We start from the raw sequence: 72,089 nt of genomic DNA, 5'->3' as shown, positions 1-72,089 counted from the left end.
CTCATCACTATTCACTGCTGAAGAAAGTCAGGATAGGAACTCAAGCAGGGCAGGAACCTGGAGGCAGGAGCTGATGCAGATGCCCCAGAGGGGTGCTGCTCACTGGCTTCCTCCACTGTTAGGAGCACAGAGGTGCTTGTCCTTACAGAGAAGCCCTCAGGGAACCAGAGGTGTCTCCCCCAATGAAGGAGATATCAATCAAGTACCTGCATTCCATCCAGAAAGTGGAGAGTGGATTTTAATGACTTGGTGACCCTTTTGCTCCCTGTGGAGTAGACCTCAGCCACCTTGTGCTATAGAGGCAGACCTCATCCCAACTCCCCAGAATGGTTATCCCAGACTCTTTCCTCCCTAGACCATTACCCACCCTTAGGGGAGAAGTCACATGCACTTTATGTCCTGCTGACCTCTATGCTGTGGTCAGAGACCACACTGGATTCTAGGACTTTTGGCTATAGAACCCACCCTCATGTTACTTTGTAAAGAGTTTGTATGTAGTCACACCTTAAGCTTTATTGTACACCTGGAATTGGACTGATTGGACTGATTGTTGTCTGGAAACCTTTCCCCAAATTGCACTGTGTTTTAAATATGCTGTCAATGAACTACCTGGCATTAGACTCCCCAAGGTCTGAAAGGCCTTATTTAGAGTTGATGGCTGTGAATGACTGAACCACGGATATTACACTGATTGCATTTTTTAAAAAAAGCACTGCAAGTACAGCATAAAACTTCCCTGCATCCACTCTTATATGACACACTATACCAAATGCTTAGATTTCTAATCGAAAAGAAAATCTGTCTTCCTAAACTGAGGCTTTCCATAGCCGTTTTTCCATGAAAAGAGATTTTTGTCTGTTATAAACCCTTGAAAATGAGGGGTCCTTATAGAAGCACTCAAAGATCCTTCGAGTTTCGAATGCTTAGTGTTTCAAATGACCCCCACAGGTCACGGATTAGGAGGGATTATACTAGTAAATATTTGTGGGTGCTGGGGTGGGTTGTAGAGCTCTGCGAGGTCATGGGTTGGGTAGTAAAGTGATAAGACTAGGAAATGTATAATGGTAGTTGAACTTAGCAAAGAAATAGAGATGGATATGGTTATATCTTTATTTTTACAAGAGTGTATATTACTAGAATATGTGTCTACAGGAATAACAATGGTTAGCAAAGAGATTTTGTTTTGTTTTGTGTTGTTCTGGTTGTCCTGAAACTTGCTTTGTAGATCAGCCAGGCCTTGAGCTCAGAAATTCTTCTGCCTCTGCCTTCTGAGTTCTGGGATTAAAGGTATGAGCCACTATACCGGTCAAAGAGGAATTTTTAAAGGAACAGAACAAACTTGAATTAACTCTTCAATATAAGCTGTGTAGTAATTGTTGGTCATGAATTACAGTGGCACCAGCTGGCACCTCTCCCTTATAAACTCTCCAACTTTGTTTCAGGCTTTAAAGCCTTCTAGAGGATTGTAACCACTGCATTTAGCTTTCTGTCATGTTTTTAACCTCCAACTCTCCTTCATTACAAATCCTGCTGTAGTTGTGTTCAATTGACAGAGACAGGTTCTCTTGTCTGTTTTTTCTTTCTTTCATTTTTTTAAAAAAATCCCCTTCCAATGGTAATGATTTTAACCCTTTAGAAGACTTACATGTCAGTCTAATCATTCAGATCTAAATCATTCAGCTCTGTCAGAACCTCTCGTACTTCATAAAGATCATGACTTACAATAGGGCCCAGCAAAGCCCCTAAAGTCCTTGTACCAGTCCTGAGGATGCTGCTGAATTAACTTCTTTTAAAAATATTTCATTTTTAAAGATTTATTTTTTATTTTATTTTATGTGTATGGATCTTTTGCCTGCATGTATGTCTGTACACCACATGCATGGAGTGCCAGCAGACATCAGAAGAGGGCATCAGATCCCTGGAAACTGGAGTTATAGACAGTTGTGAGCTGCTGTGTCGGTTTGCTGGGAATTAAATCTGAGTTCTTTGCAAGAACAGCTGGGTTCTTAACCACTAAGTCTCTTCAGCTCCAACTTCTTTCTTAATTCTTCTCTGAGCACAGTGTCATCCATCCTGGAGAACTACACACCACCCCTCACAGGCCAGTTCCATACAAAAGCCAGCCCTTCCTCTATTGTATTCTAGTTAATGATAATGATAGGAACCCAGATCTCCAAGTGTGTGTGTGTGTGTGTGTGTGTGTGTGTGTGTGTGTGTGTTGTCTACAAACACTATGGCCAGCAGAGTATCGATCTGTGAGAGGCAAGGAGGAAAAATTCAATTCAACAGGACTCAGTAGCTGTGTTGGTTATAACTTTTAGAGTCTGATACCAGGGAGTTTATTTTAGGCATATTTAAGCACGGCGCAATTTGGAAATAGGTTTCCTGGTAATGAGTAACTTGATCCTGTGTGCATAACAAAGCTTAAGACATGACTACACCAGAACTCTTGTAAAGTACAAGTGACATCTTCCATAAAGATAGGTTCTATAGATTAAATAAGGAAACAGGCTCAAGGAAAACAATTCAAGATAAAGGGCTGGTGGAGCCAGTGTGGCCTGGCCATACACACAGGGCAAAGGTCACTAGGTTATTAACGATGTCCCAGCCTTCTGGGAAGGAAACAGGTTATACATCTCTTTCTCTGAAGAGACAGCTCTGTGTGTTTAACATTCCTGGTTTCCCCAGTGGTTATCTGTGAGCACATGGACCTACATGCCTCCTACATCCAATAACCATGTGTTCCTAAGGGCCATATACACCAGTCTGTTATGGATTTATTTTCTGCACATTGTGTCAGATTATATATTGTGTTGGTTAGGGTTTCTATTGCTGTGAAGAGGCACCATGCCCATGGCAACTCTTATAAAGGAAAACATTTAACTGGGTCTGGCTTACAGTTCAGAGGTTTAGTCTGTAATCATCATGGCGGGAAGCATGGTGGCAGCAGGCAGACATGGTGCTGGAGAGATAGCTGAGAGTTCCACATTCAGACGTCAGTCAGCAGGAAGAGAGAGCCATATGGGAACTGGCTTGGGCATTTGAAACTCCAAAGCCCACCCCCATGACAAACTTTCTCCAACAAGGCTACACCTACTCAAACAAGGTCACACCTTCCTAATTCAAATATATGAGTCTGAGGAAGTCATTCTTATTCAAACTACCACATATATACTACTCAAGGATTCGTGACTAGTTACATTGCTGAGTTTCTCCTATTTCATGGCACTCTGCAATAAGAGCCATACTGTCAGAGGCTCCCTCATTTCTTGTTTAAAGTTCTCCCAATTCAAACATTTTAGGTGCTTAACCATCACAGGCTCTGGAATGGGTCATTGTTAAGGCCCCCGTGTCTATGCTGAATCATGTTTCCTCCCCTCTTTGGATTAAAGGTTAGATCTCAGAGGTATTGTCTGACATTTCAATCTCTCCTCCTACTCAATGTTCTATTCTCCGTTGCAGGATGTTTGATCACATTGTGACACTCCAAAACTGTTAATAAAGTTAACGTTGAATGACTCCGCGTAGAGTCAGTGACTAGCAGACCAGAATTAGCTATAGAGATTTTGGAGGACTCAGGATACAATAGAGAGGACAAGAAGGATTAGGGAGGGGCTTAATAAGATTCTTAACTTTTATGATCTGGGAAACGAGGAGAGGGAGGGTCAGGTGGTCATTCCTCTGCTGCTTTCTTGATCTATCAGGTTTTTTACCCCAGTATTTGACTCCCAAGTTTATAACAGAACAATTTACATAAACACTTCATCTGGCATCCAGTGCGTGGCATGAGATCACACTAGCCACAGCAGCTTCTGCTGCCACTAATGGGACATGCTTCTGCAACCTCCAAAGCCACAGCACACCCTGGCCCCAAGCACCTGCTGCCACCCACCTTGGACCCAATCACTGCATTCAGGAGGCCTCATGCCCTTGCATACGGCGCCCTAGCCTTGCTTCTCCTTCTTACTTCTCCTGGGCTTCACCTGACTGTCTCCCTACGTCCGATTCTCAGGCAGCTCGCTCTTCCCCTTCGTGGGTCTCAGGCTTTCCCTGGGTCCGCTCCCTGAGTCACTGTTAGCACCTCAGCTGCCTCCACACCCGCTTGTGCTGCTTGGGTTTCTGCTGCTTCCGCAGCCACACACCCACCTTCTGTGCCCTCAGTCCTGCCCACGCAGGACAGCGGCAGCCGCCCCACCGTGCTAGCCCTGCTGCCTGAGCACCTACCTCATTGTGTCCCCACCCAAGCCGAGTGTTGCTGCTGCTGTGCTGGCCACACCCAACCCCCTCCGCACAGCTCTGCTGTCACTGCTGTCGACAGAGAAGTCTTCAGATCTGGTGAGGCACTTGGGAATTTTTTTTCCAACTTTTTTTATTTGAATTAGAAACAGGATTGTTTTACATGACAACCCCATTTCCCTTCTCCCACCCGTCCTCCTCTACCCGCGCCCCCCCAACTAAAACCTTATCTGCCACATATCTTTTCTGCTCCCCCTGGATGGTGAGGCCTTCCATAGGGTGTCATCAGAGTCTTTCGTTTCCTTTGGGGTGGGGCCTAGGCCCACCCCCGTGTGTCTTGGCTCAGGGAGTATCCCTCTATATGGACTGGGCTCCCACATTCACACCTATGCTAGGGATAAATACTGGGCTTCTACAGGAGGTCCCATAGATGTCTGAGGTTTCCTCACAGAAACCCATATTCCTTGGGTCTGGATCAGTCCCATGCTGGTATTCCAGCTATCAGACTGGGGAGCAAGAGTTCTCGGATGTTCAGTTCAGCTGTTTCTGTGTGTTTCACCAGCCTGGTCTGGACCTCTGTGCTCTTCACTGGTTCTTCTCTACATCTGGGTTCCACTTCAGATCGGTGATTAGTTATGGGTGTCTGCTTCTACTTCCACCAGCTGCTGGATGGAGGCTATAGGATGGCATGTAAGTCATTCATCAATCTCATAATCGGGGAGGGCATTTAAGGTAGCCTCTCCTCCGTTGCTGAGATGGTTAGCTGGTGTCATCTTTGTAGATCTCCAGACATTTCCCTAGTGCCTGGTTTCTCTGTAAACCAAAAATGTCTCCCTCTATTATGATGTCTCCATATTATGATGTCTCCATTATGATGTCTTCTTGCTATCGTGTATTCTTCCCCTGACTCATATTTTCTGCTCCCTCATGTCCTCAGCATCCCTCTTCCTCTCCCCTTCTCATTCTCCTAGCTCCCTCCCCCCTCTTCCCGTGCTCAGCAGATCTTGAACCTCTCCCCTTCTCCAGGGGACCATGTATGTCTCTCTAAGGGACCTCCTTGTTTATTAGCTTCTTTGGCAGTGTGGATTGTAGGCTGGTAATCTTTACTCTATGTCTAAAATCCACATATGAGTGAGTACATACCATGTTTGTCTTTTTGCAATTGGGTTACCTCACTCAGAATGGTTTCTTCGAGTTCCATCCATTTTCCTGCAAATTTCAAGATTCCATTGTTTTTTCCTGCTGAGTAGTACTCCATTGTGTAAATGTACCACATTTTCTCTATCCATTCTTTGGGTGAGGGGCATCTAGGCTGCTTCCAGTTTCTGGCTATTACAAATAGTGCTGCTATGAACATCGTTGAACAGATGTCCTTGTTATATGAATGTGCTTCTTTTGGGTATATGCCTAGGAGTGGAATTGCTGGATCTTGTGGTAGACTGATTCACATTTTCTTGAGGAGTCGCCATACTGATTTCCAAAGTGGCTGTACAAGTTGGCACTCCCACCAGCAGTGGAGAAGTGTTCTCCTTTCTCCACATCCTCTCCAGCATAAACTGTCATTGGTGTTTTTGATTTTGGCCATTCTGACAGGAGTATGATGGTATCTCAGAGTTATTTTGATTTGCATTTCCCTGATGGCTAAGAAGTCGAACACTTTCTTATGTGTCTTTCAGCCATTTTAGATTCCTGTATTGAGAATTGTCTATTTAGTGTTGTACCCCACTTTTTAATTGGATTGTTTGGTGTTTTGGAGACTTGCTTCTTGAGTTCTTTGTATATTTTGGAAATCAGCCCTCTGTCAGATGTGGAGTTGATGAATATCTTTTCCCAGTCTGTGGGCTGTCGTTTTTGTCTTACTGACTGTCTCCTTTGCCTTACAGAAGCTTCTCAGTTTCAGGAGGTCCCATTTATCAATTGTTGTCCTCCGTGTCTGTGCTACTGGTGTAATGTTCAGGAAGTGGTCTCCTGTACTGATTAATTCAGGGTTATTTCCCACTTTGCCTTCTAATAGGTTCAGTGTAGCTGGATTTATGTTGAGATCTTTGATCCATTTTGACTTAAGTTTTGTGCAAAGTGATAGGCTTGAGTCTAGCTGCAGTCTTCTACATGTCTGCAAACAGTTATGCCAGCACCATTTGTTGAAGATGTTCTCTTTGTTCCATCTTATAAATTTGGATTGTTTGTCAAATACCAGGTGTTCATAGGTGTGTGGGGTAATATTAGAGTTTTCAATTCTATTCCATTGGTCTACTAGTCTATTTTTGTGTCAATACCAAGCTGTTTTCAGAACTATAGCTCTGTAATAGAGCTTGAAGTCAGTGATGGTGATGCCTCCAGAAGTTCCTTTATTGTATAGGGATGTTTTGGCTATCCTGGATCTTTTGTTTCTCCATATAAAGTTGAGAATTGTTCTTTCAAGGTCTGTGAAGAATTGTGTTGGGATTTTGATGGGGATTGCATTGAATCTGTAGATTGCTTTTGGCAAGATTGCCATTTTTACTATGTTGATCCTACCTATCCAAGAGCATGGGAGATCTTTCCATTTTCTGGTATCTTCTTTAATTTCTTTCTTTAGAGACTCAAAATTCTTATGGTACAGGTCTTTCACATTTTTGGTTAGTGTTACCCCAAGGTATTTTATGTTGTTTGTGGCAATTGTAAAGGGTGATGTTTCTCTGATTTCTTTCTCCACCAATGTGTCATCGGGTATAGTAGGGCTATGGATTTTTTTGAGTTAATCTTGTATCCTGCCACTTTGCTGAAGGTGTTTATCAGCTGTAGGAGTTCCCTGGTAGAGTTTTTCGGTCACTAATGTAGACTATCATATCGTCTGCAAATAGTGAGAGTTTGACTTCTTCCTTTCTGATTTGTATTCCCTTGATCTCCTTTTGTTGTCTTATTGCTCTAGCTAGGACTTCAAGGACAATATTGAAGAGGTATGGAGAGAGTGGACAGCCTTGTCTTGTCCCCGATTTTAGAGGAATTGGATCGAGTTTCTCTCCATTTAATTTGATGTTGGCTGTTGGCTTGCTGTATATTGCTTTTATTATGTTGAGGTATGTTCCTGTTATCCCTGATTTCTCCAAGACCTTTATCATGAAGGGGTGTTGGATTTTGTCAAAGGCTTTTTCAGCATCTAGTGAGATGATAATGTGTTTTTTTTTTTCTCAGTCTGTTTTGTATGTTGAACCATCCTTGCATCCTTGGGATGAAGCCTACTTGATCATGGTGGATGATTTCTCTGATATAATCTTGTATTCGCTTTGCTAGGATTTTATTGAAAATTTTTGCATCAATGTTCATGAGGGATATTGGTCTGAAGTTCTCTTTCTTAGTTGTGTCTTTGTGTGGCTTGGGTATCAAGGTTATTGTAGCCTTGTAAAAAGAGTTTGGTAATGTACCTTCTGCTTCTATTTTGTGGAACAATTTGAGGAGTATTGATATTAGCACTTCTTTGAATTTCTGGTAGAATTCTGCAGTGAATCCATCTGGCCCTGGGCTTTTTTTCGTTGGGAGACTTTTGATGACTGCTTCTATTTCATTAGAGGTTATAGGTCTGTTTAAGTTGCTTATCTGTTCTTGGTTCAATTTTGGTAAGTGATAACTGTCCAGAAAATTGTTATTTCCTTTAAATTTTCCAATTTTGTGGAGTACAGGTTTTCAAAGTGTGACCTGAAGATTCTCTGGATTTCTTCAGTGTCTGTTGTTATGTCCCTCTTTTCATTTCTGATTTTGTTAATTTGCATGATCTCTCTCTGCCTTTTGGTTAATTTGGATAACGATTTGTCTATTTTGTTGATTTTCTCAAAGAACCAACTCTTTGTTATATTGATTCTTTGAATTGTTTTCTTTGTTTCGACTTTATTGATTTCTGCCCTCAGTTTGATTATTTCCTGGCATCTGATCCTCCGGGGTGAATTTGCTTCCATTTTTTCTAGAGCTTTCAGCTGTGATGTCAGATCTCTGGAGTGGCTATTCTCTAATTTTTTCATGTGAGCACTTAGAGCTATGAACTTTCCTCTTAGTTCTGCTTTCAAAGTGTCCCATAAGTTTGGGTATGTTGTGTCAACATTTTCATTGAATTCTAGGAAGTCTTTAATTTCTTTCTTTATTTCTTCCTTGACCCAGGAATGTTGCAAATGTGTGTTGTTCAATTTGCATGAGTTGGTAGTTTTTTTGCACCTTGATTTGTTTTTGATTCTATCTTTAAAGCATGGTGGTCTGATAAGACACAGGGGATTATTCTAATTTTTTTGTACCTGTTGAGGTTTGCTATGATGCTGAGAATGTGGTCGATTTTTTGAGAAGGTTCCATGTGATGCTGAAAAGAAGGTACATTCTTTTGTGTTTGGATAGAAAGTTCTATAAATGTCTGTTAATCCCATTTGGGTCATAACTTCTGTTAGTTCCTTTGTCTCTTTGTTAAGTTTCTGTCTGGTGGTCCTGTCCAGTGGTGAGAGTGGGGTGTTGAAGTCTCCCACTATAACTGTGTGAGGCCTTATTTGTGATTTGAGTTTTAATAATGTTTCTTTTATGAATGTTGGTGCCTTTGTATTTGGGGCATAGATGTTTAGAATTGAGACTTCTTCCTGATGGATTTTTCCTGTGATGAATATGAAATGACCTTCTTCATCTCTTTTGATTGATTTTAGTTTGAAGTCTATCTTGTTAGATAAAAGGATAGCTACCCCAGCTCGTTTCTTGGGTCCATTTGATTGGAGTATCTTTTCCCAACCCTTTACTCTGAGGTAATGTCTGTCTTTGAATTCGAGGTGTGTTTCTTGTATGCAGCAGAGGATGGATTCTGTCTTTGTTTCCAATCTGTAAGCCTGTGTCTTTTTATAGGCGAGTTAAGACCATTAATATTGAGTGAAATTAAGTTCCATTCAGTGTTTATTCTTGTTTGTTTTTGGTTTGTTGTTGGTACTGGTATTGTATGTGGATTAATCCTGCCTTTTATTTTGTGTTCTTGTAAAGTGGGATTATCTATTGCCTATGTTTATGCGAGTGTAGTTAATTTCCTTAGGTTGGAATTTTCCTTCCAGTACTTTCTGTAGGGCTGCATTAGTGGTCACATATTGTTTAAATCTGGTTTTGTTGTGGAATATCTTGTTTTCTCCATTTATAGTGATTGAAAGCTTTGCTGGATATAGTAGTCTGGGCTGGCATCCATGTTCTCTCAGAGTTGGTAGAATATCTATCCAGGACCTTCTGGCTTTCAGAGTTTCCATGGAGAAGTCTGGTGTAATTCTGATAGGTTTGCCTTTATATATTACTTGGCCTTTTCCCCTTGCTGCTCTTAATATTTTTTCTTTATTCTGTATGTTTGGTGTTTTAATTATTATGTGACAAGGTGACCTTTCTTTTGTGGTCCACTCTATTTGGCGTTCTGTAGGCTTCTTGTACTTTCATTGGCATGTCTTTCTTTAGGTTGGGAAAGTTTTCTTCTATGATTTTGTTGAATATGTTTTCTGTACCTTTGAGTTGGGTTTCTTCACCTTCTTCTATACCTATTATCCTTAGGTTTGGTCTTTTCACAGTGTCCAAAATTTCCTGAATATTTTGTGTTATGGATTTGTTAGACTTCAGATTTTTTTTGCTTGACGAGTTTATTTCCTCTAGTTTGTCTTCAGCGTCTGAGATTCTGTCTTCCATGTCTTGTATTCTATTGGTTTTCTTGCATCTGTGGTTCCTGATTGTTTACTCAGCTTTTCCACTTCCAGCATTCCCTCAGTTTGTGTTTTTTTTATTGTCTCTAGTTCAGTTTTCAGGTCCTGAACTATTTCCTTCAGCTGTTTAATTGTATTTTCTTGGCTTTTTTTTTTGGATTTCCTTGATTTCTTGCATCTTTTGGTTTGTCTTTTCTTCCATTTCTCTGAAGGATTTTCTGATTTCCTCTCTTAGGTTCTCTATCATCTCCATGAAGTTGTTTTTAAGGTTGCTCTCTTCTGCTTCTTCTGTGTTGGGATGTTCATGTCTTGCTGGTGTAGAGTCCCTAGACTCTGGTGGTGTCATATTGGTTTTCCTGTTGTTGGATGTGTTCTTATATTGTCATCTTCCCATCTCTTGTTCCAGTGGGTACAGTTGGTGTCACTTCCTTTCCTGGAGTGTATGGGTCTGGTGTTCTCTTTAGGTGTGTGCAATTGGCTTTGATACTCTGATGGGTTTCAAGTTGGGTGCAGGCAGGTCTGAGGCACTCGCTCTCCAGGTGGGTGAGGGCAGCACTGGCTCAGAGATGTCAGCAGACTCTGGGTTGCTTGGTCCTCAGGGGTCGAGTAGTCTTGTCGAAGATCCCTGGGCAGGGTTTGCCAGGGTGGGCAGATGGAAGTTGGGCCCAAGGCAAAGGCTGAAGCAGCTCCTCTCTGCACTCTCTGCACTCTGTGGGGGCTGGAATAGCCCAGCAAACTCAGCAGAGTCAGGATCCCAGGGTCCTCAGGGACCGATTTAGTCTGCCTGCAGATCCCAGGGCGGGATTTGCCAGGGCGGGCAGGCAGAAGTTGGGCCCAAGTTAGGGGCCGAATCAGCTCACCTGTGGACTCTCTGCACGCTGTGGGGGCCCGGAATGGCCCAGCGATCTCAGTAGAGACAGGATCCCAGGGTCCTTAGGGACCGATTCAGTCTGCCTGCAGATCTTGGGGTGGGATTTGCCAGGGCAGGAATTCTTTGGGAATTCTTAAGGAGGGAATTACTTTTTTTTTTTATTAAAAAAAAGTTTCCCATGTTAAGAATGGGCAATTGTGGAATAATCTTTCGTACACTGTGAAGATGTGGTTTTTTTGCCAAGGTGCTTTTTGATTGATTTGATGAAGTGCTGAATGCCAATATTTAGGCAGGAAGAAGTTAGACAGGATTTCTGGGCAGAGTGAGAAAGAAAGAGGAGATGAATCTAGGTGCCGGGGAGACGCCAAGAGACACGGAGAAACAGGACATGCAGGAGGAGAGGCAAAAGTTAGGAGCTACATGGCAGCGTGTAGAATAATAGAAATGGGTTAATTTAAGTTATAAGAGCTATTTAGAAACAAGCCTGAGCTAAGGCTGAGCTTTCATAATTAGTGATAAGCCTCCATGTCATTTTTTATTTTATTTTTATTTTTTATTTTATTTATTTATTTTTTTGTGATCTGGTGGTCCAAAGAAAAATCTGTGGACACTGTTGGGAGTTAGGACTCTGTATAGTTCTATAATGGATGGTTTGAAAATGGAAAAAATAAACGAAGGGATAACCAACTTAGCTAGGATTGACATGATGTTGATTATAATTATTATCAGTTTGGTAATTCATATTTTATCCTTAAAAGTGGTTTGATAGCTGTGCCAAATATGAAAAATTGACTAAGGTTCAAGTCTTTTTTTGGGGGGGGGCGGTGTTTCAAAACAGAGTTTCTCTGTGGCTTTGGAGGCTGTCCTGGAACTAGCTTTTATAGACGAGGCTGGTCTTGAACTCACAGAGATCCTATTGCCTCTGCCTCCTGAGTCCTGGTATTAAAGTTGTGCGCCACCACCACTCAGCTAAGATTCAAGTCTTAGAAAGACCTACTAATGAAACTAAGAAAGATATTCAGACACAGACAGGGGAGTTTAGAGCAGAACCTCCTGCACCCTTACATGATGAAACTGAAGAGGAATGGTCCAAGGTTAATAGAAAACCAACCTTAGTTTATCCAGTTACCATATAAGAACAACTACCAGATGATAGGCATCCCCAAGGCTATGCAGAAGTTAACTGGAATCCTATAGAAATGCTCGATTTGAGGAGATTTAAGGAGGCAGTCATTTCATACATGTGAAGCAATTTCTAAATTAATGGGCAACTAGGAACAAAATTATCTCCCAAGACGGGAAAGATTTAGCTATAGCAATATTGGAAGCTGGGCCTCGGCTACAATGGTAAACAAGGTGTAAAGAGGAATCTAGGGCCACAGAAAATGAAATAGGCTAGAGGTATTGATATTTCCCAAGACCAGTTTCTCAGTGAAGGCCAGAATGCTGATTTGCAAAGACAGTTTGGATTTGATGATTGCACTTTGTCTATGTCATATAGTATCTTTGAATGCGTGGGACAAGACTAAAGAGTCAGGAGAGGGGACTGAGTCATTTATTAAATTATACAATGCCCAAAAGAAGCCGCCACTGATTCTTTTTTTTTTTTTTAACAAAGATTGACTTCAGCTACAAATAGAATAATATCAGATCCAGAAGTTAGACAAATATTAATTGAATCTTTGGCTTTTGAAAATGCTAATTCAGAATGCAGAAGAGTGATTAGGACTTTAAAGGCAAGATCAGCACCCACAGATAAATGGATTAGAAATATAGCTAATATTGAATCTCCCACTTACAATGCTGCTTTGATAGAAGTGATTTCTAAATTTAAAAAAAATGGAAATATCATGTTTTAATTGTGGCAAACAAGGTCATCTGAAAGGGATTGTAGGCAAGGCATTCCTAGAAACAATGTGTTTTTTTTTTCTTTTTTCTAGAGAAAATCCAATTGGAAGGCTCCAATCTTCTGAAATATGCAGAAGGTGTGACTAATGAATGCAGACCAACAAGGGTCAGGAAAGGAAACCTTTTGCTGATGTTTTCCTGTTGGAATAGTGGCTGTACACATATCTATTGATATTTTAATTATCACCTGTGGACCCACAGCCACACAGTCAGCATCCTGCTGGCCATTCAGGCCAGTCCCATGGCCCCAGCTTTGCCATGGCCACAATATGTAAGTTTAAATTAAGTCCCTATCATTCTATTAATCAATAAGAGTCAGGAGTCAAAGGCTGGGGCAAAACCCTGCTAACTCAGAGAAGTTGAGTAGCAACTAGCTGACCTTGGTTTTTGGCCAGAGACACTGCAAGAGACTTGTTTCTTTCCTCCTCCCAGAACCAAAAGGAAGCTCAAACTCAAGTTCCTGCCTTTCCTTCCTGTGCATCTTCTTTATCCAAATTGCTGGCTTCTCAATGCCTAATTCCCATCAGCTAGTCACTGGCTCTGCCCCCTGATTCAAGGTTGATTTTATTTAAGTAATACAAACATAAACTCAGAGTTCACGTGTGACTGAATATCCACAACACTTTGCCAGTGGGAAACCCTAAATGCTCAACACATTAAATGTTGTGCCCAAGCAGCAAAGATCCCCAAATACCACCAGGGAGACAAAACCACTGAACTGTAAAAGTTTTCAGAACTGTATCCTGGAGACTACAGGGGAGGTTTTGGTCTTCCCTGGAGTTTCTTTTGTAGCCAAACAGTTCCCAGGAACCAAGCATCTAGGAGGCTGGGGGTGAGGGTGGGGGGTCTGGAGTCTCTTTGTGTTCAGTTTTGGCCCTAGGCTTCCGGAGGCCAGAGGATCAGGAGTTTCCTTGTGTCAGAGGCCTATGTGTCTTTTCTGTAGCCTGTCATGGCTGCTAAAGCAGGGGGCTGAGTGAAAGTCTGGTCCCTTCATTGAAGAATTGGCCAATCCTTGGAATCCACCTATATTTGTCATTGAAAAGAAATTTGGGGGCTGCTGAGATGACTCCATGGCTAGGAGCTCTGGATGCACTTCTAGAGGACCTGAGTTCAATTCATAGCACTCACATGGAAGCTCACAACTATCTACAGATCTAGTTGATTTGGCACCCTCATACCAATGCACATAAAATAAAATTAAATAAATCATTAAAAAAACAAATTTGGAAAATGGAGAATGGTAACAGAGTTGATAGCTATTACTAAGATGATCTAGCCAATGGGCTCTTTATAGCCTGGAATTCCCTTGCCTTCCTTATTGCCCAAAGGATGGTCTATTATAGTGATTGATTAAAAAAAAACTGTTTTTACTACACCTTTACAAGAACAGATAGAGAAAAATTTGCCTTCACAGTGTTTACTTACAATTCCCAGGCTGTTAAAAGGTATCAGTGGACAATTATTCCATAGGGGATGCTAACCAGCCCCATCTTGTGTCCATTTTTTGTACAATAGTCATTGAAATAATTTGTAAACAGTTTCCCCAATCTATAATTTACCATTATATGAATGATATCTTACTAGCTGATTCAGATGCAGATAACTCAGAAAAAAATGTTTGGTGAAGCAAAGAGAATTTTGCCTTGTTGGAGATGACAGATTGTTTTTGAAAAAATATAGAGAGGAGATTCTATTAACTACCTAGGATATAAGGATAGATTTACAGAAAATTCAATCACAGAAAGTACAAATCCAGAGAAATCAATTACAAACTCTTAATGATTTTCAAAAATTGCTGGGAGATATTAACTGGCTATGGACCACAATCAGATTAACCGCTCAAGAAGTAAGTAATTTATTTCAAATCTTACAAGGTGTTAAGGACTTAAGTAGTTCAAGAAAATTATCAGCTGGGGCTGAAAGAGAATTGGTTTTGATACAAAATAAATTACAGAATGAACATAGGATTGCTTGGATCCAGAGCTTGACTGCATCCTGGTTATTTTCCCATAGGAATTCTTATGCAGCAAGAATCTAATATTTTAGAATGGGTATTTTTGCCACACAAACAGAGTAAAAAAATTAAAAACCTATGTCGAAAAGGTTTCTGAATTGATTCTGAAAGGAAAATTGAGATTTCATCAATTAGCAGGAATAGACTCAGCAGAAATTGTGATACCTTTTACTAATGGTGAAATTTCCTCATTGTGGGCAGAAAATGAACATTGGAAAAGAGCTTGAAGTAATTTTTTGGGAGAGATAAGCAACAAATATCCCCAAAACAAGAGACTTCAGCACACACAAACACACACGCACGCACGCACGCACGCACGCACGCGCACACACACACACTCCACACTTTTTGGATCCTTCTCACATGGTATGAGGAACACCAATTTCTGGAAACCCTACATTCTATACTGATACAAATAAATCAGGAAAGACAGGTTATCAGTCAGGAAAAATAAAGTGGCTCAAAGCCCTTATGATTTTGTTCAAAAGCCAGAATTATATGCTATTCTTATGGTATAATTACATTTTCCACAATCTCTTAATGTAGTTATTGATTTTCAATATGTAGAACGAGTTGTTTTATATATTGAATGAACCTCCTGAGCTTATTCCAGGTGATTCACAATTAACATCGTTATTTATACAATTACAACACGTAATCAGAAATAGATTATCTATTGAATATAACACATATCAGATCCAATATAGGTCTACCAGTCTCCTTATCATAAGATAATGATAAGCTATTGGTAGGAAATATGCCTCAGAATTTCATAAGAAACAACATGCTAATAGTAAAAGTATGAAGAAAGGTTTTCTATCACTTTGTGACAAGTCAAGGAAATTGTAAGAAATTTATCATACTTGTTCTTAGTATACCCAGTCTCCATTACCTGTAGGAAGTAACCCAAAGGGTACTCAAAGAAATGAAATTTGGCAAATGGGTGTGTTTAATTTTGTGGAGATTGGAAAATTGAAGTATGTGTACCATGTCATAGATACATATTCAGGATTTCAATGGGCAATTGCTTTAAGTTCTGAAAAGGTCAATTCTGTAATTACACATTTATTAGAAGTCATGACTATTATAGGAATACCTGTAAATGACAATTCTCATCCCAGCACTGGGGAGGCAGAGGCAGGCGGATCTCTGTGAGTTCGAGGCCAGCCTGGTCTACAGAGTGATTTCCAGGACAACCTCCAAAGCTACACAGAGAAACCTGGTCTTGAAAAACCAAAAACCAAACCAAAACAAAACAAAAACCCCCAAAACAAAACAAAAACCAAACCAACCAAACCAACCACACAAACAAACAAACAAACAAACAAACAAACAAAAACAAAAAAACAATGACAATTCTCCAGCATAACTCTAGTAAAATGAAAGTTTTTGAATATTACAACATAAAGCATATTACAGTTATACCACACAGTTCTACAGGACAAGAAGGTATAGAAATATCTAATCACACTTTAAAAGATATGCTAATAAACAGAAAGGGATAATAAAGACCCCCAGAGATAGTTACACAGCACTTTATTTACTTTAAATATTTTAATTTCTAATGAGAAAGGAACATTGGGCAGTAGAAAAAAAACTGCTGAATTAAATCAGCCTGTATACTTTAAAGATGTGTTGACTTCAGAATGGCAACCAGGATATGTGTTACATTGGGGAAAAGGTTTTGCTTTTGTTTCCACAGGAGAAGAAAAACTATGGATACCATCAAGATTGGTAAAGTTAGGTTTGAACAGGAGAGACCTCTTTATCAGGAGAGGTGATAGTTCATTAAACAGCATGGCATTCAATTTAAACTAACTTATAAGACTAACAAAATGCCTTTCATTTGACCAGATGTAACCTGCTTCCCCTCAAAGGAACTCCCCACAGCTAGGGTTAGGGCAGGGCTTTGTTTTTGTATTTCCAGGAGAATAAGAGAACCCAACTGAGGAATCTGAAGACTTTTTGGACAAATGAGACAGCCAAAGAAGCATGAATCATGAAGAGAATATGTCCCAAGAATATGTCTACATCCAACAGGGTAGAATATTTGTTTCTGCTGCTCTCTACAAACATAAAAGGCAAATGGTATTTTTTGGTCACAATTCAATTAAAAATTGACTTTGGAGTTGGAACATGGCTCTCTCCTTCTCGAAATCTAAGCATGCTTGTTAAAGGAAAATCCAAAATCCTTGTTTCATGTCAGAAGAGACACCTGGTATGGAACAGAAGAAAACCAAAATTAAGGGACTCTTCTATTGCCACTAATACCATAATTCTTTGGCTTTAGTTTGACTCTTTAAAACTTTCAAGGTACAAATATTATCTCAAAACTTATAAGATTATAATATATCTATATATCAACTTTATGCTGTGATAATAGTGGCCATATAGAGTACTACCATATCTAGATATAAGCTTCATCTAGTTTCTTATACATGATTTCAGGCTTGAGTCTGAAGCAGGTAACTAGAAACTAAGTTTGTGTACCCCAGATGTATCTGTTGCCCATGGAGGCCAGAAGATAGAGTTGGATTCCCAGGAACTGGAGTTAGAGACAATTGTGAGTGGCTATGTGGATGCTGGGAATTGAACCCAGGTCCCCTGGAACAACAGCCAATGCTTTTAACTGTAGTGGGAATATATTAGAGTCATTGTATCTAGGGTACACATTAGTATGAAATAGTTGTTTCTCACTGAATCCAGGGTAACTTTAGACTGTAATAGTTGTTTGTTGGAGGTACTTAGACCTTGAAGAAATCATTATAGTGAAAAGTGATTGTTTTCTATGCTTTATAGAGTTGTTTTTCTGAGGGAGGTTTCCATTTGTCACATGGCTTTGGTCACAAGACTACACCTGGCACACCTGCAGTGTCTTGAATTGTTGGGTTCTGCAAACAGTACACAATAAGGACTGAAGTTACAGGGGAGTGATGATTTCTTTCAGAGAACATTTAGAATAAATCAGAGGGGCCTTGGTATGAGGAACATGTTTTACACAAACACAACCTTTGTCTCATGATCAATAAATACACTTCTGAATAGTAGCTTGAGGTTCAGCCCATCAGAGGCTGGACTTCTCTGCTGCCTCAGAGCCTGGATTACATTCTGGAGTGACCTTCCTTCTTTGTCCCATGCAACATAAAACACACCCTTAACCTCTGAGTCATCTCTCTAGCCCTGCCCCCTGTGAATTTTTGAGTGCCACCTTATACACTTCATGAGCTCCCTTCCCCCACATAAGGGAAGATTAGTGGGCCCGATCTTACAGGGGTTTTGTGTGGGTCTTGTAATCATGATGGCTCTGACATTGATGGTAGCAACTGTACTGTACCTGGAGAACAGTGTTCCACCTGTTTAAAATTTTAGTGCCTAATGCTTATTCTCTTAAATGATTGCTCTATACTACATGAAAATATACTTTAACATATTTATTTCCAGGTATTTCTCATCCCACTAGAATAGTTGCTCTGCAGCTTAAAGAAGATTTAGGTTTATGTGTGACTGTTAAGATTCGGTGCATGAATGTTTTGTTCACATGTGTATATGTATGTGCACCACATTCATGCTTTGTGCCCATAGGATTCGGAAGAGGACATTGGATTCCTTGGAACAGTTGTGAGTGGGTGCTGGGAACTGAATGCAGGTCCTCTGCAAAAGCAACAAGTACTCTTTACCACTGAGCCATCTCTCCAGCCTCAAGAAAAGGTATCTCTTAACAGCACATCACAAAACTGTATGCCAGGAGTTATAGATACTCTTAGTAGAATAAAATATATTATCTTTTCATAGATTTCAAGAATCAAAACTATTTGTATTCATAGATTAAAAAATTTATAAGATTTATTTTTAATTTGTGTTTGGGTGTTTTGCTTACAGCAGGTGTTTTTTGGCAGGTGTATGAAGTGTTCATCGAGGCCAGATCTTCTGTTCTTATGAAGCCAGAAATTTACATGAGCTTTGGTGGGGCTGTGGGGCAGCATTCGCAGGTCTTATTCTTGGTTCGAGTGTTGGGTTCTTCCTGAATTCCTGAGATCCTGACCACTTTGTGATGAATGAAACAGCATAGGTAGTAGTGCTGCTTTTTTAGAGCCTGGGAAAGCACATAAGTATTAAAGACACTTGCTTTAGAAATGTCTCTGATTGCAGCAGCCACTGCTGGGTTCCACAAGAGGGTGTTCTTAATGGCCTTGCCCTTGGGCATGCACTGGGCACAGCTCCTGCAGTGAATCAACTACACATCACCATGACTGTTTTTGGCACAACTGTTAATTACTCTTTTTTGGTAATTTTGGAGCCAGGACTCAAAGCATAATTTGTTTCAAAAATATTTTATTTTACTTTATTTGTATAAATATTTTACTTGTAAAAATATTTGTATAAATGTATGTGCACCATGTTGAATCTCCTGGAACAGGGGTTACAGATGGCTATGAATAAAGAGTAGCAACTGCTTTTAACTGCTGTAGCATCTCTCTAGCCCAGAAACTTACTTTTAATAGTTATTTTGAAAATATTCATGGAGTCTAAGAGGCCACACATTTACAGTCACTCCTTTGTCATTTTAAAGCACCCTATTGGACACTGACATGACTTCATTTTGCCCCCTCTGGCTTTATTTATTTTTCTCTTTAAGTTTATTTTCCCGAGCCACTCCTGAAGTTGCTTTGAATTCCAGGAACAACAGAAGTGATTAATAGCCATTTTTATACCCAGTGAGACGTCACTGGAGAAAACTAATTTTCCCTTGCAAATGGGTATCACTGACAGAAAGCTTCTTGATCAGGGATGGAAGCCTGTGTCCATGTCCTCATATTAGTGATGGGAATATGTCTGGCTTGAATGGTAGTAGTTGGCAAACAAAGTGAATTCAATGATAGTTTTTAGATGTTTTGTTTCATAGTGCTTTGTTTGTACATATTTTGTCTCATTGGTCCTAATTTTGTCTTATTGGCTCACACTTGAGCACACACAAATATATATTGTTTTTTGAAAGAGAGAAAAAGGCATGGAGTTGGGTGTTTGGGAGGTAGGGAGGATCTGGGAGGAGTTGGGGGAGGGGAAAAACATGATCAGAACACAATGTATGAACTTCTGTTTTTAAATCAATACATAACAAATGTCTTTATGACAAGGGTCTGATACCCCTTCCAGGTAACAGTGAGCCTTTCAGGAAAGATGATACCTCAGATGAGGATAATTACCTATGATGGCCTAGTGAGCAGGAACAGTCATCTTATGGGAACTAGGTTGTTCTCAAGTGATAACAGGGCTTATAACTTCTCCGAACCACTTTGCAGACCCAGAACTGAGATAATGATCAGCCAGACCACACTGGTTAAACCTCTTTTTCCGGTACTCATATCTTTAATTGGCATACTGGGACAGGAGGCTAAGCCTGGTTTGTTGGGAGTCCTAGAGGTGAGACTTTTGTCCTAAAGCTCAATAATACTTTTTTTTTTTTTTTTCTGAGACAGGATTTCTCTGTGTAGTTTTGTAGACCAGGCTGGCCCCGAACTTACAGAGATTCACCTGCCTCTGCCTCCCCAGCTCTGGATTAAAGGCATGTGCCACCACTGCCTGGCTTCAATAACACTTTTGACAAAGACCCTACTCTACCCATCTCTATGCTTGAGACTGCAACTATCTTCTTAGCAGGAATCATTTTAGTCTCATTTTATTTTATGTGTGGAGGTGTTTTACATGTGTGTTTATGTATCATGTGCCTGCCAGGTGCCTACAGAGGCTAAGAGAGTGTCAAATCCCAGGGATTGGAGTCACAAATAGTTGTGAGCTGCCATGTCGATACTGGGAATTGAACTTAAGCCCTCTGGAAACACATCAGTGCTCTTAATTGCTGAGTCATCTTTCAAGCCCCAGGAATGAAGATATTCTAAAAATTCACTTGTGTCCTTCCTTCCCTTTTGCTTTCAGAATATTGAGATGGTGGGTTACAAGATGTTAGTACTTCCTCAGGAATTTTATGCTAGGAGAAGAAGACTAGCTAAAAGGAGAGTCTGAAGCTCAGTGATGGGTCAATGAATAGCAAGACCACACCCCCACCACGGCTGCTTAGTTATGCATATTTTCTGTCCTCTGTTTAAACCTAAACTCTAAGTCAGGACCCAGAAAATTGACTTGGCCACTAGACTTCTTTTTTCCTCTTCCCAATGTGGCCAAATTGAACAAACTGCCTTTTCAGCTTTTCACTATTGAGGCAGGATAGAAAGATAGGAAAAATCTTGGAGACATAGAGGAAAAGAGCCTTTCCCCTGGACAGGAATGGGGCTGTCTGGATCATGCATGGGCGAGCCAGAGTCTCCAACTGAACAAATTCATCTGGACTTGTAGAGGGCAAAAAGGTCTTGTGCACATAGAGAAGCCCTGGAAAAGCCAGGAAAGTTAAACATACACTTCACTTCTTCCTCGGAATGAGGTGCATAGCTGCTCTTCCTGGAACTATAGGAATGATGTAGTTTTACAACCTGGTGATCCTCTGCTGTCTGATGAGACAGGCTCTGCCATATCTCCCAGAATTTATGTTTTGACTTATCCAAGACCTTTCCCCCTAAATCTTGAGCATTGCTTTTAAACCAAAAAAGCCACTTTTATGAATGATGTCACATGCTTTACAACAGCCTAAGTGACTCCTTTGCTATCTTAGTGCCAGGCCAATCCCGACACCCATAGGCATAATGTTTACTCAGTCAAGTTTCCTCGGCCCCTGGATCTTGGGCACTATCTCTGAGTCAACTGTTCCCATTCTTGTGAAAGAAGCCAGATGTACTTTGTAAGGAATCTCAATGTACACATGTCTTAAATTGTGCATTTGGGACTTAGTTAATTGTTATCTGGTGCTGTGCTTAAATATGGCTAAAGTAAAATGATCTAGGCCAGACTCTAGAAGTCCTGGCCCAGCATCGATTACAATAAAATCTGGTTGAGCTGAGTTTCATTCTTGTCTCATTGTGGATTGTTTTTTCTGCCTACTATAAAGCCTGCAGGGGAATCACTGCACGGACCTGTCAATGATCTGGTCAGGAGACCATCCCATGGGAAATCTGATGCCAAGAAGATAGGAGGCATAATTACCCTCTTAAAATGATAATGTACTTACCCGTCTTAGATGCCCCTGCATGAGCTCATGCCACTCAGGTAGGCCTGCCCACTCCTGTGAGTTCTCACTCTGAGAATTACACCTTTTCCTTCTTTCCCTTTTTCTTCTGGATTCTGAACAAAAGCCCAAGCATGCTTTTTCCAAACGTGGGGATTTCTTACTCTTTCTCTGAGGACCACCCTCCCCTTCAGCCATGCATGACTTGCCAGCCTCTGTTGCAGAATGTGCTGGCTTTCTTGGACCCTAATTCAAAAGGTGTGGCTTGCTTGCTTGTTTGCTTTTCTCCCAGAAGCTGCCAGTATTTACAGTTAGCCCCAAACTCAAATAAGATGGTCTTTATACTTCTTTCTAAATTCTTTTGTTAATGAGACTAAAAACTACAAAGGAACCTTGATTTCCTTGATAACAGCCCTGGCTGTCCTTTAACTCACTTTGTAGATCAGGCTGGCCTCAGACTCACAGAGATCTGCCTGCCTCTGCCTCCTGAGTCCCACCACCGCCTGATTAAAACACATTATTAAAAGGCCAAACTGTGCTTTATTATACCAGCTATTTTTTTTCAAAACAGGGTTTCTCTATATTGCTTTGGAGCCTGTCCTAGAACTCGCCTCTGCCTCTTGAGTGCTGGGATTAAAGGCATGTGCCACCAACGCCAAGCTATACCAGCTAATCTTGAAGTTACTTTTAGTATTGCAGCTACAGCTGTTGGTTTGGTCCCCAAAGTCTGGGGAAATTCCTCAGGTTAGTGAGTCTTGTGCTTATTTCTCCTACAAAAATGAGCAAGGAAAAGGACAAAACAAAGGAAATGGGAAACCATCTAAGTGAACATGGACTGCAGTCCATATGGGAAGCACTTTGGCCGGTGCATCATTTACCAGTCAATAGCAGTTGATTCTCCAGTGGGGCCATGACTTCCTCAGGATTTTTTTTTTTATTTGGTTTTTTGAGACAGGGTTTCTCTGTGTAGCTTTGGAGCCTGTCTTGGCATTTGCTCTGGAGACCAGGCTGGCCTCGAACTCACGGAAATCTGCCTGCCTCTGCTTCCTGAGTACTGGGATTAAAAGTGTGTGCCACCACCTCCTGGCATGCCTCTTGACTGTTGCTTAGATTGTTAGTTGGGGTCAACCTTGTAGATCTCTGGACATTTCCCTAGTGCCAGATTTCTCTTTAAACCTATAATGGCTCCCTCTATTATGGTATCTCTTTTCTTGCTCTCCTCTATATTTCCCCTGACTCGATCTTCCTGCTCTCTCTTGTCCTCCTCTCCCCTCCTCTTCTCCCCTTCTCTTTCTTCTAATTCCCTCTCCCCTCCCCCTGTTCCCAATTAGCTCAGGAGATCTTGTCCATTTCTCCTTCTCCGGGGGACCATGTATGTCTCTTAGGGTCCTCCTTGTTTCCTAGCTTCTCTGATGGTATGGTTTGTAGCTACTACTTCTTTGCTCTATGTCTAAAATCCATATATGCGTGAGTACATACCAATTTTGTCTTTTTGTGACTTGGTTACCTCACTCAGGATGGTTTCTTTTAGTTCCATCCATTTGCCTGTGAATTTCAAGATTCCATTGTTTTTTTTTTTTTTCTGCTTAGTAGTACTCCATTGTGTAAATGTACCACATTTTCTCCATCCATTCTTCAGTTGAGGGGTGTCTAGGCTGCTTCCAGGTTCTGGCTATTACAAATAATGTTGCTATGAACAATTCTGGATATCCTTTATTGTTTTAGGGGTCTCTAGAATCTCTGAAGATAAAACTCCTAGGGAGGTATGGTGTTTTGAATAAGAATAACCCCCATGAGCTCTTATGTTTGGATGTTTGGTTCTCTGGTTGGTAGAACCAGGAAGGATTAGGAGGTGTGGCCTTGTTGGAGAAGGTAGGTGTGTCACTGGGGGTGGACTTTGAGGTTTCAAAAGCCTACACCAGGTTCAGTCTTGCATTCTATATGTCTGTTGGCTGTGAATCAGGATGTGAGCTCTCAGCTACTGCTCCTGCACCATGCCTGGCTGTCAGCTGCCATTACACTCCACCTTGATGGTCATAGGTTACTTCTCTGAAATAATAAGCAAGCCCCCAATTAATGCATTTTTTAATAAGTTGCCCTGTGTTGGGAGAAATGTTGGGCCTCAGCCCCCACGGGGTCCCCGTGATTTGATAACCACAGATGCATCCTGTTTTCTAATCCTGGATTACAGCCCGGGCCTTGCCCCGATGGCATCAAAAACATGAGCTTTTAGACCGAAGTTTTCCCACTGTGCCATAAGTCTGTATATAAGGCTGCTCCCTTCCTGCAAAAAAACCACAGATGCATATAGCACAAGCGGCAGGATGACTCTGCTTTTAACTAAATCTCCAGGCTTTCACCGGATGCTCAGACTTAGTCGTGGTGCGGATGCCACAGCCTTGGCCATGGTATCTCTTCAGAGAGATAGAACAGTAATTAAAACAGGAGGTAACCCACTCCCAATACTGAGATTCCCAGTTAATCAACTCATGGCTTCTAGGAGCATCTGGTTTTATCTTTTGGATCATTTAACATTACAGGCATAGGATATTGCTGACTCTCCCCAGTCAGCATGGTGGGTATCACTTGTGCCTTACCCAAACATAAGGCCCCCAAAAACCAAAGACACTTGGCCTTTGCACCCTTTGTAACCTAATGCCTCCATTTCTCCTCTTTTATCCAATTTACTCCTTAAGCTGGAGGCCAATACTGAAGACACCACCCTCATATCTGAAAGGTTCAGTTATTATGCTGGCCTGCCCCTGATAACTGGCAGAATGCACTCAGGCAGTACTCTGGCCAGCCCAGGGTTGTGTGAGTCTGCATGCAGGTGTAAAGGACCCCTTTAAAAGACAGAACCCCTGCCCACTTATGCTCTCTTCTCTTATCCTCTTCGTCTTTTCTTGTCTTCCCCCTCTCACTCTCCCCTCCCCCATTTTAATAAACTCTATGATTAATGTACTCTCTATGGCTTGTGTTCCATAGCGCCCATTCCATATCCATAGTGTGCTTTCCTTCTAACTTAAACAAATGAACAACATTTTGGTGCACGTGACTCAGCAGGTTTTCCTGGCATTTCCTCCTGCCCGTGGCGATCTGAGATGCTGGAACCCTGTAAACTTCAACTTGGTCACTTTTCCAACTAAGGATCTCTGGGTTCTTCCATTCATCATGTCTGGTAAACCCGCCCCTTCCTCCCTACCTCTGCCCTTGCTTCCATGAGTTAGGACTCTACTCATATCGAGACTGTAGTCTTGGACCACTGATATTCCCAGGATTGGGTGACCACATGTCTCTTGGGCTGGAGCCTGGGAGCCCTGGCCCCTGATTTGTGCTTGATGGAACACAAAATCAGTTGGTGCCTTTTGTATCTGATCCTCCCTTAGTCTCTGGAACACTGGAGATTATAGGCTTGGGATCTTCTCTTATGGAAGCTGGGCCCCCATATCAAACCATGTGCCTGATTATTGGCACCCTACATTCTACCAGTGATCAAATTTTGTCTGTTGAGATATACTTGAAATATTTTAGTTTGCTGAGAGAAAAAGTTTTAAAAGATTTTAGTTCACAGAGAGAAAAAGTTTCCCACAGGCCTTGGCCCAACAAGGAAGTTGGCCCCAACCCCGGGCACATCCTATGGTTTAGACGGGGCCAATCACCAAGACAACCCTCTTTGGGTCACACCTGTCTGGCCAACAGACAATCAAGGACCTTCCAGGGTACTTTCTGTGGTTTTTCCTTTGTAGAAAAGCAGGTCACACCTGGGTGACCACTCTAACATGAGATCATACTTTGTAATCAATCACTTTGTGCCCCTTGCCTGTATGCTGATCTGCGGTTTTTTCCTATATAAGGAGCTTGCACCCCATGCTGGGGTGTGCAGCTTTCCTGATATTGCTGACACCCGAATGTGCATTCGTTCAATAAACCTTCTTGCTTTTGCAGCTCTTGGTCTGGTTTCTGAGTCTTGGGGGCTCCTCGGGATCCTGAGGCCCTTAGGGATCTGGGGGTCTTTCATACTAAACAGACAGACAGCCCTCAAATGCTCAGAGATCTAGAGAATATGGCTTTTAAAATGTTTTATTAAAAAGCTTTTATAACAGAGAGACAGGCCAGCTGCTGGCCCCACCCTATTTCCTGCAAGAAGACTGGTGGGTACTAAAGAAACTCCACCCACAAAAATGGCAACTCTGGCCACTGAGAAACCCTGCTTTTCACCTCAACTGCTGCAAAGGACTCTACAGACCATGGACAAGAGGACAATGGAATTGACTTTCTTCACGTTGCTTGTGCCAGCGGCAGATAAGTTCCTAACCCACAGGTCCCATGCTATCAGCAGAAGGCGGGTGCCCTTAAAGCCTTTGCCCTCAACAACTATGGAGGACCTTGGGGGTGGCTGTACTTGCAGCCAGCTGGTAAGTCTCTGCTATTCTTTAATCATTAACTTAGGTAAAATTTTATCCTTCTTAAGAACTCTGATGCTTTTGATGACTGGTAGCTTTGCCAGCTTAAAGCAACAGTCAAAGCTACAACTGTCACAAAACAGATTTCAGGAACAGGTATTTTAGGTTTATCTATGTGAAGATGGTAATGTAAGGTGTATGAATTAAAGTTAGGAAGGTCTGAGGATAAAAAGGCTTAAGTGATGACACATAAAGTGAGGTGAGACATTCAAAAGAATGAAACAAGTTCCGGATTTCTCTTTCATTATGCTACTGTTCATAGTCTTAACATTAGTCAATGAAGTTCTGATAAGCTACTAATTCAACTCCAACAGAGTACTAAACACTGTATTATAACACTATACAATACCTGCCAAGTCAAAATTAAGGTACTTCTCATTGTCCTAAAAATATCTGTCAGTTTTAAAAATGTTAATGCTTTCAGCCAAGTCGCTTCTAACATAAATATGCTGCTAATGTGTCTAATACTTATGTTTTCACAAGCTCAAAGGATTCTTGTAAGTCCCAGGGAGCTGAATTGGACCCACCTGGACAGGTCAGATTCACTCCAGATATTATTCAACCTTTTCTTGGTCCCGGGACTCCCTTCCCTCATCTTGGGACCCCCTTGGGAATCCTTCCCTCATCTTTTTTTTTTTTTTTTTGTTTGTTTGTTTTTCGAGACAGGGTTTCCCTGTGACTTTGGAGCCTATCCTGGCACTCACACTTGTAGACCAGGCTGGCCTCGAACTCACAGAGATCCACCCACCTCTGCCTCCCGAGTGCTGGGATTAAAGGCATGCGCCACCAACGCCCGGCCCTTCCCTCATCTTATAATCCTCCCCTAAAACACCAGGACCTAAGAAAAAAAATTGTTTTCTAAACTTAACCTTGTCCTCTACTCTGCTAACATCTTGCCAAGTCTAAGAAGTGCCAGAGAGTTCCATACAGTCTGGAGTTCCATGAAACAACAAGCTACCCCAGACATGGCAGCACCCCAGCTTTCTCAGGTCCCCCAAAGATGGTCAACATCCTCCAGGTCAGCAGGAAGTCGTCTTGAGAACTTGATGTCCTTATTCCCTAACCTGCCATGCCTAACTCCCCACCTTTTTAATAATAAGCAAAGGTGGGAATGAAAGGTTCAGGCATTATGCTGGCCTGCCCTGTTACCTGGCAGAAAGCACTCAGGCAGTACTCTGGTCAGCCTAGGGTTCCATAGCACTAGTCTGCATGCAGGTGTAAAGGACCCCTTTAAAAGAGAGACCCCCACCCACTTACGATCTCTTTGCCTTCTTCTCTTCTCTTATCCTCTTCATCTCTTCTTGTCTCTCTCCCTCTCCCTCTCCCCTCCCCCACTTTAATAAACTCTATGATTAATGTACTCTCTATGGATTGTGTTCCATAACGCCAGTTCCATATCCATAGCGTGCTTTCTTTCTAACTTAAACAAATGAACAACAATATCCCTTTTGTTGTGGAATAATCCTTTTGTACACTGTGAATATATATTGCTCTCATTGGTTAATAAAAAGCTGACAGGCCAGCAGCCAGGCAGGAGGTTAGGTGGGAAAGCCAAACTGAGAATGACGGGAAGAAGGAGGGTGGAGTCAGGGGACTTGCCAGGAGCCACAGAGGGAGCAGGACATGCTGGAGGACAGGTAAAGCCACAAACCACGAGGCAGAATGCAGATTAATAGAAATGGGTTAATTTAAGTTGTAAGAGATAGTTAGTAATAAGCCTGAGCTATCTACTGAGCATTTATAATCTATAAACCTTTTCTGGCCTGGGCGTCCAACTTCTCTGGCCTGGATCTCTGGGACCAGAGAACCTGCCTGGGAGTTGCTTTGTTCAATACTCCTGTTTTACTTTTTTGATTTGGGTTGGTCAGGCTTGCTGCATTATCGGAGGCTAAACATTGGGAGGGGTGGGGGCAGAAAATCCATTAACATCCTCCAGGCTGAACCTTGGCCTCAGGTCTCTTATTATGCACAGCAATGGCCATGCTGCTCCTGCAGCTGTTTATTGACACCTCTACTCCTGAGTTAACCCAAGGCTTGGAATGTCTGCTCTGGACCTCCAGCAGTTCTCAAAGCATTTCTACACTTCCAGGGTGGACTCTGCCTGTCAAGTAGGCACGGAAGAAGACACACTACCTGGAAAAGACAGCTGCCCCAGAGTTTCCCCACAGACAGCCCCTGCCCAGGTGGTGTGACCTTAGTGACATGTCTCACTACTCTCTGCCCTGTCCACGTCTCTGCCACTGCCCCCCTACAGGCACCATATATCAGGGCAGTCCACCATATCAAGATTTCCCCTGTGCCCCTACCTGCCACCTGCATTGCTTCGGCTGTTTGTGTCGTTCCTCAAATCAGGGACAACACCTTTGTTCTTGCCAGTGGTGCTTCTGCTACCTCCTTTCTCAGCGTGAGATTACTGGGGGGACTCCAGCCTCTTGGGGTACATTGTTCCAATAATCTGATAGGCAAAATAAGGATGTCAACACAAAACCCACAGCTCTCATCTTAAAGGGAGTAAGAGATAGTTTATTGTGGAGCCCTTTTGAGTGTCCATGGCCTGAGAATATAGATACAGGTTACCCCAATTTACACATTTCAATGTGGGAGCAGTTCCATGCTGTTTTTATAGTTTTACAGAACAAAGAACGTCATGAAGCAAAGTAAGTTGACAATATGGTGGTGGGTACACCAGAGAGGCAGGTACAACAAGATGGAGGAAGATTTTCTATAGGCCCAAGATGCTATCTGATGACATTCTTAGCTCTTGGCTTGGTGGAAACTAGTGGTCTGCTAAGTTAGTGATTCTACAAGATTTCTATTAGTCACAAGATATTAGTTTCGACACAGAGGTGGGCGAGGAATTGCTATTCCAGAGTGTAGGGGAGGCTGTAGCCACGCCTTCTTAGGGGCTGGCTACAGGGGTATCTGAGCAGGCTTGTGAGGGCGTGGTCAGAGTGAGTAGGGGGACTGTGTTTTCGGTTTCAGTTTCTCTTTGCTTCTTGCTGTACAGACTACCACCGGCTGGCTGGTTCACTCTGTAAGTAAGGCTTTTCCCTATTAAATACCCTTATATTTCTACCTGACTCCGTATTGGTAATTTCCTACTATACCAGAGGGCTAGAACTAGCCCAAGATAAGGCAGCTAGCCTTTGGACCTGCAACATTCCAACTTCTCTACAGTACTGAAATTGTAATCAATCAGTCTCTGAAGATAGTTTCTTTTCAGGAGGTTTTGTTCACAGGGACGAAGTGTGGTGAATACTTGAAAGACCCCGCCCCCTGGCTGGTTCTCTCTCGGTGACACTCCCGTACGCGGCTGGCTCCCTCCCAAGCCGGTTCACCCAGGCGGGGGGGGGGGGGGGGGGGGGGCTCGACCCAGGCCCGCCCGCCTGGCGCTGCGCCCCGGGGCTGGGGCCGAGCGGGGAGAGGACGCCCCCCGCCCCCGCGCCCCCCCGCCCGATGGGGAACCTCCGTCCCAAGGTCAGCCATCTGGACGCGGAGGGGGGAATTGGGTCTGTTGTACCAGGTGCAGACCTTGAGAATATACTGATAACTCTGTACCTCATTAAATTGTCCAATAGAATCCCTGTAACTATGCTTTTCGCTTCTGCACTGTGCTTTTTAGCTATATAAGGACCCCTCTCCCTTGGCTCGGGGCTTAGCCTACCAAAAGCTAAGCCCCGGGGTACCAGCGCTACTAATAAACCCTCTTGCTCTTGCATCCAGAGTTCATGGTTTCGCTGATTCCTGGGTGCGGGTCTCCTTCTACGAAAGTACCTCTTCTGAGGTCTTTCATACTGAGCCAAGAAGAGGGAGATAACCAGCCATGTGGTCTAGTCAGGGTCTGTCAAGGACTGCAGCCTTGCCACATCTGCCAGGCAATTCTCTGTTTCCATATTCCAGACATTTTTAGTACCACAGCCTTGTAGTTTGAAAACACCCAGTCAGGGGCTGGAGAGATGACTCAGTAGTTAAGAGCACAGGTTGCTCTTCTAGAGGCCCAAGCAGATCCCAACACTCATGCAGCAGCTCACAAATATCTGTAATTCCAGGTCTAGGGGAATCTGACTCCCTCTCTGATCTCTGAGGGTACCAGGTATGCATATGCAGGGCAAAACAAATAAACTGTCAATTTATGTTACCAAACATGGGAACACCTGCCCCCTCCCCCTAATGCCCCACACTCCCCAAGCCCCCATTGTGGCAACCTGCTCAGCTTTTGAATTTTTCAAGACAGGGTTTCTCTGTGTAACCTTGACTGTCCTAGAACTAACTTTATAGACCAGGCTGGCCTCAAACTCACAGAGATCCGCCTGCCTCCGCCTCCCGAGTGCTGGGATTAAAGGTGTGCACCAGCACTGCCCAGCCAGCCTTTGGATATTAATTGGCTGAGTTTGTATGATGGTAACGATGAATCTTGGAAAAGAAGCCTCAGTGTTCCACTTCCCTGTTGGAGAAGCCTGTTACACAAATGTCTGAAATATCTGGTTACACTAACATTCTGCAGTCTGGGCAGTCTATCCTAACGACTGAGAGTATGTCTGTAGGAGCTGCAGAGACGGCTCTGTTAAGGGACAGCTGACTCCATTTTCTTTCTTTCTTTCTTTCTTTCTTTCTTTCTTTCTTTCTTTCTTTCTTTCTCTTTCTTTCTTTCTTAAGTTAACTCCCCTTTTTTGTTGTTGTTGAAGTGCTGGAGTTTAAGATTTATTTATTTATTATATATACAGTGTTCTGTTTGCATGTATCCCTGCATGCAGAAGAGGGCACCAGATCTCATTACCGATGGTTGTGAGCCACCATGTGGTTGCTGGGAATTGAACTCAGGGTCTCTGGAAGAGCAGTCAGTGCTCATAACCTCTGAGCCATCTCTCCAGCCTCTTTATTTTCTTTTTAGTTAAACAATGATGGACTTTGATCATACCCTCAGCTAGAGATCAACTTTTTTTTTATTTTATTATTTTATTTTTTACTTTTATTTTTTGGTTTTTCGAGACAGGGTTTCTCTGTGGCTTTGAAGGATGTCCTGGAACTAGCTCTTGTAGACCAGACTGGTCTATAACTCACAGAGATCTGCCTGCCTCTGCCTCCCGAGTGCTGGGATTAAGGGCATTCGACACCAACGCCCGGCTTGAGATCAACTTTTTTTTTTTTTAAATTTTTCTCTTCCTCAATAATCTTGTGAATACACATTGTAAATTGTTTCCATTGTTTCAAGAATTAGCTGACCATAAGATGTTTTGTGGCGTGTTAACTGTCTGACCATAAACCTATAATACGTACTTTTCCCATGATCATAAAAAGAACTGCAAAATTCCACGTTTAGTCATTTGCTCACTTGGTATAAAGAGGCTAATCTGCCTTTAATCTAGGCCCTTTTCACTCTCTTACTATGGGAGACTGAAAATATGGCCTAGCTGTTAGTAACTTTTTACTTTGTAATATCTTGGTGCTGCTCCTGGATTTTGAAGTTATGACAGCTCAGTGGTTAAGAGTGAGGGCTGCTCTTTCAGGGGGCCCACCCAGGTTTGATTCTCAGCACCTTTATTGGATGGCTCACAATCAAGGGATCAGGTACCCTCTGCTACACACTTGGCACACAGACACACAGACACACACAGACACACACACAGACACACACAGACACACACACACACACACACACACACACAAAGTAAAAATAAATCTTAAAAAAGAAAATATGTCTGTAAATTAATACTGAATTTGCAAACTAGTTTTCTTTAAAGATTTGATTTTGGTGGCTGTGATTTTGTAAAACTTTTTAACTGCTATTTGTTAACATTCTATAGCAGTATTTGTTTTTGATGTTTGTGGGTTTTGGTTTCTTGTTTTTAGGCAGGGTCTCACTATGCAATTCTGGCTGTTCTGGAACTTGATATATAGGTCAGGCTGACTTAAAACTCAGAGATCCTCCTGCCTCAGCCTCCCAAGTCCTGGCATCAAAGAAGCACATTACCATGCCCACTTGATGGCTGTGTTTTTGGAAAGCTTTATAAGGAAATGCTGTCCAGTAATATTCTGTAGAAATGAAACTTAAAGGCATGCACCACCAACATCCGGCGGTAGGGCTGATTTAAGACCCACTTCTTTGCATTATGGTGCATTCCTTTAATCCCAGTACTTGGGAGGCAGAGGCAGGCAGATTGCTATGAGTTTGAAGCCAGCCTGGTCTACTGAATGAGTTCTAGGACAGTTAGGCTATGTGTCTCAAAAATAAAACAAAACAAAGACAAAACCCCCCAAATAACCCCCCCCAACACCAAAAACCAAAAAAACACTTCTATAACTCATTACTTAAAATTGGCTTTAAATGGTTTTATTGGCAGCAGGTCTTTGACATACATCACTGTACCAGGATACCAGGCTTTTTCTTTTTGACTACCACCCAGCAACCAAATCATGATACAGAGACCTACTAATTTTGAATGCCCAGCCTAACTTAGGCATATTTCTGGCTAGCTTTTTAACTTAAGTGAACCTGTTTCTCTACCCTTTACCTCAGGACTTATTCCCTTTCTTACTTAAGTATAACCTACTTTCAGTGCTTCTTTGTGTCTGTCTGTCTGTCTTTGTCTGCCTGGCTTCTTGCCCTTGGCATGTCTCTCATTCTCTCCTTCTTTTTCTCCCATTCTTCCCCTTCTTTATCCCAAACCTAGATTTCTCCTCCTATTTATTCTCTCTGGCGGCCAGCCTCTCCTATCCTTTTCCTGCCTAGCTATTGACCACTCAGCTCTTTATTAGACCAATCAGGTGCCTTAGTCAGGCAAAGTGAAACAAATTCAACACATCTTTATGTAATTAAACAAATGCATCGTAAACCAAAGTAACACACCTTCACACAGTTAAAGTAATATTCTGTCACATAAACAAATGTAACACATCTTTGCTCAGTTACAATAATATTCTATGACATATCACTTACCCACATATTATGGGATCCAATCAGACCAGTCAAGACAGATCTTATCCTGACAATGAAGGATGGTTGTGAGTAAAGTATGGCTGGTGAATCAGCAATGCCCTCAGATATACAGGGTGGGGAGTGGTCAGAATCCAGATGAAGTCATGCTGGACATGGCAGTGCTTCTCTCCAACACTTGGGGGGCTGGGGCAGGGGAATCATGACTTTCAGGTCAGTTTGGGCTTCACAGGGTGACTCATTTGAAGTCAGTGGCACAGTGGAGCTGCTTGTTCCAGCCCTTCTGTTGAGGCCAGGTGGTTTCTGCTTTAAGTCATTCCATATTTTTATACAACTTGATTTATGACTGTGCTCTGCCCTGACAAACTTCATTTTACAAATGGCTTTTGACACCATTTTGAGGGTGGAGAATGATGCACTCTTGGACAGACAAGTGAACAGCACCATCTGTTGGTGCCACCCATCCAACCCATTCCTGGTTGTGAAAAAAGGATGCCATGCTATAAGTTATCAGGGTGAAATGAGACTAGAGGGACACATGGACACATTAAAATTCTCTCAGAGTAGTCAGGCCCCCCAAACTACCAGAAATATTAGACTAGGGAAGGGTATAACTCACTCACCTGGACTCCATAAAGTGGTGAACACCTATCGTTTATAATGACAAAGGCACCACACAAACCTGTCACTTAGTACTTGGTGTGCACATTAAGGATTAGCAGAGGTCTCCTGACTGTTCCTGGGACTTCATCTTGGCCCAGTCCCCTGATGCTGACATGACCTACTTGACTGCCACCTGCCCACCTAAACCTTCCACTTCCTGCTCCAACCTGGTTTGGCTCTCTCACCTGTGTACATCTTCACTCTAAACCCTGACTTTCCTACAGCTGGGTCTCTATAGCAACTGCCACTTCTTTGTAGTTGATTTGGGGTTCATATCAGTGCAGACTCACATTTCTATCAGTCTGCTTCTAAAGCCTCTTAAACTCTGCTGAAGCCTCTTTAACTTGTATTTGTTCTGTAAACAGCATGCACAGGCATATACCTACTGTGCATTGTCGCTGTGTGATATAAGAGTTAATAGCAACTAAAGTTAGGATAAAAGAACCTACATTTATTTCAGCCAGATTACCAAGGTGGGTGGGGTTATCTGGAAGGTTGCTGTCATTAGAACCATTATACCTCATTGATTTAGTCAATAAATTCTGACATTGTGGAAAACCACAAAAATCTTCATCCATGGTTCTGGCATAGAAAGCTTACAACACCTTCCCAAAGTATGGAGACATTTTTTTTTTAGATTTATTTATTATGTATAATGTTCTGCCTGCATGTCTGCCTGCCAGAAGAGGGGGCACCAGATCTCATTATAGACAGTTGTGACACACCATGTGGTTTCTGGGAATTGAACTCAGGACCTCTGGAACAGCAGCCAGTGCTCTTAACTTCTGAGCCATCTCTGTAGACTGTAGACATGGTTCTTAAACCTATCTCTAACTGAGCATTGCCCTAACTCCTGCTTACATTCTGTTAAAAATAATTGTTTCAGACACAGACATATTGTACCTTAAGACTGAGATGTAAAAACAGAGTAGGGAAGATGTAACCATCCTGACATGAATGAAAACACTCTAAAGAAATACTAACTGAAGGGTAGAGAATTGGCTCAACAGTTAAGAGTACACGCTGCTCTTCCAGAGGACCCCAGTGACAGGCACCCATTATGTGGATGACCTGCTAAAGTTCCAAAGACTAGCAATCTGGGGTCTATAAATTTACTCAGGAAAGTGAGAATGGTGTCTGCTCTTCTTCTGGAATCTGGGCAGAGATTCACAGTAGAAAGGCTGCTATTTTCTCTGTGGTGGCAATAAGAAAGAGGCTGCTACAGGTGCACATGGCACAGTTAGCCTGTAGCTCTAAACATAATTAAACTGTCCTTTGAGTTATTTATCTTAATCATGATGAAAAATTAACATGGCATTAATCCCAGCACTCGGGAGGCAGAGGCAGGCGGATCTCCGTGAGTTCGAGGCCAGCCTGGTCTCCAGAGCGAGTGCCAGGATAGGCTCCAAAGCTACATAGAGAAACTCTGTCTCGAAAAACCGAAAAAAAAAAAGAAAAGAAAAAAGAAAAGAAAAGAAAAATTAACATGGTGGCCCAACATATATGTCAAATACAACCGGAGACAAGACTGCCGAGGCTTTGTGACAGCACTTTTGAAATCTGCCCTAAAGTAAGGAAACAATTTTCCCACTAACAGCAACTGACATCTTACCCTGGGCTGAGCTTGTTCAAATGCTGCAATGCATTTTGCTCATGATCACACCAGAGTGAGAATGGAAGCTGGGGAGGTGGGATAGAGAGAAAAAAGTAGATCCGCATAAAGGTGTGGCTGTATCAGGAAGAAGAAAAAACATTTTTGGCATTCTTTCAGTTAGGAGGGGTGATGTTTGCTATCAGTTCTACAAGGCTGTCCGATGAAGACAAATGCACTGTCTCAGCTCCCATCTATAACCAGGTAACAGACAGCAACTGTATATTTCACATTTAGTATGCCAAGTTCCAAGAAATGCAAGTTGTCACAACAACCCACTCTCCTACAGGCTCCAGAACTAGTTGAAAGGGTGCATGGAAATAAATGGTGGCCATTGCACAAAGGTATGTGGCTTGCAAAGCTGTGAGCCCTGCCCCTTCCTTAAACTCTACTGGAGTTTCCATGGAGAAGCAGCTGCCAGTTTTACCTGTATGAGGCCTCAACCCTGTTTGCTGAGCCTTCCTAATTGTTCCAGAGCTACAGGTGGGTACCAGAAATTCTCTCAGGACCTGGGTCCTCTGGTGGCTTGGCCACAGGTTTAACTGGCTCTGGTTCCACAGCGAACATCCAGCTAATCTTATGGCTGTGGAAGAATGACTGGTAGGGTGGTACATGGCTACCTGATTTGGGGGATGATGACCAGGGAGTGAGAAGATAAAGAAGACAGGAAAGTTTGGGATCAGTAGGTCTTGTAAAAGCTAATGGCTCATGCAGGTTTATTAAATAAAGAATATTATATACTGTTTGTGTGAGAAAAATGGAAACAGTCAACAAAAAGCTGTTATACAATGGGATGAAGCCAGCGGGAGCTTATCAAGAGATGTTACACAACGGGAATACAGGCTATCTCAAAAGCAGCCCAGAAGGTCCCATAGATTTCTGAAGTTTCCTCACAGAAACCCATGTTCCTTGGGTCTGGATCAGTCCCATGCTGGTATTCCAGCTATCAGACTGGGGAGCAAGAGTTCCCGGATGTTCAGGTTAGCTGTTTCTGTGTGTTTCACCAGCGTGGTCTGGACCTCTGTGCTCTTCAATGGTCCTTTGTTGCATCTGGGTTCCAGTTCAGATCAGTGATTAGTTATGGGTGTCTGCTTCTACTTCCACCAGCTGCTGGATGAAGGCCCAGTCCATATAGAGGAATACTCCCTGAGCCAAGACACACGGGGGTGGGCCTAGGCCCTACCCCAAAGGAAACGAAAGACTCTGATGACACCCTATGGAAGGCCTCACCATCCAGGGGGAGCAGAAAAGATATGTGACAGATAAGGTTTTAGTTGGGGGGGGCGGGTAGGGGAGGACGGGTGGGAGAAGGAAATGGGGTTGTCATGTAAAACAATCCTGTTTCTAATTCAAATAAAAAAAGTTGGAAAAAAAAGCAGCCCAGATCAAGCCCACAACAACCTTGGAGCTGGAAACCATAGCCCCTTAAGGTGGGAAGAGTTGGGTTCTCAGCATCCAAAGCTGCAGCTCCCCCAAAGCCTTGGCCCCAGACCATTATTGGCTCTGCCAAGCATGTTCCTCTGGTTTAGAGAAGAAGCCATGTTCCTTCATACACCAGGGCTTAGAGAAAGCCTCAGGTTGGTACTCAACAGCTATCCCTAAATTATTAGGTCAAGTTGTTGATACTTGACCATTCTGATCCCCCAAAATGACAGTTTCTCATGGCTTAGTCTAAACTTTCAGTAATAGGAAAGAAAGGAAGGAAACAGAAGCCCTCAAAGTATCTATTGCCTGCACCAAGAAGCAAAATATGACCCTGTGAGCTACAATAATAGCTGCTGTGGGAAGATGTTTGTGGATGCAACAGCGGTATTGAATGTTCTGGGGTAACCAACTGCTTTCTGATTGGATTCAAGGTCTGCTCCACAGGAGGAAACATATGCCTGGTACTGTAAATCTGGCCAAGAACCCTTTGCTGGGGAACATGTAGGCCCAGAGGTCTACCATTATCTTACTAAAGGTGTCTGTGTACTCACACATTAGTGCAGCTCTCAGACTACACCCAAAAGTTTATTTGTGCGGTGGATGGTAGCTAACGAGGAAACTCTCAAGTGGATAGGGTGCACAGCGTAAATGTTTAGGAAGTGCCCAGCCACAGATGGGTCTTCTGTAGCACACCCACTCCCCACAAGGCCCAGGGACCATTGTGGAAGAAGGGATGGAAAAACTGGTAAAGCAAGAGGTCCGGGAGGCCTCAAGCAAAACAGTGTCTTCTGGACATGACAAGACTCAGTAGCTGCTGTTCCCTTCGTAATACCTGTACAAGATCAAACCAGTCAATATCCCAGAATGGCTCATGAGTTCCCCAGCCCTGGTTGAGAAGTCATTGACAAGTGACTCTGGGGAAGGAAGAGTTACATTTTTTAAAAAAGAGTGTGGCTTTTGTTGTTTGGTCATGATCCAGTGGATGGCTTCACATCCACGAGTATATGGGTAACAAAAATTGAAGTCAGTGGATTATTTTTTTTTAACATTTTTAAAAATTTATTTTGGAAGCACTCTTATTTACATGTCCATTCCCCAATTTCCTCGCCCTCCCATCCTCCCATGCTCCCCATCGACCCCCACCCAACCCACCCACCCACACTCCCCAGGGATAGTGAGGCCTTCCATGGGGGAATCATCAAAGTCCGTCATATCATATGGGGGAGGTCCCAGGCCCTCCTTCCAGTATCTGGGCTGCAATAGTATCTCTCCATAGCGAATGGGCTCTCAAAGTCCATTTGTGCTCTAGGCATAAACACTGGCCCCACTGTTAGAGGTCCCATAGACTGCCTTGGCCTCCTAGCTGGCACCCATAGTCAGAGGGCTTGGTTTAGACCAATGCTGGTTCCCCAGCTTTATGACTAGGGTCTCCGTGCTCTCACTAGGTCAGGTCCACTGTTTCTGCGGGTTTCTCCAGCACCATCTTGCTTCTTTGCTCATCCCTCCTCCCTCTCCACAACTGGATTCTGGGAGTATGGCTCAGTGTTTAGTTGTGGGTGCCTGTTTCTGCTTTGATCAGCTTCTGGGTGAAGGCTCTAGGAATGGTAACCAAGGTAGTCATCAGTCTCATTATAGGGGAAGGGCATCAAAGGCATCTTCCCCACCACTGCCTAGAAGCTTAGTTGGGGTCATCCCTGTGGATCCCCTAACATTTTCCCTGTGCCAGACCTCTCTCCAAACCTGTACTGTCTCCCTCTATCAAGGCATCTCCTTTCTTGTCCTCCTCTGTTCCTCCCATCTCAGTCCTCCTGTTCTCCCCCCTCCACCCTGTACTCCCAATTTGCTCAGGTGTTCTTGTCCTCCTTCCCTTCTTCAGGGGACCATGCGTTCTTCTCTTGGGGTACTCCTTGTTTCCTAGCTCCTCTGGCAGTGTGGACTGTAGGCTGGTAATCCTTTGCTCACATATAAAATCCATATGTGAGTGAGTACATACCATGTTTGTCTTTTTGTGACTGGGTTACCTCACTCAGAATGGTTTTTTCTAGTTCCATCCATTTGCCTGCGAATTTCAAGATCCCCCCGCCCCTCGCTGAGTAGTACTCCATTGTGTAAATGTACCACATTTTCTCTATCCACTCTTCAGTTGAGGGGCATCTAGGTTGCTTCCAGGTTCTGGCTATTACAAACAACGCTGCTATGAACATGGTTGAACATATGTCCTTGTTGTATGAATGTGCATTCTTTGGGTATATTCTCAAGAGAGGAATTTTTGGATCTTGAGGTAGACTGTTTCCCATTTTCCTGAGAAACCGCCATACTGATTTCCAAAGTGGTCATAGAAGTTTGCACTCCCACCAGCAATGGAAGAGTGTTCCTCTTTCTCCACATCCTCTCCAGCATTGACTGTCAATGTGTTTTTGATTTTAGCTATTCTAGCAAGATGTAAGATGGTATCTTAGCGTTGTTTTGAGTTGCATTTCCCTGATGGCTAAGGATATTGAGCACTTTCTTAAGTGTCTTCAGCCATTTTAGATTCCTCTATTGAGAATTCTCTATTTAGTTCTGCACCCCACATTTTAATTGTATTGTTTGGTGTTTTGGTGGCTAGCTTCTTGAGTTCATTGTATGTTTTGGAAATCAGCCCTCTCTCAGATATAGGGTTGGTGAAGATCTTTTCCCATTCTGTGGGCTGCCGTTTTGTCTTGCTGACTGTGCCCTTTGCCTTATAGAAGCTTCTCAGTTTCAGGAGGTCCCATTTTTAATTGTTGATTTCAATGTCTGTACTAATGGTGTTATGTTCAGGAAGCAGTCTCCTGTACCAATTCATTCAAGGGTACCTCCCACTTTCTCTTCTAAGAGGTTCAGTGTGGCTGAATTTATGTTGAGGTCTTTGATCCATTTGGACTTAACTTTGGTGCATGGTGATAGATATGGATCTATCTGCAATCTTCTACATGTCTGCTCTCAGTTATGCCAGCACCATTTGTTCAAGACGCATTCTTTTTTCCATTGTATAGTTTTAGCTTCTTTGTCAAAAAATCAGGTGTTCGTAGGTGTGTGGGTTAATATTAGGGTTTTCAATTCAATTCCATTGGTCCACCTGTCTACTTTTGTGCCAACATTAAGCTGTTTTCAGGACTATGGCTCTAGAATAGAGCTTGAAGTCAGGGATGGTGATGCCTCCAGAAGTTCCTTTGTTGTACAGGGTTGTTTTGGCTATCCTGGGTTTTTTGTTTTTCCATATAAAGTTGAGTATTGTTCTTTCAAGGTCTGTGAAGAATTGTGTTGGGATTTTGATCGGGATTGCATTGAATCTGTAGATTGTTTTTTGGAAAGATTGCCATTTTTACTATGTTCATCCTACCTATCCAAGAGCATGGGAGGTCTTTCCATTTTCTGATATTTTCTTTAATTTCTTTTTTTAAAGACTCAAAGTTGTTGCTATACAGGCCTTTCACTTGTTTGGTTAGCATTACCCCAAGATATTTTTTGTTGTTCGTGGCTATTGTAAAGGGTGATGTTTCCCTGATTTCTTTCTCAGGGCATTTATCATCTATATATAGTAGGGCTACTGATTTTTTTTGAGTTAATCTTGTATCCTGCCACTTTGCTGAAGGTGTTTATCAGCTGTAGGATTTCCCTGGTAAAGTTTTTTGGGTCACTTATGTAAACTATCTGCAAATAGTGAAAGTTTGACTTCTTCCTTTCCAATTTGTATCCCCTTGATCTCCCTTTGATATCTTATTTCTCTAGCTAGAACTTCAAGTACAATATTGAAGAGATATGGAGAGAGTGGACAGCCTTGTCTTGTTCATGATTGTAAACGAATCACATTGAGTTTCTCTCCATCTAGTTTGATGTTGGCTGTTGGTTTGCTGTATATTGCTTTTTATCATGTTTAGGTATGTTCCTGTTATTCCTGATCTCTCCAAGATCTTTATCATGAAGGTATGTTGGATTTTGTCAAAGTCTTTTTCAGCATCTCGTGAGATGGTCATGTGGTTTTTCTCTTTCAGTTTATTTATATGTGGGTTACATTGATGGATTTTCGTGTGTTGAACCATCCCTGCATCCCTGGAATGAAGCCTACTTGACCATGGTGGATGATTTTTCTGATATGTTCTTGGATTCGATTTGCCAGTATTTTGTTATTTTTACATCAGTGTTCATGAGGACTATTGGTCTGTAGTTCTCGTTCTTAGTTGTGTCTTTGTTTGGCTTGGGTACCAAGGTAGTTGTAGCCTTGTAAAAAGAATTTGGCAATGTCCCTTTTGCTTCAACTGTGTGGAACAATTTGAGGAGTACTGGTATTATTTGTTCTTTGAATATCTGGTAGAATTCTGCATGAAACCATCTGGCCCTGGGCTTTTTTTTTTTTTTTTTTTTTTTTTTTTTGGTTGGGGACTTTTGATGACTGCTTCTATTTCATTAGGGGTTGTAGGTCTATTTAAATTGCTTATCTGGCTTCCACGTGGGGGAGCAGGGCCGCTGGGCTAGGTGGGGGCCAGGGGGGCAGTGGCAGGAGGACTGTGTATCTAGATGGTTGCATGGGAGCAGGCACAGATAGCTTCTTCATCTCGCCTCCAAGATGGCATTCCAGTTCCGTTCACTCTTCCCCTTGGCGTTGCCTGGAATGCTAGCGCTCCTTGGCTGGTGGTGATTTTTCCTGGTGGTAAAAAAGATTGGCTCAGCAGTAATGATAAGCTGGTGGAGACACTGAAGATTGGCCCTGTCATTGAGGACCAACTCCCCAGTGAAGAGGCCTGTCCTAGAGTCCTATCTATGTCCCCCTCCCAGTGTTGCACAACCTCAAGAAACAGAACAGCTCTCAGTAGGCAAGTCTTCTACAGAACCCCCAGCCTTGCCAAGGATATGTCAGGTTTACCGAAGATCAGAGTCCTCAGGCAACTTCCCCAGCAATGTCAACACAAGGTCACAGCCATGTAGAGATAACAACTCAAAGGTGGAACTCTCCCTGATGGGGGACGATGCCAAATCTATTCCTCTTGGATGTCCCCTTCTCTCAAAGGAAGTGCCCTTTCCCCTATGAAGCTGTGGAAGGCTATAAGCAAGAGTCTGCATTGGGCAAAACACCTGGAAGGGGCTGGCTCGACCAGTGTGCAGCCTCTGGGGAGAAACAAGAGAGACAGGTGGTGCAGAGGGGACTGGAGACACTGTGTTGGGGGAAAATGGACCTGAGGAAGGCCTGCTGTCCCAGGAGTATATCTCAGAAGTGGAGAAAAGTGAGGTTCCAAGCCTGGCCCCCTGGAGGGTTGGGGGAGAGAAGGTGAGCAGTGCCCCCCCACAGGTAGCTGAGTTTGCAAAGAAGGAAGAATGTGTTGTTGGGAAGTTGCCAAGTAGCTTTGTGGAGCCGGTTCACTCAGAGATGGTTAAGGATGACGACGCATTGGTACCCCAGGTCAGAGGTGGCATTACTCAGGACAGAGACCTGGCTAGAGAACAGGTCAAAGAAGAGACCTTGCCTGAAAAGGATCAGATTGAGCAGGCTACTTTCCAGATTATCTCCCGGGTGATTTTGGAAGCGACTGAAGAGATCCGCATGGGCAAGACTGTGGTACAAGTGCATCCCAGCTTGGCCACTCAGCCTCAGGGGCTGGAGGAGAGCAGTGTCCCAGCCAGCCAGGAAACTGGCCTGGGACGAGACATCCCAGATCCTGCTTCCACTACAACAGGTGCCACTGCCAGCCCACCAGCAGAAGCCCTGCCACCAAAGACCTATGTGAGCCGTCTTAGCAGTCCTCTGTCAAGTCTCACTAAGGACCAGAAGCCAAAGAACTCTGCACACCACATCTCCCTGGCCCCTTGGCCACCACCAGTTACCCGCCTGAGACAGTCCCTGGATGGGGCAAGTTCCCCGGGAGGAGATGACACTTTTGTCACCTGTATGTCTAACAATAGGTAGAGCGTCCTTTCAGTGACCTCTTTTGGGCCGCCCTCAGATTCTTTGACTACTTTGGGGCTTGAAGACTCTTGTACAGAGACCATCTCAAACCTCGGAGACAAAGCTGTCACCCCACCCCAAGACAGTACTGAGCCCTTCAGCAACGGGGTGCTGAAGGAGGAGCTCTCAGACGTGGGGACTGAGGATGGGTGGACCGTGGATGCGGAAGCAGATCGCTCAGGAAGTTCTGACAGGAACAGCATGGATTCAGTGGACAGCTGCTGCAGGCTTCCAAAACCTGACAGCCTCCAGAATGTCCAGTCAAGTTCCAACCCCAAGAAGGTTGACCTCATTGTCTGGGGGATAGAGGTGCCAAAGCACTTAGTCGGTCGACTGATTGGCAAACAGGGCCGGTACGTGAAGTTTTCTGAAGCAGACATCTGGTGCCAAGATCTACATCTCTACCCTACCTTACGCCCAGAACGTCCAGATCTGCCACACTGCAGGTTCTCAGCACCGTGTAGACAAAGCTCTGAACTTGATTGGAAAGAAGTTTAAGGAACTGAACCTCACCAATGTCTATGCGCCACCACTGCCTTCGGTGGCACTGCCTTCCCTACCAATGACATCTTGGCTCATGCGGCCCGGTGGTATCACCGTGGAAGTCATGGTGGCCAACACCCCACCTTCCGTGCTCTGTGTGCAGCTTGGACCAGCAGATGTACCTCTGTTACTCTCAGCCTGGAATCCCCACCTTGCCCACCCCGGTGGAAATAACGGTTATCTGCACTGCCCCTGGAGCGGACGGGGCCTGGTGGCGAGCCCAAGTAGTGGCCTCCCATGAGGAGACCAATGAGGCGGAGATTCATTACGTGGACTATGGTGGATATAAGAGGGTGAAAGTTGATGTGCTCCGGCAAATTAGGTCTGACTTTGTGACCCTGCCATTCCAAGGAGCGGAAGTCCTTCTGGACAGTGTGGTTCCACTGTCAGATGACGACCACTTTTCACCTGAGGCAGATGCAGCCATGAGTGAGATGACAGGCAACACAGCACTGCTGGCCCAGGTGACAAGCTACAGTGAGACTGGCCTTCCTCTGATTCAGCTATGGAGTGTGGTAGGAGGTGAAGTGGTGTTGATAAACCGGTCGCTGGTGGAGACAGGCCTTGCACAATGGGTGGACAGCTGCTATGCCAACTTTGATCTCGGGCCCCCTGAGCTACTTCAGTCTTTTTTGCACTGCTGAGATTGGGCTTGGTACTCAGGACAGAGATTTAACATCAGAATAGCAAGCATTGTTCTCTCCAGTCTTCTTTCCCTCATTCTGTAGCCCTTCGGGGGGAAAACAAAAACAAAAACAAAAACAATAAAAAAAACAACCCCCCCCCCCGCTTCCTCCCTGAGGAGTTGTGTGTTCTTTTCAAAGCCTTAGGGTGGCTTTCACCAGCCAGCTGGCTTAGCCCTGCTGGAGGCTGTTTGAAAGAAGGACTCTTAACCAGGTTGTCCTGTTCCCATTCCATCCACTCCCCTCTCCCCACCCAAACCCCACACACTGCATCAGGCGGGCCAGGGTGGATGCGGGGCTGGCTGAGAGGGTCTGTTTCTGAGTTGATTCAGGGAGTGAGTCATGGACTGGCTGGCCTGTATTGACCCCTGTATAGCTCTCATGGATGAATTGACGGTGTTTAGCCAACTTTTATATACTTCCTCCAGGTCTGTAGGAGCTCAGACTTTTTAAAACATAGATGTAAATATGGAGCAATCATCACACCTAATGAGTGGGGAGAAGGGAAGCTATTATCTTGCCAAGCCTGATTGTAATTTGTAAAAATTTTCTATTTGTGCAAATTCCATAAATATATGTTTAAAGTGTAACATTTTGTATAAGACACACTGGAGAACAAAGGGAACTCAAAACTCTTCCACATTCTTCACCCGGAAATAGAAGTCCATCCCACAGAGTGGGACTGCCACCCCTGCTGTTCCAGTTGGTGTCTCCTGTGGCTTCCTGTGCACAGACAGGGAGCTGGATGGGGAGATTGCTATTGGGGGGATTTTTTTTCTGGACACATTTATTTTTAAAAAAATGCATTGAATAACCTTGAAAAAATAAATTGCTTATCTGTTCTTGATTTAATTTTGGTAAGTGATATTTGTGCAGAAAATTGCCCATTTCCTTTAGATTTTCGAATTTTGTGAAGTACATTTTTTCAAAGTATGACCTGATGATTCTCTGAATTTCCTCAGTGTCTGTTGTTATGTCCCCCTTTTCATTTCTTATTTTGTTAATTTGCATGTTCTCTCTCTGCCTTTTGGTTAGTTTGGATAAAGGTTTTGTCTATCTTGTTGATTTTCTTGAAGAACCAACTCTTTGTTACATTGATTCTTTGTATTGTTTTCTTTGTTTCTACTTTATTGATTTCTGCCCTTAATTTGATTATTTCCTGGCATATACTTCTCCTGGGTGTGTTTGTTTCTTTTTGTTCCAGAGCTTTCAGCTGTGCTGTTAATTCTCTAGTGTTGCTATTCTCCAGTTTCTTCATGTGGGCACTTAGTGCTATGAACTTTCCTCTTAGCACTGCTTTCAAAGTGTCCCATAAATTTGGTTATGTTGTTTCATCATTCTCATTAAATTCTAGGAAGTCTTTAATTTCTTTTTTATTTCTTCCTTTACCCAGGAATGGTGCAATTGCGTATTATTTAATTTCCATGAGTTTGTAGGGTTTTTGCAATTTGTGTTGTTGTTGAATTCTAACTTTAAAGCATGGTGGTCTGGTAAGATACAGGGGTTATTCCAATTCCATTTTTTTTTTGTATCTGTGGAGGTTTGCTATGTTGCCAAGTATGTGGTCAATTTTAGAGAAGGTTCCATGTGGTGCTGAGAAAAAGGTATATTCTTTTGTGTTTGGATGGAATGTTCTATAGATGTTTGTTAATACCAATTGGGTCATAACTTCTGTTACTTCCTTTGTTTCTTTGTTAAGTTTCTGTCTGGTGGCCCTGTCCAGTGGGGTGTTGAAGTCTCCTACTATAAGTGTGTGAGGTTTAGTAATGTTTCTTTTATGAATGTAGATGCCTTCATATTTGGGGTGTAGATTTCCGAATTGAGACTTCATTTTGATGGACTTTTCCTGTGATGAATATGAAATAACCTTCATCTCTTTTGATTTATTTTAGTTTAAAGTCTAATTTGTTAGATATTAGGATTGCTACAGCAGCTTGTTTCTTGGGTCCATTTGATTGGAAAATCTTTTCTCAACCCTTTACTCTGAGGTCATGTCTGTCTTTGACATTGAGATGTGTTTCTTGTATGCAGCAGAAGGATGGATTCTGTCTTCGTGTCCATTCTGTTAGCCTGTATCTTTTTTTTCTTTTCAGATTTTTTTAAATTTAAATTAGAAACAAGATTGTTTTACATGACAATCCCAGTTCCCTTCTCCCTCCCATCCTCCCCTACCTCCCCCAACTAAAACCCTACCTATCACATATCCTTTCTTCTATTCTTCCCCTGCTCAACCTTTCTGCTCCCTCATGTCCTCTGCATCCTTCCTCTTCTTCCCTTCTCATTCTCATAGCTCCCTCCCCCCTCTTCCTGTGCTTTCAATTTGCTCAGGGGATCTTGACCCTTTCCCCTTCTCCTGGGGACCATGCATGTCTCTCTTAGGGTCCTCCTTGTTTACTAGCTTCTCCGGCAGTGTGGATTGTAGGCTGGTAATCCTTTACTCTAAGTCTAAAATCCACGTATGAGTGAGTACATATCATGTTTGTCTTTTTGTGATTCGGTTACCTCACTCAGAATGGTTTCTTCTAGTTCCATCCATTTTCCTGCAAATTTCAAGATTCCATTGTTTTTTTCTGCTGAGTAGTACTCCATTGTGTAAATGTACATTTTCTCTATCCATTCTTCGGTTGAGGGGCATCTATGCTGCTTCCAGTTTCTGGCTATTACAAATAGTGCTGCTATGAACATCGTTGATAAGCAAGTTAAGATCATTGACATTGAGGGATATTACATATATAACAGTGAGGATCATGTCTAAAAACCAAGCAATGCTGGAGGCTTCCTTGATAGTAGTTAGGAGAGAGATGTAAACAGTTCCCACCCAGAACCTTCAGAAGGAGCAAGGCTTTATTAATACTTTAACCTTAGACTTCTAGCCTCTGGGACTATGACAGTGAAGTTTCTGTTGGTTTAAACCACCTAGCTTGTAGTTCTATATTATAACCCCAGAAAGCTAACAGAGCCTTCTTCTAGTGATGACAAACTACAGGGATAAAAGATACAATAGCATAGGTTGAGGAAAAAATGAGCAACAGTTTAATCTCTAGGACTCTAGACAACACATGCATGTGATCCATTCCCGCAGGAATGAACTGTATTCCCTAATATGACCAGAAAGAGATTTGTTCACATACAACAAACCTCGTTTGGTAGTAACACACAGTGCATGCTTATGCACACGTGCACTCCACACACACCACTCCATTTCCTCCATGTTTGCAGGAAGTTTCTACATAATCTTTTTTTTCTGCAGTCTGCAATGGAGCAGGTGCTGTGCTTGTTAGCTTTGGAGTCTGTTCACTTTTCAGGACCACACATTGTCCTAGGGATAGAGATGATGCTGAGACTCTCCCAGGGAGTGCTTCTTATGAAAATCTGGAAGGGGGTGGTGAGTACCCACAGCCCTGTATTTCAGAGGCTGTTCTCAAGAGTCCATGAGCCAGGCTTTTCCCGGGGATTCAGCAGCTGGGACAGGAGTGGAGATAGGTGCCACTTCTGGAGGAGGAGAATCTCATGCAGAACAGTGTGGAATTCACCATAAGTTCTTTTATGTCAAACGCTTGTCAGGATCCAGCTTTACAAATAAAGCTAAGTGGACAAAACAGTAGATGATTGTAAGTCAACTGTGTTCCATTTGATGAAGCCAAGCAGGAAGACACTGGAAAGGGAGTTCTTGTATCACTATCTTTCTACTCTCGTTTCTCAGAAGACTTAAGAACCAACTTTTGGCTGGGGGTGGTGGTGCACACATTTAATCCTAGCACATGGGAGGGAGGCAGAGCAGGTGGACCTCTGTGAGTTCAAGGCCAGCCTGATCTACATAGTGAGTTCTATGCAACCAGACCCTGTCTCAAAAATAAATAAATCAACTTTTGGCTGTCAAAGTCATTACTTTCCCTCCCCTCTACCAGGTCCTCTACTGCTTCACGATTCATTAACACTTCTATCAAGAGGTAGCCTGGGAAATGAGAAGTGCATTTACAACTGAGCCAACTGATATGGAAAGTTTAGTGAGTGTCCTGATAAGCTTTAACTGTTAACCTGACAGCCTTGATACCCAAGAAGGATGTCTCAATTGAGGGATTGCCCATATCAGATTGGTCTGTGGGAGCAGGCAGTTCTGGGCTGTCTAAGGCAGCTAGGCATGAACCTGCTTACTGAAGCAGTGAACTTCCATGGTTTCTGCCTGGAGTTCTTGCCCTGACTTCCCTCAATGGTGGACTGTGACATGAAGTGTAAGCTGAAATAAACTTTTTCTTTCTCTAGACTGCATTTGGTCAGGGTGTTTTATCATAGCAACAGAAGCAATCCAGATAAGAAAGCCTTGGAACGGAGCTGCAAATTGACTGTGGATTCAGACCATTAATGCCATCCTCCTGCTCCCTTATCTATCACTCTTTTAAGAGGCTGATGCTTAGGGGGAAAGTGGATTTCTTAAATGGGATATAAAAAGCATTACTCATAAAGGGAAAAACATGGACTAAACGTGACTACATTAACATTAAAAACTCCTGTCCATGGGGCTGGAGAGATGGCTCAGAGGTTAAGAGCCCTGGCTATTCTTCCAGAGGTCCTGAGTTCAATTCCCAGCAACCACATGATGGCTCACAACCATCTGTAATGAGATCTGGTGCCCTCTCTGCCTGGCCTGCAGGCATACATGCAGACAGAACAGAAAACTGAAACAGAATAAATAAATCTGTTCACAAAGAGATACTTTAAAGCAAATGAAACCATCTTATACACTGAAAAGATGTATGGAGTTTCTACCTATCCAATATAGGCTAAACTGAAAATAAGTAAAGAACTCCTGTAAGATGGTAGAAACGAGAAAAAAGAAAGAAAAGATGAGCCAACAGGAATTTCACAGAATGGGAAACAAATATGGTCAGTGAACATATGAAGAAATATTCAACTCTATAGGTTATCTGAGAAATGCAATTCTAAATAACATTAAGATCCCATTTTAGCCAGGCATGGTGACACAGAACTTTAATCCTAGCATTTGAGAAGCAGAGGCAGGTGGATCTCTGTGAGTCTGAGGCCAGCCTGGTCTACATAGTGAGACCTTGTCTTAAAAAGAAAAAACAAGATTCTATTTAAAACTTTTATTGGTAAAAATTGAGAAATCTGACTGCCAATTGCTAGAGAAGACAGGGATCAAAAGAATGTCCTATGTTTTGCAGGCAGCTTTTGAAGACAAGGTGGGCTCCTGTGCAAACACATCCTACAAGCAGAAACCCTGCTTCTAAGCAGATGCCAAGCTCCCACCATGCAGAGGACACAAGCAAAACAGACACAGCAGCAGCAGGATCAGAGTCCATTATCAGACAAGCAGAGTCACTGTGGTGTGGTGGCTCATGGAGTACTATGTGGAAGCAAAAACAAGAGAGCCACACAGCCCAGATTGTGGACGAACCTCAGCAACATATAGTTAAGTGAAAATCAAACCCAGAAAAAGTCACATATGTCACAATCACTTTCCTACAGGGTTAAAAAAAATGAACAACTAAAGAATACACCCCTTAGATGTATGCTATTCTTTTCTTTCTCTCTTTCTTTTTTTGGGCGGGGGGGGGGGAGGGTTAAGACAGGGTTTCTCTGTATTGCTTTGGAGATTGTCCTGGCACTTGCTGTGGAGACCAGGGTGGTCTTGAACTCACAGAGATCTGCCTGCCTCTGCCTCCCGAGTGCTAAGATTAAAGGCGTGTGCTACCAATTCCCCGGCATATTCTTTTCTGTTTTGAGCGAGAGTCTTACTATGTAGTTCATGTTGGCCTCAGCCTCCCTAACACAAGGATTATGGGCATGAACCATTTCATCCAACCATTTTTTTTTTTTTGAGTCAGGGTTTCTCTGTGTATCCCTGGCCATCCTGGTGCTCACTATCTAGACCAGGCTGGCATCAAACTCACAGAGATCTGCCTGCCTCTGCCTCCTGAGTGCTTGGACAAAAGGGGTGTGCCACCACTGCCTGGCATACTCAACCATTCTTAAGGACATTTTAAAAGTAAAAGCTAGAAGCTACAAAATAATGCAAGCTACTAAATTCAAGATCAGAGTTGTCATTAAGCAGGAAGAAAAGATGAGGATAGCAGTTATGTAGAGATAAAATGTGATAAAGAATCTGGTTCCTATGGATGTCAATAAGGAGGCCTCTGTACTCCAGGGAGTCTCTGGTGGTGGATTAGTATCTTTCCTGGTGCAAGAAGGGACTTTGAGAGCCCATCCCATGTGAAGGGTTACACTCTGGCCCTGGACACATGAGGAAGGGCCCAGGACCAGAACAGGAAGATTTGGTGGATTTTGCAGAGCCCCCATTGAGAGCCCTACCCTGCCTGGGGAGAGGTGGGGGGTGGTGGGGGGTAGGCTGGGGTAGGGGAGAAGGGATGGGGTAAGGGGAGGGAGAGGGAGAGGGACTTACATGTGAAACAAGCTTGTTCCCTAACTAGAACTAATAAATAAATTAAAAAAAAAAAAAGAATCTGGTTCCTATTTGGTGGTAGGCCCTAGGGGATTATTTATTATTAAGTTTAGTAGATGAATAAATAAAAGATGAACAGTTATATACCAGTGAGGATCATGTCATAATTCAAGAATTATGATTATAAACATGTACATGTGAGGTACACTAAGTAAAAACTGAAAATGTAACTAGTGCTGTGTAAGCTATCTGCATTTGAGGCTGAGGCTTCCAGGGCTCTGGCCTGCAAAGCCCCTGTTGGATGCATTGCTCAAAGTACAAACAGGAGAATCTCTAGGTGTCATTTCTGGCAAGCTTCCTATAGAGATCTCAGCAGGAAGGAAGCTGCATCTCTAAGTCAGCAGGAATAAGTTGTGCTTTCTTTTCTCATTGTAACTAACTTTTCATGTTTATAACCACTATTGAATTCTCTTTTTTTCTTAAATTGGGCTTCTTTTAAGTTTTGGGACATATAAAATTCGACTCCCTCCCTGGTAATCATTTCCCATGTCTTCGCTTTTAAGATGTACAAAGGGCCAGTGAACTGCTCACCCAGTCCCTTTCCAGAACAGTCACCCGTGAACCTTTCAAGACCTGGTCTAAGTACATGAAAATAACCTGTAGACAGTTGCCTTTCTTCCTATTTCATAATTTCAAGCTTATAGAAAAATCGTGAGATTGGTACAATGGTATATTTCTCTCTAGGAAATTAGAGAATTACTTAGCAAAGTGTATGTAAAATGATTTCTCAAAAGTTCTTACACTATTTGAAAGAAAGACAGATTGGGAAAACACACATGTCCAGTGAGTGTCTCTAATCCCCACGCAAGTACAGGATTTAATTACTTTCTCCATACCTGTGACTGTCAGAGTGAGCCTGCTCCCATCCCTGCTGCCATGCTCCAGGGACACCTTCCTTGGGCTCTGGCATCTTGTGGTGGGCTAATCCCTTGTGCATATATCCTCCTTATCCTGTCCAGACTCTGACACTGCTGGCCACTGCTGCTGCTCTTCCCTGGTGTGTGTGTGGGTTTCTATGTCCCTGGGCTTACCACATCTTAGTCTATAATGGCTCTCATAATAAATACATGGAGGGAGACAAGTGCAAGTGAAGGGGAGGGAAGGGAAGAAATGGAAGGACCTCTGCTTTTCATTCTAAGCCAGTGACGAAGTCTTAGATTTCTGCCCTGCCATCTGCAGTTCTCACCCAGTATATGCTAATGAGCTCCCTTCACATCAAAGACTTTCCTCACTTTTGCCTATGGTACTAAAACAGGCTACAGTATTTTTATGGCATAAATTAGAAAAGAACTGTAGTTCTTTGCCAGTTTTCCACTGAAGTAAGTCAATGCTTTGCTCATTCTTTTGCAATTGCAAGTGAGGGATGCACCAATACTTGAACCATAGCAACCTCCTATGTTACCTATGAAAGACAATTCTGGGATTGGATCAAATGTTATCTCACTCCCAACTGTAATGGATATTGGCAAACAGGTCCTGTGCTAGCAATATGTAAGAACGCCTCTAGCCACGGGGCTGGGTATGAAGATCAGTGACAAGAGTGCTTGCCTAGTATGGACAAAGCCTTGGGGTTCAATCCAGCACCGACCACCTCCGCCCCCAACAAAACCTAAACCAAACCCCAACCAACCTAAGCCAGGTATGGCAGGATGAATCAAGCCTGTAACTCTTGCACTAGCAAGTAGAGGCAGGAGGGTCAGGAGTTCAGGGTTACCCTTTGCTGCATAGCAGTTTCAAGGCTATCCCAGGCTACATGAAACCTTGTCTCAAACACTCATACTAAAATCCAACTCCACAACATTTAGCTTGTTTTGTGCGTTATAAAATGAAAAAGCAAATGTAACCCTAACCGAGGCCAGCCTCCCAGGGACAGTGCACTTCTCACCTGTTGCCTCTGTGTATAATGTCTTCTCATCAACACTCTGAATACTACAGGAAACAAAAAGTTTCCTTCCTTCAGTATTACTAATTTGGCAGTTTACCACCACAACGGAACAAAGGGGGATAGGTCTGCAGAAGGGAGAAAAAAAACATTTTTTTTTGTTAAATCTATGTAATACTGAAAGACCATCAGACTTACAATAGGGTGGATACACACAGGACGATAGTGAGTACTGATTGTCTTAGATGGAACATATCGTAGGGCTCTGACATGGACAGTCTCTCCTTCCTGCTTCTTTTCTCCCACTCACTCCTGCCTGCCTATGTGCATATGGTCCCAGACTGCCCTTCTGGGCTTTGGTTCAAAGAGCTCACTAGGGATTCCAGCTCTGTCTTGGCAGACTTTCCAATTTGGGGATCCAGGGTCTAGTCTAATGCTAGTAGCAGAAAGAAGTGAAAACAGGGCTGTGGAGTAGTCCTTGTCAGTGTAGAGACTGACTCAAATTTTCTTGGACCAGTTCAATGGCTCAGCGGGTAAAGACTCTTGCAGCCAAGCCTGATGGCCCGAGTTCAATCCCTGGGACCCTTCATGGTGGAGGAAGACCCTGCAAGTTGACCTCTGACCTCCACATGCATGCTACAGTACATATGCGCCCCACTCTAGACATAATAAATACATATATTCAATTAAAATTTTTCTTACCTACTTCTTTTTAGAGTACTTGTCTGGCAACAGCCTTATTATTCTAAGCCAGTGCTATGATAATGTAAAAGTCCCACAGCTGAGCTGTCCAATGTGGTAGTCACATGTAGTTACTGACCACTTGAAATGTGGCTAGTAAATGAGAAATTGAATCTTACAATTCATTTCATTCTAATTAAGCTATACTTAAATTTAAATAGCTACATATGACTAGTGGCTCGTCATCTGCAGGGAATCCTGGAGATAGAGTACCATAATGAAAAGGAACTTTCTTTGAAGGTCAGAGTTCTGTTGGTTGATGTAAAAGGTGGAACATGGAAATGTTCTCTGTTTCTACAGCACTGCCATGTGGATGAAGGGACTCTAAGACACAAGGAGGTTGTCACTGTGATTGTCCTCTGGCCCAGTCTTCCCTCCCATCACCTTTTAACATTCCATTAGCTTTTCCTGACCCTCTGATGGAGACCACCAGGCTTTGTTCTTCTATTGGTGCCTATTCAAAATCTGTCAGCGTCCTGGGGACATCTGGTGTTCTTAACTGTTCAGTATCTCTTTTTCTTTTTTAAAATTTCTTTTTAAGATCTTAAAATTGTGTTTATCTGTGTGATAGTATGGCAGGTAAGTGCAGCTTCCCAAAGAGCCCACAAGAGGACATTAGATCCCCTGGAATTACAGGTAGTCACGGACGACCTAATGTGGGCGCTGGGAACTGAACTCATCCTCGGCAACAGCAGTAAATGCTCTTAACCTCTGACCCATCTACCTAGCCCCCCTTTAAAACTTCTATTTATTTGTCTATCTACTATTTTGTGTGTGTAAATTTGTAAGGGCAGACATATATGTTTCATGGAGAATGCTTGCAGGGAGGTCGAAGGACAACAATTAGGAGTTGTTTCTCTCCTCCTGCCTTGCTAAGGCTAGTTGGCCTGTGCACAGCTGGGTGAGTCTGTCTCTGCCTCCCATTTTAATGGAGCAGTTCTGGAATTATAGATTCCTGCCATGCCCAGCTTTATTATTTTGAAGCTGTTCTCTCTGTACCTATTACTACTTTTTTGGGGGGTGCAAATTGATTTTTGCTGATCTCAGTTTTCTTCTGGTTGGCTTTTTTTCTCATGCATTTTCCTTTCTTTAAAGCTGTTCTGTGTCAGGCTAGATATGGTGGCACACAGCTTTGATCTTAGCCAGGAGGAGGCAGAGGCTGGAGGATCTTTGTGAGTTCAAGGCCAGCCTGGCCTATTTATGGTGTTCTAGGCCATCTATGGCTACACAGAGAGATCTTGTCTCAAAAACAAATTTTTTTCTCTATCATTTTTAAATGTTTCACACATGTCTCAGCTTTTTACATTAAACTCAGTCTTATAACCTGTCTTGGGTCTGACGGTTTGGTTAGTCAGTGTACTAACTTCTGCGCTATCTTACTTTGCTTTCTATTTGATTTACATTCTCTGAAATTTTTTTCTTGTTTTAAAAATTGATATATATATATATATAAAGCCAGGCATTGGTGGTGCACACCTTTAATCCCAGCACTCGGGAGGCAGAGGCAGGTGGATCTCTGTGAGTTCGAGGCCAGCCTGGTCTCCAGAGTGAGTTCCAGGCTAGGCTCCAAAGCTACACAGAAAAACCCTGTCTCGAAAAACAAAAAACAAAGAGTTTTTTCTCTTTACTTATACTTTCCAACTGCTTTGTGTATTAATTATCACTCATTTTAATCCCCTCCCTACTTAAAAATACAAGGGATTCTGTTCGCCTTCTCCCCGACTCTGTCACTGTCTGACTGCTTCAGCTTCCCACTGATCTCCAGGATGCAGACATTAATTAGCCTTGCTGTTGACAGCGTGTTCTGCACATGTACCAGTCATTTGCTCACCGTCCTCTTTTGTCATCCTGCTTCTGGTCATTCTGTCCTTGCTTTCCTTCCTCTGTGCCCATATGTTCTGTGGTCACTGCCCTATTTTTCTATAGCCATTCTCAATTGTTGGTTCAATGAAAATAAGTTGACTTTGCCCTCTGACAGCCCTTAGGCAGGCTGGGAGCATGGTTCCAGGCTGGCCTGGTCTCTGAGCCTCTTCTGCTGCTGTGGAGGTTTATTGCTAAGGTAATGGCGCCCTCTTGCTTCTGAAACAGCTCTCTTACAGATGCTCTTTTGTGTCTGATTCTAAGAGCTTTATAACCTCTCTAGGATAGCTGTATAGATTTACTGCCATTTATCTGGATTGATATTTATTGTATTTTCTGTGGATTTGTGTTGTTCTTTCATGCTAGATCAGAATATGCTCCCCCAACACTTTTAAACCATTTTTTTCCACTGCTCTGGGGTTCTTATCAGAGCTTCACCCGTCCCCTTTATATCTCAGCTCCTTTTCTCTCTGTACTGGAGTCAAAGCATCTTTCTCCTTCCCCCTTGTTCTTAAAATGATCCCAAGTTACCATTCAACATATTAAATTGCCAGCTCTGAATACATCAGTAGTCCCAACACCCTTCTAGAAAAATTGTTCTCATCTCTTCTTGGATGAGCCATCTGAGGGTCAGAGAGTAGCCAATGCTGTATCAGACTAAATCCATGTCAATCTGACTGGAATTCTGCTTCTCCTTTGTATTTAAGCTCGGGATATCTGCCGTTGGTTTAACTGCAGTGGGCATGTTAATAAAATATGGGATACACTTGAATACCTCATTGAAATAATGGAGTAATGCTGACCACCACCACGGAGCATACAGACTGTTGAATGGAAACTGGAATAAATCTTAAGAAAGGAGAACTATCTTATAGTGAGAAGTGATTTGAGGTTTGACTGTGCTTTGAGATTATAAAAACCATGACATTATAATTAATTTTCAGTGAAAAACACAGGGCAGGACTTAATTATACATTTTAGAGGAGTAAGCTTCCTGAGTGTGAAACCAGCTGCTACACGTTGATCTGAACTTCTGAAAGGTAGAGAGAGAACAAAATGTTATACACATGCATCACAGGTGAGGCAGGAAAATGAAAAGAAAGCTTGGGCCATGGTTTTCAGCCTCCCTCCTTCCAATCCTTTCTTCTTCTTTTTTTTGGGGGGGGCGTCGGAGGGAAGGTGTATGAGACAGGGTTTCTCTGTGTAGTCCTGGCTGTCCTGGAACTCACTCTGTAGACCAGGCTGGCCTCGAACTCAGAGATCTCTGCCTTCGAGTCCTGAGTACTGAGATTAAAGGTGTGTGCCACCACTGCCTGGCTTGAATTTCTAAATAGCTTCTAGTTTCTTTTTGTTTCCTCTTTTTGTGATTTTTTTTCCTTTCATTTCTTTAAGCATCTTACATGGTAGTCTTTGCGGACCTAAATTTGTTGCTGTCTCTCCAGCCTGATACTCACTTTTATGTGTGCATGCATGTGTGTATATGATGCAGAATCTGCTCATGTTGAAGGGAGACTGCCCTTGAGTGTTTCTTTTCTGCTACACAGAATCAGAAGTCCAGTGGAGCGCCTCTGGCCTGGTACGTCATGACGCAGCTATAGGTTCAGACACTGCCCCTTCAGCACCACCAGTTTTGAGCTGTATTGTCTATCTCAATGTACTTAGAGACAATAAAATAGCTCAAACACATTGGCTGGCTGGAAACTGAGATGGCTAAGGTGAAGTTTTTCTTCTTAAAAGTAAAAAGGCTGCAATCCTCAAAAAATTCCAGTGGTACTTTTTTTTTTTTTGAAGAATTAAAAAGGAAATTCTGTGACTTGTGTGGAAAGTCATTAGAGCAATCCCATTAGAGCAATCTTCAGAAAGAAGAAAGCTGGAGTATAATATTTCTTGATTTCAGAATACATTCCAGGGCCACAGTAATTAAAACACAGTGCTGGCATAAAGATAGGCATAGAAATCAATGGAGCAGAACAAAGGGTTCAGAAACAAACCTGCTCACATAATCTTTTGTTCCTGTGTGGTGTGCATATTTGAGTATGAGTGATTGTATGCAGAAAATAGAGGTCAACGTCTGGTGCCGTTCTCTCCATTTTATTTTCTGATCCAGGGTCTTACTGAACTGAGAGCTCACTGACTTGCTTAGATTGCCTGGTCAGCAAGCCCCAGGAATCCCCCTACCTTCACCTCCCTGGCACTACAATTGTAGTCATGTGGTGCTATGAGTAACTTTTTGAAAGTGGGTGCTGGGGGCTTTGAACTCAGACCTCATGCATGCACAGCAAGAACCTCACCACTTGAGTAATCTCCCCATCAAGAATACACAATGGAAAAATGCAGTCTCTTTAACAAATGGGAAAACTGGATATTCACATGCAAAAGAATGGATGTAGATGCACATTGGCTGGAGCCTGAGTGGCTTAGGACACCCTTTCCTAACTGTTTTTTGATGATAAATTTCAATCTTGCATAATTTTAATTTGAAGTTACCATTATTGGCCACTAGAGAGGAAGAAGTTAAGACAGCAGTTCTCTGTTTTGTTTGAGGGACGGTAAGGGATAGAGGGAATTACAAAAGAAGGTAAGTAGCTCTGTCTCTTTTCTAATTAGAACTCTGGGTAAACAGTCCAGGGTTTGGCAAATGATAGCCTACTGACTACTACTTTTTATAAGTGAAGTTTTCCTGGAACACTGCTTTCCTGATGCACTATCTAGAACACAGCTACCCTTATGCACTACCTAGGACACAGCTACCCTTACACACTATCTAGAACACTGCTACTGCTACCCTTATGCACTATCTAGAACATAGCTATTATTATGCACTATCTAGAACACTTATGCCCTCATGCACTATCTAGAACACAGCTTCCCTTACATAGTATCTAGGACACAGCTACCCCTTATGCACCATCTAGGACACAGCTACCCTTATGCGCTATCTAGAATACTGCTAACCTTATGCACTATCTAGAACACAGCTATTCTTATGCACTATCTAGAACACAGCTATTATTATGCACTATCTAGAACACTGCTACCCTTTTGCACTATCTAGAACACAGCTTCCCTTATGTAGTATCTAGGACACAGCTACCCCTTATGCACCATCTAGGACACTGCTACCCTTATGCGCTATCTAGAATACTGCTAACATTATGCACTATCTAGAACACAGCTATTCTTATGCACATCTAGGACACAGCTATCCTTATGTACTATCTAGACTTGCTTCTGTGCTTTCATGGCTGAGTTAAAAAGCTGTGTCACATATTACACAGACCAAAAATATAAAATATTAACAGAAAATGTTTACTGAGCTCTGAAGTAAACTTTTCTGTAGGATAACCTAAGTATTGTCTATAGACAATAAACGTATAATCTATGAAGCATGGCTTCCAAAAACTAGTACTCAAGTAATATGGCTTTTGTGATATATAAAGGGGAGATGTTTAGTAACTTATTTATTATATGTTTGTGTAGCAACTCCCAACCGTGCCCCCCTCCCCCCCATGCCGGAGATTTCATACTTTGAAGCCTTTGTTTTTTCACTCTCTTTATTTTTTTGCCCTATAATTAATTCTTTATTCCTTGCTAGAAGTTATTCTGTTGTTTAGTGCAGGACTGTAGCTGGATGGTGAAGATCAGGCTGAACTTAGCTTTTGATGAATATCAAACTCATCTTATTTCCATTCTATTTCTCTGTGTGAAGTTCTGAGATATTTTTCTCTCCTTTTAAAAAAATGCAGGGAATATTTGGGCTCCATTTAGATCTCACTGAATGTTTTTAATAACTTTAAAAATGTATTTGCCCAGGCCAGTGAGATGCTCAGCTAGTTGGGGGCACTTGCTGCTGAGCTTGATGGCCTGTGTTTAATATGTGGGACCCACATGTTAGAAGGAGACAGCTGATACCTAGGGGTTATCCTCTGACTCGATATGTACAACATAGCATGCACCCTTCTTTCACATATATACAAGTTAATAAAAAATAAAAATAAATTATTTCCTTAGATGATGCTTTACTCAAACACAGAGATCCAGGGCAGTCCCCACCCTACAATTAGCATAGATCCCAGCTTCCTTACTGATGAAAGAATGATTCTGAAGCATGAATTCTCTTCCCAGATTTTCTTTGTATGGTTTGGCAGAGGCTACTCTTTTTATTTTTATTTTGTTTTTTGGTTTTTTGAGACAGGGTTTCTCTGTGTAGCTTTGGAGCCTATCCTGGCACTTGCTCTGGAGACCAGGCTGGCCTCAAACTCACAGACATCCGCCTGCCTCTACCTCCCGAGTGCTGGGATTAAGGGCGTGCGCCACCAATGCCCGGCTTGGCAGAGGCTACTCTGCAGAACTTTGAGAGCTCAAGGTTGGTGGTTTCCTCACTGTCCTGCTTCTCCATCTCCCTTGTGAGTCCTTTGGGAGCACTTCCTTGATAGTAATGGACATATACCTTGACTCAGAATCTGCTGCTGGAGAATCTGACTTAAGAACAAAAGGAGAATGATCACAGGCTTACTTTTTATAGTCGATGTTGAGGTTGGCGGTCATGGCAACTCCCTCAGCGTATGCACACATGCCAGTGGTGACGTCAATGATGGTTGCAATGGCGCCTCCATGAACATATCTAGTCACAACAGAAGCAGAAGAGAAAGTTTCAGAAGTCCATGAAATGGCCTCTCAAGACATAAACTGTTGAAGCGTCTTCTTACATTTACCTCATGTTCAGTTTATTTAATATTAAATAATATCTATATCCTTAACTTTGTTCACAGCAGAAATGATATTTGTAATAATAAAACTGGAACTCAGTAGTAATCATATTAAAGCATGAAAAGGCTAAAATTTAATTAAGAAACATTATGCTTGTAACTGTACATATCCCCTGTTTAAAAGTTTAGAAAATGGGGCTGGAGCCATTGTTCAGTAGTTAAGAGCATGTACTCTTGCAGAGCAGCCAAATCAGGTCCTAGCACCCATGTTGGGTGGCTCACAACCACCTGCAACTCCAGCTCCAGGAGGACCTGACACCTCCAGAGGCTTTGGGTTCCTACACACACACACCCACACACACACACACACACAGAGTTTAAAATAATAATAAAAGTACTCTTTAAAGTTTAGGAAGTACAGACAAATAGAAGGAAGAAACCTTAAGGCCCTTAATACTACCATCAAGTCACGGCCAAACCACTGTAAACATGTTCATCATACTCTGTTGCTCTATGTCCTATAATAATGTATTATATGCATCATTTAATATTATGTTAAAATTATAAAATTTAACCAATATAGATAATATTCATTAGTGTGTTATAAACATCTTCCTATATTAACAAATACGTATCTATACTGCCAATTTAATATTGTCTTTGTAGTCTCTGGATATGTTCAGTGTATTTAATGTTAAATAATATTTGTAAGGAGAAGAAACTACTTCAACTCCATGCTGCTAGGATAGTTCTTACCCAGGTACCCCTTGCAGGTGAAGACCTGATTGAAACAAGCAAACCATCCTCCTCTCCACTTTATTATAGAACATCACATATTCAAAGCCCAAGCCTTCCTCAAAGCTTCTGGTGAACTGTTGGGCCTTTGACATTTGTTCTTCTTTCATAAACCGGGGGTCTGTAAAGAAATAGGGGTAGGGGGACAGGAGAGCAAAAAACAGATAAAAGAAAATGCCATGACAGAACTAAGCACCCGTATCCTGATAAAATCATATGTGGATGGATAACTAGTTGAAATGCCAAAGAAAGGAACAGAAAGGTCACAAGAAACAGCAGAGTGGCTAGGGAGGTCGTTTAATTGTAGAGTGCTTGCCTAGCCCTGGGTTTCCAAGCCCCAGCACCACACAAAACTATGTGTGGTAATTCGTGACTGACTGCAATGTTGGCACTTGGTAGGTAGAGGCAGAAAGATTAGAAGTTCAAGGCCATTCTTAGCTACATGGTGAGTTTGAGGCCAGTATGGACTACCTGCAACCCTGTCTCAAAACAAACTAAAACAAAAGGAAAAAAACCTGAATAGAATATGACAGAACACAAACTCTCTAGAACAGCAAAAACATACATGTAAACATATATAGGCAGAGTAAAAAACAAGTGGCTACATACACACGGGAATTAGTCAACATGGAATATGAATGATAATAGTAAACTGAGTGAAACAGTAAGGTGCAGAGATCTGGTTTAAGTGGACTTTAATGAGAATGAGTAATCCAATAGGAAGGAAATGGTTTTCCTGACAGATGCGAATTTACCCTACTATCCTGAATTAGAAACAGAGCTAGTTCTAACCCAATAAATCACCATCTTTGGGTTAGAACCATTGGGACTCCTGAAATCAACTTAAGAGTTTAACATTTCTGATCAAGATTATCCAAATTGTGAGGTATCTCATAAAAATGGGAAAAATAAGTATAACAAATTTGTTAAGAGAATTGGAGCTTTACCCCCATTTAACTGAGGCAGAATCTGCTCTTTGACAAGATTCCCAGGGGTTTCACATTTGGTTAAAGCCCGAGGCTGAATAGAGCTGAAGGCTGTAGAGGAACAATAAGAGATTGGCACTCTTGTTGGGATGAGGGCTTTGACAGAGATATAGGAGGTGAGAGGGCCAACTCTACACTATAAAATGAACAATGGCCACCAAAATTGGCACATGGATCAGTAATGGTTTCCATGCATAGATCATTCCAGCAAAGCTGAGCAGGTAGAAGCCAGGTTGCATCAGGTTAAGACATTCAATGAATTGTGTGATATCAGTGTAATTTTAATAAAAAACCACTATTTTTATAGTGCTAGGGATCAGACCCAGGGCTCTGTACACACTTGTCAAGTCCTTTAAAAAGTTAATGTTGACTGGGGTGGGGACTGGTTCCAGTTAGAACAGGGTCTCCCTGTGTAGCCCAGGATGGCCTCAAACTCTCATCCTCCTGTCTGAGTCATGTAAGTACTGAAACTATAGACATCCTCTACCATATCCAGCATTAAAATTTACTTTTAAGTAATTTAATAGTTAAAATTTAATAATGTAACTTACTTAAAAGCTAATTTTTTTCTTTGTTGATAAGGTAGGATAAGTCTTGGCTCTAAACTGAATAATCTAAACAGAAACCTGAAAATGACCAACTGTTCCTGTTTAAAGTAATTTGACTTTTGTCTCTTTTATTCCTTCATCCATGAGAACACTGAGACACAGAAAGGTAAAGTACTTTGCCGAAGCTCACACAGTTTTCCATGCTGTGTAGAAACAGGATTTCAACCTAAACATGTGTGAAACTAAATGCGGTAGTTAGTGTTTTTGTCAATTTGACACAAGCTAAAGTTATTCAGGAAGAGGGAACCTTAACTGAGGGACAGCCTTCATCATACTGCCTATAGTCAAGCTATAGGGACCTCATTAGTGATTGGTTCGGGAGGACCCAGGCCACTGTGGGTGGTGAAACCCCTGGGTCCTGGGTGGTATAAGAAAACAGGCTGAACAAGCCATCCAGAGAAAGTCAGAAAGTAGGTTTCCTCAGTGGCTTCCGCTTCAGTTCCTGCTTCCCTTCACGACTGGTTTGTAAGTAGTAAACATAAAATAAACCCTTTCTTTCCTCTTCAAGTTGCTTTAAGTCATGGTGTTACAGCAACAGAAAGCAAGCCAGGACACTAAGTTCCAAGGATTAAATTGAGCAACGGTCAGCTTTTGAATGGGAATGGGGTTACAGCTGTGAGGAGTTTTCTGTACTGAGAAATGGGTACACCCTATGAGAGTCTGATGGCAGTGTGTTGCTGTGTTCCCGAGAGAGTAGGATGGAGTAATACAGTTATGAAAGGTCTGTTTGCTGCTGAGAAAGATGCGGCAGGGAGCATTGTCACCAGCAGGTCAAGGGAAGAAAAAACAGTGCGTATGACCTTTATTCATGGTCAGTTCATTCATGCAGGATAAAAGCAGATCAAGCTCAGGTACAGGGAGGAGGGGACAAGAGCTGGTCAGAGTTTGGAAATGCTCTTCTGCTGGCTTCTATTTTCATTTCAGCGAAATAGGGAGCAAGACCTGCTGAGAGTGAGAATGGGAAAGAATTAGAGGCGTGAGTAGAAAGAAAGGCAGGAAGCAGACATCCAGAAGAGCATGGGAGTCAATAGACTAGGAAAACAGGAGACAGGCTATGAGGAAACACTAAGGGCTAATTAGAAGTCATCAAATATTATATAAAACTGTCAGGGAATTAAAATAGTTGCTTAATACAAAGTGTGTCAAAAAATAAAACAAACAACCCAGAATGACAGGAAGTATAATTTGTGAGGGTTGGGTTTGATGATGTGGAATAATGCTCTTGTACACTGTAAAGCTTTGCCGCTCATATTGGTTTAAGTAGCCAGCTTATAATCAATATAAGCCCCTGTGTGTTTATTTGTGATTGATTAGCTGCAGGGTAGAGAGGGACAGATACTTCTGGCAACAGTATGAGGTAGGTTGTCTTTGGGCTTAAAGTCTGAGAGATTAGAGGGTGTGCTGGGTAGTTTTATGTCAACTTGATGCAAGCTATTATGTCAACTTGACATTAGCTAGAGTCATCAGAAAAGGGAGCCTCAATTGAGGAAATGCCTCTATAAGATCTGGACGTAAGGCATTTTCTTTATTAGTGATTGATAGGGGAGGGACCAGCCCATTGTGGATGGTGCTACCCCTGGGTTGGTGGTCCTGAGTTCTATAGGAAAGCAGGCTGAGAAAGCCATGGGGAGCAAGCCAGTAAGAGCACCCCTTCATGGCCTCTGCTCCTGCCTCCAAGTTCCAGCCCCACGAGTTCCTGTCCTGACTTCCTTCAGTGATTGACTACAATGTGAAAGTATAAAGCAAATTAACCTTTTCCTCCTCAACTTGCTTTTGGTCATGGTGTTTCATCACAGCGGGTAATTCTATAATTACAGTGAGTAATTCAAATGTTCTGATCTTCTCAAAGAGAAGAAGCCAGATTTTGAGATACAGAGAAAAGAGATTGGTGATGTCAGCTTCAAGATGCCAGGTTGAGATCATCTTATTTTTGATATATTTTGTGTTCTTCCACAATCTACAAAATTTAGTGAGACTTCTGGCTTATAAAACTGAGGACTATAGAACCCAGTACTGTTTTTTTCTCTTTCCCCTCTCTCTAATCTTCCCATTTCCTTTCTTTCCTCTTTCACCTTCAATCCCTACTTGCTCTGCTTCCCACCCTCTTCCTTTCTCCTTCCTCCCCACTCTGAAAAGGGGTCTTACCATATAGCCCATGATGGCCATGAACTTGCTATGTGGCCCTAGCTGGCTTTGAGCTCATGATCTTCTTTCCTCAGCCTACTGAGAGGGACTATACACATGGAAGAACTACCATGTCTGGCTCTTCCTTCTCTTTAAGTCATAATTAGTGCTCCAGTCTGTTACACTTTACATTGATATTCATTTATTATTTAGGGAAAAGTGGCTGTTTTTTACCAACAAAGCGGGTTTGGAAGTCTTTAAGGACTCGAGTAGGATTTTGTCTGTATGAAGACAAACGTTTCCAGGAGCCGTCTTCACATTTCTTCATGAATTGGTCAAAGAGGAGTCTTAGGTCCTTGCTCCAACTGGGGTTTGGGAGACCATAGTCCTTGTGAACGACTTTCTCAGAAGAAAACAACCTCTAAAAGACAGACAAGAAAGAAAAAGAGGAGATACAAAGTATTTCATATTTTCGACAACTTCCTAAGACTACCATACTGCTTTTCTTACTGCTAGAAGGTGATCAGGGACTTGAGAGCTCATTTGCCCTACACCCCTTCATGGAAATGTGAGAATGACAAAAGGTCAATGATTTGTCCATCTTCTCCCAGATAGTTATTGGCAGAGATAGCATTAAACCCAGGTGAGCCTGTCACCAGACACAGAGAGATGGATGAGTGAGATACACATGGTGTGGTAGTTTGAATATAATTGACTCCCATAATCTTATAGGGAATGGCACTATCAGGAGGTGTGACTTTATTGGAGTGGGTATGACCTTATTGGAGGTCATATGTCACTGTGGGGGTGGGCTTTAAGGTTTCCTATGCTCAGGATATCACGGAGTGTCTCAGACCATTTTCTGTTGCCTGCAAGATATAAGACTTTCAGCAACTTCACCAGCATCATGTCTGCCTGCACACTGCCGTGCACCCCACCATGATGGTATCGGATTGAACCTTTGAACTGTAAATAAGCCACCCCAATTAAATGTTTTCCTTTGTAAGAGTTGCCATGTTCATGGTATTTCTTCACAGCAATAGAGACCCTAACTATGACACACAGGAAGCTAGATCACAAGGGAATGGTGGTATTTAGCTCTTTGACCTGAATATTGGTAAGTAGATACTAGAAAGAGTAGTGTATGTAAAGACAAAAAGGAATAAACAACAACAATAATAATAAAATCAATGTGTGTAAATGTAAGGAGGCACGAGACAGTTTTGAAGGGTTTATTATACTCTATGCAATAGGAACTATTATCTCCATTTTACAGATGAGGAGATTAAGGTCTAAAAGAAGCTAGGCAATATCACAGTGTAAGAGAAGGAGTGGAAGGATATAGAGGTATAGGCAAAGCCTCAATGCTAAGCTAACTGGTTTGAATTATATCTGCAGCACTCTCAGTTATTTAAGCAGGGAGTGACATACTCAGGTTTGGCCATAACAGGAAAGAGAATGGCAATGTCCAAGACTGCAAATAGAGGCTTCTACTTGGAGACTATTGGGGTAACTCAGTGAGAACTATGAAATCATATAGCAGAACTCAGAGACTACTTCCACAAAGCAAATGAAGGAATAGGACAAACACTACAACCAATCCCTGGTATACAAATGGCACCATGGAGTAAATGACAGTTAATTACAAGAAAGAATACAAGAGGGACAAGGAGGAGGCTGAGAGAAGAGAGGTTGATGTCATGGTAACTATGACTTTCACTCACAACACTTCTCTGGAGCACTGAGCATTACCACCATTCCAGTCAACAACTGAAGTGCTGGAGGACTAGGAAGACACAGCGTGATCTATGAAGGAGCATAAAGCAGATGCTCACAGATGGGAAAGCAGCTGCAGAAATCTCAGAGTAGTTATTATCAACTACATGGCCACACCAGTGACATCAAAATACCATGCTGTACTCACTGATGGAAGAATCAGCTTCTGCTGATGCCTGGGTTGGCTCCAATCCTGGTTCAATAGAAAGAACAGAGGGAACCTTGCCTCTAGCACTCTATGAAATTAAAAATTGCATAGGCGAGATGACTCAGTGGGTAAAGGTGACCTACACTAAATTGCTGGAACCTATATGGTGGGAAGGGAGAACTAACAAAGTTGTTCACAAAGTTGCACCCCCCCATTTACACTCACAATTAAATAAATGTAAACAAACCCAAACAGCAACAACAAAAACCCTTCCATGGAGATAAAAAGGGAAATCCTGACTTTGTGGTACTAGAGAAACAAACAGAAATATCATTTTGCCTATGGCTCAGGATAAGTAACTTTATTTTCTATGCCTCTTTGATCAGCTTATCCCTTCAGAACCCAGCTTAGATAATGTGGGAAAGACAGAAAAACTCTACCCATTATTTCTCCCTCTAAATAAAAATGTGGTAAAATATTGATATATTTTCTCCAAGTTCTTTTCATTCACTTCACTGCACCCTGATTTACACTGCTAAGGTAGTTCATTTTACATTTTTCTGGCACGCCTCAGGCAGCAAAGACCTTGCATAGTTCTAAAATTGTAAACTTCACTCAGCAGTTTTTTTTTTCTCTTTTCATACTGCTCACTCTCATTGAAGTTGCCACCTATTTCTTTTCATTGAAAAAAGTTTTAAAGGGGTGGAAAGATTGTAAAAGCCAGAGGATTGAGGACTTTGCCCTGAGGTTGTGTTTCCTAGTATACATCAGTAAAGTCTCAGCAACATGGCTGTCCAAATGTGAGCTAAACAAGGATGGCAGCAATGGACATGCTAAACTACACAGCGAATAACCCAGACGCTTCAACCCTACACAAAGAACTACAGGCAACTGAGTAAGGCTGGGTATGGGAGGGAGAAGTGGTCCCCCCAGGGAAGAGCACACCAATTGGTTGTCCAGTCCCAAAGAGTCAGTGCTGAAAACATACTTGCAAGTAACATTATATGGACTCGACAGTTATATCTGGGATTATGTATATAAATACATATAAGCATACAAAAACAATTGATGATAAAGGAGGTTGTAAATTTAAAGGAGAGCGAGAAGGGGTATATGAGAGGGCTTAGAGGGTAAAGAGAAGGGAAAAATGTAATTAAAATACAATCTAAAATATAAAAGTTTTACTTTGTTTTTGAGACAGGGTATGCTATATAGCCTAAACTGGCCTAAACTTTGTGATCTTCCTGCTTCCCAAATGTGGGATTACAGGAATGTACAATTGTACCCAGCCGAAATACTTTAATTAATTAATTAATTGATTGATTGATTGATTGATTGATTTATGAGACCAGATCTCACTATGAAGCCCTGGATGGCCTGGAATTCATTATATAGATCTGGCTGGACTTGAACTCACAGAGATCCACCTATCTCTGTCTACCAAGTACTGGCATCAAAGGTGTGTGTCATCATACTTGGCACATTGTCACCTCTTTACACATTAAACATTTCTTGGTGTTAGTAACTTTCAAATATCTTTCTTTTAGTTCTTTATAAACTATATAATAGAGGCTTGGGGAGATGGTTTGGAAATGGCTCAGTGGGTAAGAAGGGTTTGTCTGCAAGCATGAGGGCCCGAGTTTAAATCCCTAGCACCCATAGGAGCTGGCCATGGCAGAAAGTGCTTGTAACCCTAGCACTGAGAGTGTAGAGACAGTTAGATCCCCGAGAACTTGTGGACCAGCCAGCCTAGTCAAAATATCCAGTTTCTAGCTCAATGAAGGACTCTGTCTTAAGGCAAAAATAAGGTGATAAAGGAGGGTACTTGACAGCCTGCCCTGGCCTCTGTAGCATGTGATGGATGTGCCACACACAGACACACAAGTATATATTAGAGCTTGGGGACACAGCTCAGTGGTAGGACACCAATTTGACCCTATTTTTTTAAAGAACACACCTATATATAATAAATTGCTGTAAACTATAACTACCACCCACCTGTGACTGTATTTTGGTATTGGCTATTCAGCCTCTCTATTCCCTCTCCCCTTACTATTCTCTCTCCTTTCTAGTCTCTAGCAACCAGTACTCTCTGCTTCTATGCAGCTAAAGTTCATGAAAGTGAGAACTAGGGTTACACTCAGCAAAGACTCAGAGGATAAAATGACCACATGGCACACTGGAGAATTGCTAGAATCTCAGACTTCATGGATAGAAAGTGTAGAGAAAAGAGGTACTGCAAGATATGGTTGACAAAATGGGAGAGGGATCACACCACAGGTCTTAAGTTTAACCTTCTAGGTCAATCAACTGTTCAAAAACATTAGTGTGAAAGGTAGCACCAGGACAAAGATAGATGCATGTTTAAATATTATAAACAACCTAATATATAATTACAGTAATAATAAAATCCTTTACATTATATATTTATATAACTTGAAAGACATGAGTAGCATATCCCACTTGTTACATCACAAACGTCTCTACTTAGGATGAAGCTACTTAAAGAGGCAATCATGGTTCAGTGGTTAAGAACACGGGCCTTTCTTCCAGGGGATGCAGGTTCAATTTCCAGCACCCACATGGCCTCACAACTGTCCGTAACTCCAGTCCCAGGAGATCCAACAATCTCTTCTGGCCTCTGTAGGCACTGCCACACATGGTACACAGACATACATGAGGCAGCGCACAGAAATTTAAAAAATATTTTTCTTTTTTTTTTAAATAAAAAGCATTCGTGTAAAAAAAAAATCATGAAAGTGATACTTGAGTGTTGAAATGCCTTTTTCCACAGTGAGCCTTCAGCAAAGAAACAGTGGTTTTCAGAGTTTCATTAAGTGAAGAAGGATGAGTTAAAATGGTGAGAAAAAAGGGAAGGTGGCCAAAGCTGTTAAAAGGTATAAGTTAGATATGGCCCAAGGCTGGACTAGGTATGGAGGAGTAAGAAGAAAAGGGTTAAGTGACATTCAGTACTAGCACCCAGGGCGCAGGGGAGTTACTAACTTCAGGAAAAGAGAAAGCATAAGAGTCTTAGATTCCAGAGTTGGAGCTTTTAATGGCATGATTAGGAGGAAAAGATGTCTGTCCGTGTGAAAGTGTGGATCAGAGAGAACGGGAGTGGAACTACTAATTTTAGTTTGAGGCATGTCGAATTATGTTAGACGGACAATGTGGTGGGGCATAAAAACAACCCAATTTTCAGTTCAAAGAGGTGAGAACTAAGAGCTACTTGCAGTAAATGTACTCGTAAATTCATAGCACAGTTGTGCATGAAGGATGAATCCTAGGGGTAATCATTACCCTTTGTTCTCAGTAGAGGAAAGGTCATGCTTGATCTTTAGTTATACATTTATGAGAGCTGGAGTTGTAAGAAAAGTTATGACTTTTATGCCTCCTTAAAGACAGAAAGCCTGTAAACACTAATGCTCAGTTGTATTCAGCACAGACTGCCAGGCACCAACATGTAATTAAAGAAACGAATCCTTATTTGTGGTTGTAAGATTGGCACAATACATTTTCTTTTCTACTGGGCAAGATGGTACGTGATTAGTCTACATTCATTATTCTTTCAAAATTCTGTGTCTACCACTGAGCTATACCTCCAGCCCACACTTACTGTCTAGCAGGAAGCTGCAATAGCTTGGGAGAGATGCCACAGTCATCTAATAACCAAAGTTCTCTTTTGGTTCTTGCTTAAAACAGAGCTGTTCCCTGTTGTTCCTTAGTCATTTACTATAACACAAAGGATACAGGCAATTTGAATTTGGAAAACTGATTGCATTCTCCCAAACTGGATCATAAACTCCTTTGGAGGAAAGTTTCCTTTTCCTTTTCTAACAGTAATAGGTCTTACTTAACTATCAATGGGCAATGATGCCTGGAATATTGTTGGGGCTCAACAAGTACTGACTACATCAATGAAACAAAGTAGGGATACAAATAAGGGCAGGGAATTATTTGAGACTAACATTCCAGGCACGCTAAACGCTTACCTTGCATTATCTCATTTAATCTTATCCTCTAAGATGATGAAAATGGGTCAGAGAGGGCGTAATTGATTATCTGACAGTCAGAAGCCCCTTCCCAAGTTGGTTATAACGAATCAGAGACCATCAGGGTTAGATTCCTGGAAAGGGTAAGTGCTCTTTTCCAGGGGTCTGTAATGGCTGGTTCTTTCTCGGATTTTCTGGGTGACCTTGTAAACCTTTCTTATTATGTCAGTAGTAGTGGCGGTCCAATCCCTGCTGACCTATTTCAACTTTGAGTTATGCTCCCTTCAGGTTCCTCCCGATTCGAATCTCAAGGCTGAAGAGCCCCTGTTACAGCCGAGGACCGGTGTTAGCTTAGCTTCAGTCCGGCTGTCTCCCTGCTCGCAGCACAGCTGCTGCGTTCCGCGTTTCGGGACTCACCCACACCGGTCCCGGCCGTCTCGCCGGCGCAGCCACAAGAGTGCGCAGGCGCGCAGCGCAGCTTCTCAGCATTGCTCAGGCCAAGGACAGGACGCTGCTTTCTCCTCTCACCCAGAAAGAGCCGCATTACCTCACAGGCAGACACGCCGGCCCGGCCCGGGACTATTTACTATGGAGGCGGGAGGAGGGCGGAGCAGTGAGCCGCTGGGGATTCTGGCACCTCCCGGAACCTGGGCGGACCAACTCCTCACCGCCCGCTATTGGTTCCGGGACACTTTGCGTCTGGCTCCACAGTCTCGGTAACCTTGCAGGCACGGACCCCTGCAGTTGACAGCTTCAGTTCCTTGTCCCCAGGCTGCTAGCTCTTCACCCTGAGAAAGACTCAGCGCCTGGGGCGGACAAGAGTGCTTACAAGAAGTGAATAACCTTTGGGAACCGGTTGACGGTGTTGATATATGGATTTTTGGGTGCACTGCCACTTAAAATTGTCAGTCCGCCCGGCAGTGGTGGTGCACACCTTTAATCCCAGCACTCAGGAGGCAGAGGCAGGTCGATCTCTGAGTTCGAGGCCAGTCTGGTCTACAAATCGTGTTCCAGCCAGGGATTCACAGAGAACCCCTGTCTCAAACAAACAAACAAACAAACAAACAAACAACAAAAAGCCAGTCCCTTCTATTTAATATATACACTTTTCAGTTGCCTCCTGAGTTTGTGTCCATCCGTTCCCGCGTGTCTGTACTGAAAAGAATGTGTTTTCAACCTTTTCTTTAGCAAGAACCATCTTTTCAAAGAAATGTAATAGAGTTAGCCAGAACTGTCTAATAGGAACCTCTTAGTTTAAAGAATATGTAATAATCCACTGATTTGTTGTTCATTTCTGTGCTGCGGATTGCTATACAAACAGAATAATCTCACAAAGGAACACAGAAATAAGGGGAAAAGTTTGGCAAGGTTTTTTTTTTTTTTTTTCCCCCCGAAAGAGTGCATCAAGACCTAGCCAGGGTTAGCAAACACACAAGGACAGGTGGCAAGCCGCCCCCCCCCGGGCCCCAATTGCCTGGAATTTGTTATGATTTGCTAGTTTTTAAATAATAATCACAAAGAAGATGGAAGGAGATGGTTACTTAAGACTTAAGCCGCTTAAGTTCAGAGAAGGCTTCAGTCTTTATGTGAACAAAAATTTTATCTGGTTGGGGGTATTCTAACATTTGGATAGTGGTGGCAAAGCCTTTAATTTCAGCACTTGGGAGGCAGAAGCAGGAAGATCTCTGTGAGTTCCAGGTCAACCTGGTCCACAGAGTGAGTTCAGCCCAACCAAGGCTACCTAGAGAGACCCTGTCTCAAAAAACAAACAAACAAATGAAAAATCTGCATAGAGCTGAAGAGCTGGTTCAGAGATGGGTTCAAAGCACTGGCTGTTCTTTCAGAGGA

At 42.6% G+C, this 72,089-nt stretch overlaps 1 protein-coding gene and 1 pseudogene across 1 annotated transcript; one reads left to right on the top strand and one right to left on the bottom strand.

Moving 5' to 3' along the window:
* Positions 1-41,507: 41,507 nt before the first annotated feature.
* On the top strand, positions 41,508-44,100 carry LOC100770954 (annotated as a pseudogene).
* A 3,583-nt stretch (positions 44,101-47,683) lies between these two features.
* Them4 (thioesterase superfamily member 4) lies at positions 47,684-70,730 on the bottom strand. The gene is made up of 6 exons (XM_027390016.2): positions 70,659-70,730; positions 64,560-64,746; positions 60,569-60,728; positions 59,620-59,727; positions 52,506-52,630; positions 47,684-47,724 (listed from the first exon to the last, which is right to left on the bottom strand). The coding sequence occupies exons 1-6, from the start codon at positions 70,728-70,730 to the stop codon at positions 47,684-47,686; spliced, it is 693 nt and encodes a 230-aa protein (XP_027245817.1).
* Positions 70,731-72,089: the final 1,359 nt, after the last annotated feature.

This window comes from Cricetulus griseus (assembly GCF_003668045.3).
Source record: "Cricetulus griseus strain 17A/GY chromosome 1 unlocalized genomic scaffold, alternate assembly CriGri-PICRH-1.0 chr1_0, whole genome shotgun sequence".
NCBI lineage: Eukaryota > Metazoa > Chordata > Mammalia > Rodentia > Cricetidae > Cricetulus > Cricetulus griseus.
This window is presented reverse-complemented; position numbering and strand designations above follow the sequence as displayed.

What these genes read in the sequence shown, in the direction of transcription:
- Them4 (XM_027390016.2), bottom strand. Translation starts at nt 70,730, where the DNA reads ATGCTGAGAAGCTGCGCTGCGCGCCTGCGCACTCTTGTGGCTGCGCCG. An exon ending in CACCTGCAAGGGGTACCTGG is followed by an intron (nt 59,728 to 60,568) that starts GTAAGAACTATC and finishes TGTTGTGACTAG; the next exon opens with ATATGTTCATGGAGGCGCCA. An exon ending in CTCAACATCGACTATAAAAA is followed by an intron (nt 52,631 to 59,619) that starts GTAAGCCTGTGA and finishes TCCCTTCTGCAG; the next exon opens with ACCTATCCCCCTTTGTTCCG.